The sequence below is a fragment of the Haemaphysalis longicornis genome, unplaced genomic scaffold, assembly GCF_048455015.1.
Source record: "Haemaphysalis longicornis isolate Haplotype H1 unplaced genomic scaffold, Haemaphysalis longicornis Haplotype H1 scaffold_1, whole genome shotgun sequence".
Lineage (NCBI taxonomy): Eukaryota > Metazoa > Arthropoda > Arachnida > Ixodida > Ixodidae > Haemaphysalis > Haemaphysalis longicornis.
The window spans coordinates 56,475,277-56,546,116 of record NW_027526203.1 but is presented as its reverse complement, the minus strand read 5'-3'; the positions used below and the strand labels follow the sequence as shown (position 1 = coordinate 56,546,116).

The following is a 70,840-nucleotide window of genomic DNA, read 5'->3' as shown; positions in this document are numbered from 1 at the left end:
TTGAGCTTCTAAAACGTTGGCGGAAAGCTTCAGCTGAAAGCCTGTATCTCTTCAGCAGGCTGGCTTTGACTTTCTCGTAATCCGCCGCATCCTCCGTACTAAGTCTCGCTATCACTTCAGCTACTTCACATGGCAAGAGTGTCAGAAGCCGTTGTGTCCAAGTACCGCGAGAAAAGTTCTCCCGTTCACAAGTTCTCTCAAAATTTCCTAGGTACAATCGTATGTCCCGTCCAGTTTCATATGGATGCATGTACTTATCCATCCGATACGATACTGCCTCGCATGTTCTTTCAGGAGTTTCGGCTCTCGCGCTACCGCCATCTTTTCGTTTTTCCTTTTCAAGCTCCAGTCGCTTTAGCTCTCTTTCCGCTTTTTCAGCTTCCCACTTTTGCCATTCCTTCTCTTTCTCCCACTCTCATTCAGATTCCTCCTGAAGTCGTTTCTGTTCCTGTTCCGCTTTCTCTTTAGCTTCTCGAACTAAGTTCCATGCATGTACAAGCTCGTCGTTATTCTGGACGCTTTTAGGAATGATCTTGCACAGCTCTTTTTTCGTTATTTTGCTTGGCACTTCTACTGACAGTTCCTCGCATAACAAGAGCAAGTCCGACTTTGGCAATTTCGTTTGGTCCACGACCCCGCTTTCTCTGCTTTGCTTTGGCTCTGCTTCCAAGCAATGTCGTGAGATAAACCCTTCTCAATTGACAAGCGCTTGATTCCCAGTGCAAGATTATTCTCTCAAAATCTAAAGCCTGGCGAATCCCATAGCAAAAGCCAAACGCTCACCCGCAGAGACAGCACGATGAGGCACGGTCCATCCCAGCTGCTGCCAACCAGTGTTAGAAATGAGGGACCCTTGGGTTGTCTGACTCGTTCAGGCCCGAAGGTCCCGGCTCGGCATGGTGTCGGACTACTCGAGATGACTGCTTAGGAGGAAACTGTACAGGATGATTATTCTACATGATGACAGTCGAGACAGGAGAAGAAGAATAACACGAATACAGTCGTTTAAATAGAGTTCGTATTCCCCAGATCCCTGGCTAGGGAATACAACTTCACACAGGTTGTCCAATCAGGTGGGTAGTGGACGACACTTGATGTACCGCCCACGACATGAGGCGTGGCTGATGCACACGGACCACTCGGTCGATGGAAAGGGTGAATATCCACGTCATCGATCGTGTCTTGTGCCGGAGTTGCAGCACTTCGCGCAAGTCGACATTTTGGAGGCCCCGTGAGAACAAAATTTCAACTCGGCTCCCAGCACGTGAAGACGAGCGACTTCCTGCTCTCGCCGACGGTTGGAAACCGAAGAGCTTGGGCACTTGAAACCGCAGCTTACTTTCGGTGGACCCTTCTTTCATACGTGTATGAAGGAAAGAAGTGGCCCGCAGCGTCCGGTGAACCCAGGATATAGAAGCCGCCACTTGAAACCGCCGCCGCCGCTGGCGCCAAGGTTTCTTGCCTCCTCGTGCCTCTGGGTTATTCATCCACGCACACTTTGCTCTAGGGCTTGCGAGGAATTCCTGTGTTGGCCGATCCTAACACCGTGCAACTTTCAAGCGAACTGTATTACGTGCAAAGGAATCCTTTAACATTGGCCGATTTTCAGCCCTATCAGAACCACATCGTAAAAAAAGCATTATTCAAGTTGATGAGGTCGAGGAAATCCTGTCCCCCCTCTCGGAACGCACCTTCACTGGTTCGTACGCCGGAAGAAATGGTAGACTTTCTAGCGAATATTGCTGGTGACCTATAGCTGCGATCTGCAACGAGGATTCCTCCTACAAGCCGTCGTAATGTAGGCTCCGCTGATTTTGAAGAGGTCACTATAAGCGAACTGAATAGAGTGATTTCTTGCCTCCCAGCGTCTGTGCCAGGCCCGGTTGGTATTACCGCCGCTATGATCAAATAGTTGTATAATGAAGCTCCGGTAGATTTTATGAATGTAGTAAACATTTCGCTTAGAAACGCATGGTTACTACCTGAATGGCGTTTGGCCAAGATTTTGCCTTTTCTCAAGAAGGCGGAGCTCGGTTATACCACTGATAACATTAGCCCGATAGCGCTAACACCTACTGTAGTTAAAGTGATTGAGCGCGTTTTGCTGATTGCTAAGAAACTCCTAAACTGCAGACAATTTGGTTTTAGTTTAGAGAAGGATGCTTCATTTGGTGGAAGCGCATAGACTTAGAAGTCGTATCCAGTGGGAACGACGGAATAAGCAGGTTGCAGCGTTGGTCACCCTGGATATCTCAAAAGGTTGCGACAGCGTGGAATATAGTATCCTCCTAGATCTTCTGGATTATTATTCGTTCCCGGGGCACATCACCTCGTGGATAGCGGCTTTTCTAGAAAACAGAGAGTTCTTTTGTTACCAACATGGTTACGCCTCTTCCCGTTATAAGCAGATGCGTGGAGTCCCTCGGGGGTCTGTCATCTCCCCAGCGCTATTTAATGTGCTCTTGAGCTCCATACCTATTCAACCTGATGTTCAAACATATGTTTATGCAGGGTATATTGCCTTTTTCTCTTCTTCGCAGGATACTCATTCTCTATTTCATTCTCTTCAGTCGTATCTGAACACCCTGGAATTATGGCTGGAACTCTAAAATTTTCGTTAAATATTAATAAGTGTGCCATTCTCGTGTTCCCCCTGACACGCCCAATATCGATCTTATTATCATATCTTCAACAATCCATTCGGCAGGTTGATTCACTAAGGTACCTTGGAGTCATATATTAACGTAAATTGAATTGGCGCCTTCACATTGAGCACATTTAAGTGAAAGGCTCCCGCGCTGTCGCTCTTTTGAGGGGTCTTAGTCACAAACGATCAGGTCTGAGAGCAGATGCGCTCTTGATGATTTACCGCATGTGTGTTCGTCCAGTCTTAGAATTTGGGTTAGTTTTGTTCTATGGCTTTGCGACCTATAAGCTCTCGCCTTTGGTGAAGCTGGAACGTCAAGCATTGCGCTGCTGCTTAGGCATGCCCGGTTAAGTCCCGATTACGGCGTTGTAGTTAGAAGCCGGAGTCCCAACGCTTAACTCCAGGTTCAAATACCTAACAGTTAATGTATTCGCGAAGTTCTTTGAGTCTCCGCTGGCCAGACCACAGGCTGTTTTCCTCCAGCATGCAATGTCGTTTTTTTGTTCCTATTAGTCTCGTCTCCGGCGCCCACAGGTCATTTTTGCCAATTCGTTGCTTACTCTATTAAACACCATCCTCCTTTTAGTTCCCGCCTTGCAGTCACCATCCACAGTACTAAGGATTTCGTTTGATGATATTTTCCCGAAAAATGCTAAGTTCCTCCCGCCTAACATAATCAATAATATTCTCCTGACTGACCAGTCTGAATACCCATCCCACGTGGTCATTGCAACTGACGCCTCGAAAAAGGACGAGAAGGTTGGGGTGGGTATTTTCTCTCCGGCATTGAATTGGTCTTTCTAATTGTGATTACCAGAATTCATGCCCATTTTTTATGCAGAATTTCTTGCCCTACTCCTTGCAATCCTGAAACTTGATTCGGCGACTTCTTCCGCGATGTTACTCATCGACTCGCTGTCCGTGTTCATGGCTCTCTTTTCAGAAACTTTACATCCCATTCTTAAAACTTTTTATTCCAGCTGCTTTATCATAAACAGCATGGTTTCCGTAAAGGGCTTTCGACAGTCACCCAACTGCTTGAAATCACGTATTACTTCTCGTCGCCAATTAATTCCAATGAACAAACAGAAGCAATCCTAATAGACCTGTCAAAGACCTTGGACCGCGCCCCCCACTGCAAACTAATTGGTAACCTTCAAGCAGTAGGCATTAATTCACAAGTTATCTCATGGATATCAGCCTACCTCCACAATCGTATCCAATATGTAGAAATTAATAACATCAGATCGGACCAACTTGACGTGTACTCAGGAGTACCCCAAGGATCCGTTTTAGGCCCAATTCTTTTCCTGGTCTACGTCAATGATATACACACCTGCATTTATCCTGGCGTAACACTGAGGTTATTCACAGACGACTGCATAATCTATGCGGCTGTGCGGACCATTGATGATCAAATGAAACTAAACACTTCCCTAGCTAACATTTCTGCCTGGTGCGCCAAATGGGGGATGCAGATTAACGCAACCAAAACAAAAAGTATCACTATACCCCGAAAAAACAGCCCCGATGCTTTAATTACGATCTAGCAGGTCATATTTTAATTCAGATGGACAGTGTGAAATACCTAGGTGTAACAATTGATAAAAACGTAAAGTGGAATATACATATAAACAATATGTGCGCTAAAGCATTGAGACAACTAGTATTTTTGCGACGAAAACTATCAGTGGCCCCTCCTAAAGCAAAACTAGCAGCTTATTCAACGCTAGTACGTCCCATTCTTGAATACGCGAGCGGAGTATGGAACCCTCACCAGGCATACCTGATTGATAAGATAGAACACATACAAAATATGGCCCTCCGCTTCATTTACTCGAAATACTCACGGTACGATAGCATAACCGCACTCCGCTACCAAGTTTGCCTACCACCATTAAAATGCCGCAGACAGGTGTCATCCTTAAAGTTTCTTTATCTTCGTTATCACGGCGCCCTAAACATAGACAAAGACTCGTATATCCGGCCTTCTTTTTATCATTCTCGTATAACCAGCAATAGCTGCAATATCAGGCCTTTAGTTCCTGGTAGTAACACTTTCAAATTTTCCTATTTTCCACTCATCATAGAAACATGGAATAAATTACCTAGTGAAGATGTTGAAGCGCGTTCTGTGAACAGGTTTGTTGCTAAAGTAGAAATATTGTATAACTCTGAATATCAATAAAAGTGTGTTAACCTGTGAAATCTAAACATGCATCGCCATTATTAGCCCTTGTATGCTAAAACCTTTGAAGCGATTTGTTAAAGTGTCGTATTTTTTGCACTGTACCACTCCTGTATGAGCCTTTAATTAGGCTTACAGTATGCAAGCGGCCTGCCGTAATTTTCAAAAGGGCCGTATCTCAGCGATGGCACTTGATTTACTACATAAGGCTTCAAAAGCACGGAAAACTCCACTGGACATTTATATCATTCGGACACCAGGTCACGAGTCCTTAGAGGGTAATGAAGCGGCGGATACCGCAGCCCGAGGCCACTCACACCGGGCTTCAACCCTCATAGGCACTCACCACTCTACCGACGACCACCCGTCCATCCCCAAGCGCAGCAGAGACATATTAGAGCACTACAGGTTATCAAGAAGACGATACCCGCCACCCCACCCGAAGCTAACCAAAGAAGAAGCCCCACAATTCCGGAGACTGCAGACAAATTCATTTCACCACGCCACACAGCTGTCCAAAATACACCCCACGCTCGTCAGCTACGACTGCAACTTCTGCTCTGGGACGTCCAACACCCTGTACCACATGGTATGGGAGTGTAAAGGCATCACCGAACTACCTGAAGTCATCGCACCGACATAGGATCAGTGGGAGGTCCTGCTGAGTAGCGATGTCCTGGAAAACCAGCGTGGCCTGGTGACCAGGGCCATTCGAGCTGCAGCTGGCCATGGCATCCTGGACTAGGGACGCCACCCACCATGGATGACCGACAACCGTCTCGCGCTCCTTTTTTCCCTTTCAATGGGAGCAATAAACGTTTTTTCCTCCTCCTCATCCTGCGTCCCCATTCACGTGCGGGAGATTCGGCTCGTTTAGCTTCCCGGCCACTGTGGGATAACCCTCAACGAAACCGCTGACATATTAGCTAAAACCGCTTTGGCTTTGCCAATCGTAGAGGTTCTTCCCCCGTTTTCTTGCGTGTTGTTGGCACGTTATCGCCAATACCTGTTGAATCAAGATGCCTCCGATCACGCTTTGAACACCTCCCCTGAACTGGAACATCTCAGGTACCACTGGAAGAGAAGTATCTGCCAAACTCGCTTGTGCGAAGTATCGCTGACTTCTTTTCGCTGTGGTGTGCCTCCACTTAATCGGTATCTATGTAGGGCAAATATGACAACCCCCCCTTGTGCCACTTCTGCCAAGAAATTGAATCGGAAGAACACTTCTTTCTTTTTTACCGCCGATTTTCTAACCATCGGAGAAGGCTGCTGGATATTCCCCTGCTACGTCTTGGACTGCCTTTGACTGTACCGGTGCTTTTGTCGTTTGGGGGAGGCTGGGTCGGTGCCATAGGGACGTGTGCAACGCCATCCACTCCTTCATTTCGGAGACAGCTCGTTTGCAGTGTTAAAAATATTCTGATTAGGGTGACTTTAACCTAGTTTTCCAACGGTTCTTTCTGTTGTTTTTCGTGTTTTTTTCTCTCTCTCTCTTGAAGTTAGACCAAATTCTTCCTTCTGTTACATTAATTGGCATCGCGTGATTTCATTTCATTTCATTTCATTTAATTACTCTCAATGCACAAGGCGTTACAGAGAGGAGTGGTGAAGAAACCAAATAACAATTTGTACAAACAAATGGAGCATTTTTAAAAAGGGTATGCGTTCATGGTACTCTTGAAGTTGGCAGGGTCAGTGATTGATGCGATGGAAGCGGGACGGTGATTCCAGTCTGAGCTTGGTGTGGGCACGAATGAATTAAAACGAAGGTTTGCACGGCTGCTTGGAATTCCAGCTTTGAAGTGATGATCGCTGCGGGATGAAATGTAGGATGGCGGCAAAAAAAGACAGTTACTCAGTGAGGGTATGGTATGGTACAACTTGTAGAAGAGGCACAGGCGCGAGATTTTGCGGCGAAGTGATAGGCTAGTTAAGGTTGACTTCATATGAGTTACGCTTGCTGTACGGAAATAGTTGGACAAAATGAAGCGAGAGGCGCGATTTTAAATTACTTCGAGGCTACTGACATGAACGTTTACGCGTGGATCCCATACAGATGATGAATATTCGAGCTTAGGTCGCACTAATGTTTATAGAGAAGAAATTTCAGTTCCATCGGGGCAAGGGAGAAGTTACGGCGTAAATAACCAAGAGTTCGGTTAGCACTGTTTATAATAAGGTCAGTGTGAGTCTGCCAAAAAAGGTTGTCAGAAATTGTAACGCCAAGGTACTTGTAAGTGCTAACTTCAGTAAGGGGGGAATTATTAAGTACGTAGTTAGTAGAAATATTACATGTTCGACATAAAACTCTCATTATCTTGCATTTAGTAACATTAAGGTTCATTAGCCAAGTATCGCAACAAGATGAGTCAGTCAGTCAGTAAACTTTATTGATGGGAAAGGGGAGGAGGGAAGGGTAAGGTGGGGCTAGAGAAGTGAGTGGAGCCCTCTTTCCAGGGCCCCAGTTTCAGCTGCCCCGATCTTCGCTCTCTGGATCAGCTCTCGCTGAGTCCCGAGGGCGGAGTTGGCCAGGGCTGCCTCCCATGTCTCTAGTGTGTTGGGTTCGTGGGCGTTCTCTGGGGGCCATATAACGGGGCAACCCCAGGATGCGTGGAAGAGATTTGCCACCTCTCCACATTTTTGGCAGTGTTCGTTTGTGGAGTTCGGGAACATTAGAGCAAGTCTAGACTTTTGTATGAAGGTGTTTGTTTGAATTTTCCTTAGTGTTTGGCTTTCATAAGTGTTAAGGCCTTTGTGTGGAGGGGGAAACTTCCGCCTGCTGAGACGAAGCCTGGTGAGGAGTTCTTGGTAGGTTTCAGGAGGGGGAAGACTGTACGAGTGCTCTGACTCGGCGCGGTACGTTAGGAACCTCGCTACCTCATCAGCCATGTCGTTTCCGTCTAGCCCCTCAAGACCGGGACACCAAATGATGGTGTGCTTATGCTTTAGGGTTGCAGGAAGAATCCGCTGCGTGGACTCGGGGATTCTGCCTGCCACCTGGTTTAGAATGGCTCTTTTTGAGTCCATGAGGATGTTCAGCGCTTGGTCGTTGTGTTCGCCCCATCTTATGGCTAGTAGGATGGCGCTTGTCTCCGCTTCGTCCGTGTCTAGGTCTTTGATAGTTATGCAGTCTATTAGCTCACCTAGGTGGTCCACCGCTACTGCTGTTGAGCTACGGTTTGCGCCTCTGCTTGCATCTGTGTAGACTGTGTTGCTCTGGTGCTGGAATGATTTCCGTAGGTATTTAATTCTGGCAATCCTTCGGTCTTTGTGGAGGGTGGGGTGCATGTTCTTGGGTAGGGGGCGTAGGATCAGGCTTTTGCGTTGAGTTAGGGTGATGTTGGTCATCCGGTCTTGCCTGATTCTTTCTTGGGGTGTTCCGATTCTGCGCAAGATGGCTCTTCCTGCTGAAGTTTTGTTGAGACGCTCTTTTTGGGCTGCTAGTACCGTTTCTCTTAACTCTTGAAAGGTATTAAAGATGCCCAGGGCTGATAGTTTGTCGCTTGATGTATAGAAAGGCAGACCTAAAGCTGCCTTGTATGCCGTCTTATGTTTGCCTCTATCCGTTCCTCTTGGGCTTTCGTGGTGATGTGGAAAGGGGGGCTATATGTGGTTCTGCTGATTATGAGTGCTTGGACGAGCCTGAGTGTCTCTTTTTCGCTCATGCCGCTGCGGATTCTTGCAATTCTTCTGATAATCCCAGCAAGTTGGGTTGTTGTCTTCTTGAGCTTCTCCATCGTTGCATCAATCTGGATGTTGGTCTGTATTCTCATGCCTAGTATTCTGATTGGGCTTTTTTCGGGGATGGTCTTTGTTCCGATTTGGATTTGGGAAGGTAGTTGTTCTTTTGTTGGGTAGATTCGGATGAGCTCGCATTTCTCAGGTGAGCATTCGAGGCCGTTCTCTCTTGCCTTTTCCACTACCACGTTTGCGGCAGCTTGCAGTTGTTCCATTTTCTGTTGCAGGTTTCCTTTGGAGACCCATAGAGTAACGTCATCAGCGTAGATGACGTGACCTATGTCTGTGAATCGGGTTAGGGCTTCCGCTATCTTGAGCATTGTAATGTTGAACAGTATGGGGGAGATGACAGATCCCTGTGGGGTGCCTCTGTTCGGCATTTGGAAACTGTCGGATCTCAAGTTTCCCAGCCCTACTGTCGCAGTTCGGTTAGAAAGGAAACCTTTGACGAAGTTTGAGATCCGTTCTCCGCTTCCTATACTATTCAGGGCCTCTAAGATTGCCTCGTGGGAAACGTTGTCGAACGCTCCCTTGAGGTCTAGAGTCAAAAGCATTTGGTCTTTGTTAAATCACAGCCAAACCCAATACAAGGGGGCAAAGAACGACATCCTCGATCAAGACATAACCAAAGAGGAAGTCTTCGATTCAATAATCTCAGCAAAAAGAAAAGGCGCTCCAGGCAGAGATGGGATAACGAACAACATAATCAGAAACCTCGGTAATCAGCAGCTAGAAGAACTAACCGAATACATAAATGAACAACATTGGAAACGCGGCTCCATCCCACTGGAGTGGAAGCATTCGGAAATCACAACTATTCCCAAACCAGGCAAATAATTAGCAATCAACAATCTGAGACCCATATCACTTACCTCATGTACGGGCAAGCTTTACGAACGCATCATAACCAAACGACTGTACAACTACCTAGAGGACAATGACCTCCTCCTATACAGCCTAATCGGCTTCAGAAAAGGCCTGTCCACACAAGATGCCTTCCTGCTATTCAAGGAAGAAATCCTTGCACCAAGATGAAACATTGTCTAAGTTACACTGATTACAATGGAAACATAACTCTTCTTGGCCAATCCTCATAGGTGGGTATGCGCCATTTTTTGGGCCACAACCACCACCATTGCCTGCAGCGGTCTTCGGAGACCGGCCCTTCAGAATCCTGCTGTCGGTCACCAATTGCCAGCACTAACGACAGATGGTGCCCTCTCTCCCTCGGAGGAGAGGCATTGACAGTTGGAGACGCCGGCTACGGCGCGACGCGTCGTCGCTTCGCCTTCAGCACGGAGCAGCCGCAGCAGGTCTTGGGCTTGGGCTCCGGCAAGCTGAAAATGTGCAGCTTTTTTCTATTCCTCCTTCTCTCGAGAGAGAGAAAAAAAAGATTTGATTTGAAGGGTGGGCGCCCTACGATGCCCCCAAACCACCTCAGCGGCGTCGCAGCTGGAACGCAGGAGTGCACGCTAACGACGAGGAAGACTACGACAGACTGCGGCCGCCCTCCTCGCTTCATGCCCACATCATCATTCTGTGCTTCAGCATTGACTCCCCCGACCCGCTGGGCAGCATCCTTGACAAGGGTATGCACGTCACTGCTACGCCGACGTGCCGAGCCACGCCCGACGTCATCAACGCCTAATAGGATACCTCGACTGCTTCGCGAGGGCCAAGAATGGCGAACGAGAGGTGTTTGAGACGGCAACGAGAGCCGCTGTGCAGGTTAGGAGGTCGAAGAACTGGGCGAACATTCTGCCCTAAATTGTCGTTGTTTGGAAAACGTTATCGAATGTTTTTCATGGTAGCGCAAATATTAGAAGTTTTGTAATATGTCATGCTAATATATCTTCGATTTTTGACAATTTCAGCTCTGTCTTAATACGTCATCGTGTATAATTTGTTTGGTTCATGACTGCGTCGTTTTTACTATCTTTTGCGTAGCTCCACCACGTGTAAATACGCGGAGTACGTTGCCAACTGTGACCGCAAACAGCACACGAAGGGCCTCTGTAATCGTTGGGGATGATGAGAAACTTCAGAATCGCAAATAAGCTAGAAGGGCACTGAGCACGGAACTTCGCTGAAAACATTTAGCTCTGCAGGCATGACAACCCCGTTCCAGCAAGTGGTGCTTCATAATAGGCAACGAAAGGGCATTCCTCCATGCAATCATGCGCAGTACGCATTTGTGCAACTCGCCTCATGGGTTCGCTTCATCCTTGCATGCCTGATGCGCTTCTCTTTTTTCACTAGTTCTGCACGCTGGTCTCTCTTCAGAGCTCCTTTCTCGAAGATGCTTGTGACGAATGACGCATGAGATTTTATGCCTGCAGCACAGTGCAGCGCGATGCGTACGTGCGAAGCTGGCATAGTCGTTCTCTATTAGAGGAGTGAGTGAGTGAGTAAAAGTTTTATTGAGCCCGGGAAGTGGGAGTGGTTCCCAATTTTAGAAGGCATGTGATGAGCGGGCAGCCTTCGCTATGGAGGCCAGAAGTGTCTGGACGTCCAGATCCCTGCTGGTCACCAGGTTCTCCCACGCCTCAGGGGTGGGAAGGGGGGATGGAAGAGGGAGGAGGTTTTGGTTGTGCTTACACTCTAATATGATGTGGGGAAGAGTACCGGATTGTAAGCAGAACTTGCATTCGGCCGGAAATTGCGTTGGGAACATGCGATGGAGGCGGACTGGGTGAGGGAAGGTATTGCTCTGCAGTCGGCGAAGTATAGGGATTCTTCTTCTTTTAAGAGCTTAGTATTTGGAGGAGGGAAGCGCTGTCGTTCGAACCGGTAATATTGCGTAATATGTCGGAAAGTCAGTTGAGGTACTGGTGGTGCGGTATCCTCAGTAGCCTGGAGGGCACAGGGCGCAGGCTTTCTGGTGAGCTACGTTATTGCCCGTCGAGGAGGAATAGCCAGCAGTCCAAATTAGGGTGACTTTCCGGTAGGGTTAATGCTGATATAGTAGTTTTAAAGTTGAACGGACCACCCTTCCGGCTAGGGAGCTTCTGCTGGCTGCTTGAGAATCTGTGATGATGACGGGTCCTCACATGAATGAGGACTAATGCGATGGCGAACTGTTCGGCGATCCATGTTGACGAAGTCTCTATTGTTGCAGAAGCTACGAGGAGGGCTTGGTGGTAACTACGGCTACTTGAAGCTGCTTGTTGGGGTAGGTATTAGCGTCCGTATAAAAGACATCTCCGCGCTTTCCATAGATGGCCTCGTCCGCTTGACTTCGTGCTTTTCGGCGCGAAGTCGCGCTTTTCGGCGCATCCACAACTTCGCGAGTGGTGGACGCAAACACATTCTCAGCATTGTAGACTTCCGCCAGCTATTCTTCATCGACCTGAGGCAGTGGTTGCGGGACCTGCAAGTCATGTAGGGAAGGAGTGGCACATTCGTAGCCATGTCTCTAATTATCCATGATGACTTCTAAAGAATGCCGCGACCGCGGTGACCTTTCCCCGGCAGGGTGTCTGTTCAACTTTAGCATTAGCGCTAGAGTTTTTTTGTGTCTGTGCGCGTTAGAGCCACTGCGCGAGCCAGAGACTCGGCGTTCACCGCGAGGCACGTGCTCACGAGCACCCGCCATGTTCTTGCTCCTCGGGGTTTTTGCCCGTTTCTCTCTCTCTCCACTGCGCGTGCCGAGGAGGCTCGGTGGTCACCGCGAGGCCTGCGCTCGCGAGCGCGCGGGATTTCCTTGCTATGATTTTTTTTCAACGGCGAACATACGGCAAGTAATAACAGCTCCACTGTTTAAAAAAAAAGCCCGCGAATGGTACTTGAAAGCGTAGCTCCGTTACGTCGTCATATGCTACCTCGACCGTGGCTCCGTGGTCTACGATTGGAGCAGCGAGTGTGGGCCACTGTGCTGGGTGTATAATTCCGTCTGCACAACAAGGTCACTTCAGATACAGTTGACAACGAGAAGAGCATTCGCCTGACCACGAGAACGCGGTTTCGATTCCCGGCCGCGGCGGCTGCTTTTCTGATAAAGGCGAAAAGCAAAAACTCCCGTGTGTACGAGATTTCGGCGCACGTTAAAGATCCCCAGGTGGTCAAAATTAATTCGGAGCCCTCCACTACGGCACGCCTTATCGAATTGCGTCGGCGTGTTAAATAAATCAACCAATCAATCAATCAATCAATCAATCAATCAGAAAAGCATTCGCAGCACGCCTGTTGTTGCTCTATTTTGCGATCATTTCAAATGCACCTTAACTTACCAGTTGCACACAGGTTATTAGGGCTCGCGGCGGGCCCGGACTTCGAAGAATTGAAACATGCGCTCGCACGCATCGCTCGCAAATTCCCCCTTGTATGTGCTCGCTTCCCTGGAAATGTCGAAAGACAATGGTCTCTGCCGCCCCTGTGCCTGTCATTGATTAATTATGAGGTTTAATGCACCGATGCTACCCAGGCGACGAGGCGCGTCGTAGTGGAGGGCTCCGGATTAATTTTGACCACCTGCGGATATTTAACGTGCGCCGAAAACTCGAAACACACGGGTATTTTCACTTTTCGCCTCCATCAGAAAAGCGGCCTCCGCGGCCGGCAACCGAACCCGCGTCATTTGGCTTACCTTGATGCTTGGACCCTTGGGGGCGCTCGGCCTAACTTGACGCTTGGAAGTTATGTGTGCTTGGCTACGAATTTTTCTGCGCAATCGGTTTAGGGTTCGACGTCGAAAGCGTCGAGGGCTCGTTCACGGGTAGAATTGCTGTTAGCGCCCGATTCCAGTAGCTGCAATTACCAAATACTACTCGGCTAGGATGAAGTGGGTTAGAAAAGCGGTAGCATCACTGTGTAGCCCTTGCACTAGAACTAGACATGTTCTACGGTATTTCTGAAAACGGATGTGAAGTCGAGATTCAGCACAAATTAGAGAGAGAGAGAGAGAAATGACCTGTATTGATTCGTCCTGCGAGAAAGGTGCGGGTCAGGCCACGCAGGGCTTCGCCGCACCTCGTCTAACTACCTGCGCTAGGTAGCGGGCGGAGCCCGAGGCGTCGTGCCCGGCCGGCCGCGCGGGTTACTCGGATCGCCCGCGCCGTCGCCGTCCACTCGACCCCCGCGGGGGCCGGGAGGCGAGGGGCGCTGGCTTTCCTTTCGCCGTTGCAGCGCCAGAGCTTCCTCGAGCCGCTGGACGGCCCTGAGCTGGTTGCCATGCTCCGGGGAGCCGATCAACTCGCGAATGTCCGGCGGGAGGCGGTCGCCTCCGTCGCGCGCGCACTGTTCGTCGCAGCCCCACATGATGTGGGCCAGGTCCGCGGGCACTCGCGCACACACACAGCACTCGGTCCGCTCGTAGAGTTCCGGGTACACGTGGCGCGCCAGCGCCGGCGTGAGCACGGTCTCGGTCTGTAAATGCCGCAGGAGCACCGCCTCCTCCCGGGACAGGCCGGGGTGTGGAGGCGGAAAAGTCCCTCTTTCGCGTCTGTACCACCGGAGCACTTCGCCGTAGGCGACGAGGGGCTCCCCTGCGTCTTCGTCGTGGTCGTCGTCTGCTTCCTCCCCGGAGTCTTCCGGGGTTCGGTCGAGGCGGGGGGGCGCGGTCCGGCACGTGGCGAGGACTCGGGCCGCGGCGTCCGCCTCTTCGTTGCGGTTGTGGTGGCCGTTGGGCAGCTCCCGGCCCGCGTGGGCCGGAAACCACCGGATGCTCGTGCTGTTGGCGGCCCCCTCCCGGATCCGAGAGAGAAGCCGCGCGGTGCTCCTGCACACCGTGCCCCTCGCGAAGTTGGAGATCGCCGACTTGGAGTCGCTGAGGACGGTCCGCGTGCCGGGCAGGGTCAGTGCTAAGGCGATCGCCGCCTCCTCGGCCTGCCGGGCGGTCGCGGCCCGCACGCTCCCGGCGTTGAGCAGGTCTCCCGAGGTGGCCTTCAGGACCACCGCCACGAAGGTGTCGGCCCGCTCGCGGTGCTTGGCCGCGTCCACGAACACCGCTCCCTCGTCCTCGTTGTACGTTCTGGCGAGCGCGCGCGCCCGCGCCGACCGGCGTTCGACGTTTCGCTCCGGGTCCACGTTCCTCGGGAGCGGAGGCACTACGATACGGCGTGCTATGTCGTCTCGCAGCGGGACCAGCTCGTCTTCCGCCGCGGGACCGAGGGGCGGGCGGAGGCCCACCCGTTGCAGGATTTTGCGCCCGGACGTGGTGCTGCCCAGGCGCTCCAGCTGCGATACACGCACAAATTAGAGGTACGAGCACGCTATACCATCCCAGTCCCATTCATGACGACGCTTGGGAGAGCAACACGAGCGCGGAGGCGGCTAAGCCAAATAAAAAACCTTTACCAGCAATAAGTAGGTAAGCACAGCGGTCTAATTGTTCTTCACGTAACAATATCGCGGGAGCTTCGTCCGGCGGGTGAGTCACCACCAAGCTGATCGTGGTTCGCACCTTATCACGGTAGAAACCAGCGAAACAAGCGAGGGTATGTCGCATGCACAGAAAGATTCCGCCAATGCAACCGTCATCTGCTAGGCTGCCCTTTTGCGCCGGCAATAAGCTGCCCGTAATTATGGGTGTGAACAAGGCGCACGCACAATCGCTGTGACCGCCCGTCACGGTCACGGTCACGCTGTGACCGCCATCGCCAACTCGCACGGAAAAAAACAAACGCCTCGCCGCCAAATCGGCCTAATTGTCGGCTCGGATAAGCTCAGCCGCATATACACTTTACAAATATCTTCCCGTCTGATAGAAGAATTCTTCTAAACCTCAATATAAACTTAACATAAGAACAATTTTTTCTCACGGTTATTAATTTATACAATATTCAAAATTAGTTATAGCTTCTATATTAAAAAAAGTACTTTGAATCAAGTCAAGAAAACGGCTGGGTCAACCCAAGCTCAAAAATCACGCGTCCTCCAGGCACGGCAGCCTCCTGATGAGTTGAAGCCGCAATCCGGCGGCTGGCACAGACACTAGCGCCAGTGTCCCCTCTAGCGTGTATTAGTATGAAACTCTATGCCCTTGCCTTATGGCCCCTAGAAGTATTTGCTATGCCGTCCGCGCTGGGATGGTGTGTCCGCGCCGCTGATGCACGCGCAGCGCTGCGCAGAGGGTGCTGGGAGCAATCGGAGCGCCCGAGCGGCCTCCAATAGCAGCCCGCCAACGGGCAATGCAGGCGCTGGCCGAAATCTTGCACCCTGACGTTCCTTTAAGGGAGGAAGAACGAAGATTATACCGATCAGCCATCATCCCAGAGAAAGGGCTGAACAGAGCTGAACAAAAACGCTCAGTCTGTTGCCTGACTCGCGGCGTCGGTGCGGCCGACCCTGCCATCGAATGCAGGCTCGAGCGAGCTGCGCCTTCCAATCGCAAGTGGCGGCAGCTGCGCGCGAGAGCCATTTCTTTGTCGTTCTTCAGCTGTGCTTCGCAGAAGCAGCCAGTCGCACTGCCGCTGAGCTGACCGCGCGTTGTCCGTGGCAAAGTTACCGTCGGAAGCGTACAGCGCACGTCTCCGAGACGTGTCGTCCGTGAGGGAGTACGCGGAGGACGATCCCCGGCCGTCGTCCGACGAGATGGACGAGAAGCGTGAGCTCCGAATGGCGTACCTCTACCTGTGCCACCTGGAGGAGACCCGCCTGTGGCTCTCGTCGTGCATCGGGGAAGAGCTGCCTTCGGCGACGGGGCTCGAGGAGTCGCTGCGCAACGGCGTGTACCTGGCGCGGCTGTCGCACTTCTTCGCGCCGGACGTGGTACCCTTGCGCAAGATCTACGACGCTGACCAGAGGGTGTACCGAGAGCGGGGACCGTGCTTCCGACACACGGAAAACATCAACCACTGGCTGAACGCGATGCGGTCCGTGGGTTTTCCCGAATACTTCTTCCCGGACCCGTTCGACCTGTACGAGAAGAAAAACTTGCCCAAGGTGATCTACTGCCTGCACGCTCTCAGTCTCTACCTCTTCAAGCTGGGCACATCATCCAGGATAAAAGAGCTTAGAGGCAAGCTTTATTTTTCCGACGACGAGGTCGAAAAGGTGAGTGGCTCTGCACAAGTTTTGTGATTTGTGGCTTAAGCCATGAGGCCCCGTAAGCAGCCACGCTTTATATGTCCGAGCTCGGGAGATTTCGCGCGAGTGTTGGTCAGTGCCCGGTCAGAATATGGTGGATCGCAAACGGTTTCTAAAAGAATCTCCGTAAACTTGCTGGGATGGAGTTCCCGCCCCCTTCCAAGGTGCTATTTTTTTAGTAGTCATAAGGGTGCGGTCGTCGCTCATATGTTGCTTGTAAACAAGGACCCAGCGGAAACAAATCGCTAGCAGGGCCTATTCCGCGGGTTTTATTCTGGTCAGTTTTGTCGACTTCCTTCGCGCTGTTTCGCGCCCAAGATGTGTACGCCTTGCGTTGAGCCCCCTACGCGAGGAGGCGTTCTCTGGCATGCGCAGAATGTGAGGTTGGCTGGCTTTAGGCGCACGCTTTTTTTGTTGGCCATGCAGAGCGTCATTCCTCCGTATATTCTATGGTGCTTATCTCAGTCAGCGCCGATACAAGGCACAGCAGCCTTATCGTTTAATGTTTTATTCCTCGCTGGTTCAAGTCAGTCTTCAACGCCATCTCCAATCCATGCCCACAAGGGGGCATCACAGGCATCACAGCGCAGGCTACCTTTCGCCACAAAACGCTTATAGCTCGCTCCGGTTACACATGCCTCTTCAATGCGCGTGCGTTTAAGCTGAGAAACCACAGCGCAATGTCCGTCGCCGTTTCTTCCGCAGGTTCGACGGATGCTGCTCATGAACTCCTCGGTTCCCATGCCGGCGTTCGACCTAATCGACGGCCTCCTTGCCAAGGCGACGAGCGCAGACTCCTCGGCGGTCATCGCCATCAACTCTGCCATCGAAAAAGGAGAGTCCGCTCTCCTCTTTGATGCACTCTCGACACCCTCCTCCCAGCTCAGGGAGGTGCGGCCCGAGAACAGAGACAGGTGAGGGGGTGATTCCGTACACCGGGAACGGTGTCGGGACACTTCACCGTCGCCATACTTGGTTTTATTAGATAGCACCATTTCATTACTTCGTGTTCAAATCGAATGAATCCAAACAGTGCCGTGTTATTTTTTATACATCAGGCACACTGTTCCTCAAAGGTGGTAATAAAAGCTGGTGAGAGCAGAGAAGAAAACGTTTCGGGTGGATGTGAAGTACTCGGGCATCACATTTGTGGTCGACCTCCCGGCTGTGGACTCGCGATTCTGTCCTAAAAAGTATTTTTAAGCTCCATGCTGTATTAACTTGATTCGTTTAACGAATTGATGAGACCATATTGTAGGGGTTCGCACTTCAGTTGTATAAAAACAACGAACTTCGGCGTCCCTTTCAAAGATGCACCGCACGGTCTGCAGTCGCAAAAAAAAAGTTTGCCCAAACCCAAGTCCTCCTTACTTAATCAGTTCGAGGTCTTCGTAGATTGATTGTAGGGTTTAACGCGCCGACGCAACGCAGGCGATGAGACGCGCCGTAGTGGAGGGCTCCGGAATAATTTTGACCACCTGGGGATGTTTAACGTGCGCCGAAATCTCCTACACACGGGCGTTTTTGCCTTTCGCCTCCATCAGAAAAGCGGCCGCTGCGGCCGGGAATCGAGGTCTTCGTAGTGCCTGGGCCAAAGGCCAGGGTTGGTAAGCGCGGCGAAGTACAGTAACAAATTTTCGTGGAAGACTATACAGTTAGAATTACAGGAAATTAGTACAGCTGGCGGATTGTTTCATAATATCTTGCAGGCGTCGACCAGCGGGTGGGTCAGCACCTTATTACCGTGGGACGCGTAGAAATGAGCCAGAGTAGTTCGCATGCGCACAACGATTCGGTCGTGCAACCGCCATCTACGAGGCTGTTCCTGCAAGCCCGGGCCGACACAACCCCTTCAGCGACTAATCAGTCAGATATCGTTATTGGTGGGCGGTGACAGTGATTTTGTGTGCACCTTGTTCATGGCAAGGAAGATAGCTGAATGATTTCCAGCGGAAAGTGGCCGTGTCTAGCTTGAAGGAGCAGCCTAGCAGACGACGGTTGCACGTTAAGCGCACACGATGGATCGTTAAGCGTACGCTAAGTAGTCTCCCTCGCTCCGCCGCTTTTCATCGTCATAAGGCGCTGACCAACCCACCGGTCGACGCCTCCACGATATTATTAAAGAATTCGCCAGCTGTACCAATTTAGAAGGCCATGTGGATCCGTGTTGCCAATGCAAAGCTCCACCACACAAGTAACGCGCCTCAAATCTCAAGTCCTGTAGAGCCCGAGAACAGTGCGAGGATTGGTGTTGCTGTAGAAATACACATGAAAACTAATACCTGACTGCATACCGAACTATAAATTAGCGATCCAGCACTGATGATTGATAGATGGGGCTGAAAACAAACGAGACGAGCAGATACAACAAAGTATAAAAACAACGACACAACACAGTTCAGGCAGAATCTATTGGAGTCTCTGGCAGTCGGCGCGAGTGTGTGGCGGTCATCCCAAGGGGGACTGCAGCAACTTCTGTTGTCTTCAGAACTTGACGTCACTCTCGCCGCAGGTACTGCAAGGTCCTGGGGCTCGCCAAAGCGGCCAAGCTCGAGCATAGCGCCATGCGTCTATCGTCGACGGGCAGCGTTGAGGAGGCCGCGAACGCAGACATGTACGCGCGGCTGCTGAGCCTGGCCGAAGTGCAGGGATACGTTCTCGAGACCAACGCCGACGTCCTGCTAGGCGAAATTGACGCCGCCTTGGAGCGTGGTGACCCGGCGTTCATCTCCGAACTTCTCCTCACAAGGTCCGACCTGGGCGTGCACAACCTCGTGCCCGAAAACGTGTCCACCTACTACGAGGTGAACTCCGACCTCCACGTTTCATCTATCCTTTGGCGCTCGGCACATATTTAGGCCTGCTTATTCTCCGGAGTCTCAATAAAATTACTGGAAACAATTAAACGAACTCGTTGTTAAAGGAGAGGCATAGGTGGGAGCAGCCAAAATTCCTTTCGAGGATCGATAGCAAAGGGCGTGCCAAGGCAATGACTAAAGAGTGCCCGTTATATTTCAAACCTAATAAGACTCAAATAACGCTTGTCATCTGTTGTAATCATGAAGCCTGCGTAATCGAGATCTGACAAACGTACATATCCCATGTCAAGCATCAGAAATTCCTGGGAACAAGACTTCCATATAGTGACACCTTCATGGAACTACCGTTCTTTTATTCTTTATGGCGTTGGTGGAGGGAGATGATTGAAGCTCAGTATCCACCGCATCCTGAAATTTTAGAAGGGCAGGTTAAATTCGGTTAGCCTTTACGAACTTTTTCTGGCTCAATTCTTGCTATTTGAAACCCTTCTAACGTCCTCTTTGATGCCCTTTATTCGCCCAGGTACTGCTCAAGATAAAGGAGGACCGCCAGCAGACCAAGGGCTTCAGGCTGACCCGCAGCGATCTGCAAATGGCCGTCCAGATGGCCAACGAGGAGGTAGGGGAAAAGGCGCAGTTTGAGGCCTGCATCGATGCCATCAACGTGTCCCTCGACTGCGGCCGGGCCGAGGACACGCTCGAGGCCTTCTGGGAGCCCTCGACGAACCTACCCACTGTCTACCCGCTCGCGGCGCCCCATTACCACGACCAACTGGCTTTAATTCGGCACGAAGCCTGCCACGACCTCAGCCAGGACGAGCTGGTGGCCAGCGGCCGCATCCTGAACGCCATCGACGAGGTGAACTTCGCGCTGAAGGCCAGCGGCACCTTCGACATGGTCGCCTGCCTGGAGAACCCGCACGCCCACATCGCCGACGTGCGGCCGCAAAACCAGGGCCGCTACGTGTCCCGGCTGCAAGAGGCCCTCGCGGAGAATAGCCACGCCGGCGCAGAGGAAGGCCTCCTAACTCGCACCGAAATTCAGCGCGTGGTAAACGAGGTGAACTCGGAAGGTGACGGCCAGCCTGGCCAGGAGGAGGCCATCGATCGCATCAACAAGGCGGTCGCCTCTGGCTCACCACAGGTGAGTGGAGAAAAGCTTGCGAACAAGGCCACTCTTCAAGAACCACAACCAACTATCATAATTGTCGATTCTACGAACTCTGCCTTCTGGTCGCCGACCTACCATTTTTTGTATAAAGCGATCAGTCAGCCGTGACTTGAGAGCTGTAGCGTTGTTCGCATACATCAGAATGAAGTAGATCACACAATCTAACTATAGCCGCTATATTGACAACAAATTGCCTGTCTTGTTTCCGAATGGCAACGCATCTATAGTTATGGGATAACATGGCGACTTTGCATAATGTGCGATAATAATTGGACGCCCGCACACACGCGAGACATCTACAGTTCATGTAAAGTCATGGACAATTCAAATACGAACCGTGAAGCGCACGGCCGGAAATACCGGTGCCGTCACCTGCAGCCGTGCAAAACGCACGGGCATGCCCAGTTGAGATGTCGGGCGCTAGAGTACGTGTCCCACTGCGATATGTCGCCCTCTCCTAGCTCGCCTTCTTGGCTTGTCATCATGCCGCAAGAGCGCTGCAAGCACTTAAATGTATTAGCGCCGCCGCAGCTGAAGGGGTTCGTCGTGATGAGTGCAATGCGGTGCGTAATTGTTTTAAGTGCGAATGCACTTTATAAGCGACCCCAAACCTTCCACCGCCGGCGGCGGCGGAGGCGTCCGCAGTCCTCCTCTCCCTAGCAACGGCGTGGAGCGGAGAGGAGCGTCGGTAGCAACGGCGCAGTGACGTCACTCACCACGTGACGACACGCCCCTCACCACTCCTCGCGGCGCGACGGCGTGCGCGCGCGCGTCCCTCTCCCTTCCCCGCGCCGTGACGTCACACACTCCACCCCTCTCCCCGGCAGCTGCCGTGCGCCGCTGCGTGTCACTTTCCCTCCCCACGCCGTGACGTCACGCACCCGCACCTCCTCTCCCCTCGCTCGGCTGCAGCTGCCGTGCGCCGCTGCGCGCGTCCCTCTCCCCTTGCGCTCGCCTCCTCTCTCAGCCACCTGGCTCGGTGCGCTCGGCGCGGCGTGCCCCCCTATATATGCAGCGATAAACTGCCAGACCTCCGTGGGTCGGCTCGCGCGCGCTCTCTCGCTAGTCTCCTGGCTCGCTCTGCTCCAGTTTAGACCGTTCGCTGGCTGGGCGCCTCTCAAGGCGATGTCAGAATTACTACGCCGTGTACTCTCGGCGCAAGAAATGCATTCGCACTTCCTCACGATTCCCTTCGGGGAGGTGGGGGCAATTTTTTAGCTGCGGTCAGTGCTTACGTGGGAAACGCGTTCACGCTCTCGTAAGGCATACTGTTGAGCTCATCATGCTTTCTTGAAGAAAACCAGCGCGCAGAAATGCAGCCAAAATAAATGCATGCCGCCTATCTTCTGATGGCACTGCATTGTTTTGCGTTCGTGGTGCAGTGGCTCGGGAATTGAACAATGAGCTGGCCGCTAAGGATGCGCCTTTATTTAACCGGGCCATGACTGAGTCATTTCGCGGATTCGGTGCTAGTAGCAAACAATAAATATACCACCAGAATTAATCTCCAATGGCATAAATTAACTGCAAGCATTGTGTGGGCAGGAAAATTACTGGAAGAATTCTAATATTAACAAAAATTAAGAAGAAAGGCAGGATCAAACATTCTATACGCCAGTTGCCCTGGCGGAACAATTTTGGCGGCCCACTTTTTCTTGGCAGGCACCTCGGCGCTTGTAGAAATCCGTGAAGCGGTCAGCGCTGAGCATGGTTTGGAAGCGACCCAGGTGTCCATCCTTATTTGCTCAAGTTTCTGCACCCTGAATGCAAAGCCATGTCGGCAATGTGACGCTGGCACAAACGAGGAGCAGGCGCTCATGAGCCGAGCACAAAGTGACCTCAGATACTACTATCTTGCGACGCATCGCTAACAATTGTTTTCAGTGCTCCTGCGGCATGGCGACAAAGCAAGCGAGCTAGCAGAGGGCAACATATCGCAGTGGGACACGCATCCTTGCTCCGACATGTTAACTGCGCATGTCCGTGCATTTTTCGCGGCCGCTGCCCGGTGCCGGCACCGGCATCTTCGGCCATGCGCTCCGCGGTTCGTATTTGAATTGTGCATGACTGTACGTCTTGCTCCCATCGATGCACATGCCTGGACATAGTTCACGCCTCTCACTTTTAAATACCATCATTCGACCACGGCGCCTCATCACATCTCGCTTGAACCAAACCGCTGTCACTCGCCTGACGCGATGCCGAACCCGACTTGAACACGCGCTGCCGAGACTGCTTTGTCGCAGTTTCAGTCAAAATGTCTTAAGCTCTCGTTCTAACGAAGGCCTCGTGGGGAAAAAAGTGGTTTCGTTGTAAGCAACATTTGTTATAAGCTATACCATACCGTGTTTACAATACTCAGTACTGCAGTAAAGACAATGAACCACTTCGGAAAAAGTAAGATGTCGAATAAGCGTCTACTGCTGCGCCGTAAACTGCTGCTAGATGAAGTGCTCACACTTCCAACCTTTTAAAGCCGATTACTTTAGTACCCTTCATTCCACAGCTAATCCTACATGAATACATTTTACACCTAATACGTAGTTTACTACACACCGCATTAGAAATAACTAAACACTCCAGCACACCACAGTGTCTCGCAAATTACCACGCGGGTTTAGAGAGCCGGGGCATCGGCGGCTGGGGTATATCGGAGCTGACGCGATAATCGCCCTAGCCTGGTTCAAAGTTGGGCTGCCCTGTCAGGCCAGGGGCCAGCCGGTATGGGGGGCGATAATTGTTGTAGGCTTCAGCACACCTTTTGCGTTGCAGGCCACCATTGAGGCTCTCCTGGACCCGAACGCGTCAATCGAGTACGTGAGCCAGGAATACGTGCTGTTGTACCAGTACCTTCTCTGCCACAGACAGCGCTGTCTGAAGAAACAGAGGCAGCTCAGCGTTCAGGACATCCAGAAAGTTGTGAACAAAGCAAACCAGGTGACCGAACTTATCAACAAAGAGGCATCTTGCTCATCGCTTTCCCATATCGTGAAAAAAGGTGAACATGTTCGGGCTTCTACTAACCTGTCCCATTGCGTGGAAGCCTTGATGAGAAACGAAATAAACCACGGATACCTCACACAGTGCAAATGCCGCTTTTTCCACATCGTGGTATTGGCCGCTTGTCCCCACTACATTGCATTTTCGTGTTGTCCTTTATTGACATTTGTTCATGGAAATTTCCAGCCAGAACTGCCAATTTTTTGGACCCCAAGAGCCCAGGATGGACTCGAGCATCTGGAATCACGAAAGCTGGTACACTAAGTTGATGCCACATACTCCAGCCTAGCGCCTGGCTTAACGGGGTTATTTCCCAGTGTGACTGCAAGGCGCGAAATTTAAAATTGTGGGAAAGCCTGCATTAGCGCCGTCCCGGTTTTCAAAAAAAGAATTTGTGCTCAGCTATTTCACATTGAAACTTCTTGGGCAAGCGATGTTGCAAAGCGTTGTTTGAAAAAGGGCAATTCAGCTTATAAGTGTCGACTTTCAGTACACGCGGGTAGAGCTCTAGTGCCAGTGCAGCTTGTAGCGTGGGCCCGCTGTCACGTGTGTCTTTCAGATCGCGTTTCCCCAGAAAGTGCTGTCCCTGCGATGACGTCGATTCGCACACCCTTTTGACTCGCACTATGCCCTTCTCTTTCCAGGTGGCTGTTGAGGCGAGAGATATGTGCATCGGCTTGGCCATTGTGAACATGGCTGTTTGCTACCAGATGGAAGAGGCTCTGCACGGATGCTTGGAGTTCCTCAAGATTGAGAAACTGTTCTGCGGCGACGATGTGGCCGTCCCCAAGGCCTCCATGCGCGAACTACGCGCAATCTTCCTAGAGATTCGGCACCGCGAGTCTGTGGACGACGCCCCCCTAGAGTGGTTCAGCTACGTCGTGCGACCGGGCATTTTTTTGAACCTGAATGTTGTCCAGTGTCTCGGAGAGTGGTCCACCTCTCCCAAGGCCGACCCTGATCATTTCCTCTCCTTGGACGACGTGCAGGTGACACGTTACGGAGATCTGGCTCTGCGGTTGCCTCATCATGTTTGCCCGTTGCTTCGTGTACTATGGTTTCTTTTGCACCTGTCTGGACGATGAGCAGACGCCATCTACCCTACTCCCTTTCAGTTTCTTAGAACAACTCGCTCCAGTGGGTTATCTTGCAACACTCGCATCTCCTAATGATGCTACCCCCATCCGCGTCTTTTTTGCGCACTCCTCCGCATTGCCTCCTACAGGCTGAGCAGACTATTTAATGCTACCTCATTTAAAACCACTTCCCAGTTGCGGAAGAGTCCTATACCATTTTTGTGGAGGTTAGGTTTTTTTTATTCTGGGCCCTTTATCACATCTCGGAATCAAGAATGAACAAGAAAATGGGGACGCGTGAGGGAGAGTAGCCATGTATACAGAATAACGGTATCAAAACATCGCCATGATTAACACAGGCCCAAGGCAACAGTAACCGTAACTTCAACAGTATTTCTCCGTCCGTCAACTACTTAATGCATTTTCACCTCGGATATTCGGTTTTTGCACATTTTTGTGGAATTGTGTTTCTTTTAAACGAGCACCATTACCTACTGTCCTAGCTGTTTACATCAACTTATTTTTCGTCTACACTGTCAACTCATCTTCTACCCGTTTCTTTTTCAGGCCGCTGTGGTCAGGGCCAACGAGTGGCTGGAGAGGTCTTGCCTGATGACTGACCGGACTCTGCTCCTCACGAGACTGCAGGCGCATGCCCGGGGGCTCCTCGTACGCAGATGCGTACAGGACCGGTACTCTTTCTACTCGGAGCACATCAAGGAGATCGTCCGCTTGCAGTCGTGGTTCCGGGCCATCCGACAGCGTCGACGCTACTGCAAGACCCTCTACGAGCTCGAGGTCCTGGTGCCCTTCGTGGTCCGGCTGCAGTCCTACGCCCGCGGGTACCTGGCCCGGAAGTCGTTCAAGGATCGCCGCGAGTACTACACGTCGGATGATTTGCGCGCACTTTTTCCCGCTTGCCGCAAATCATTTCAACATGATCACTCATGCATGCAGAAAACGCGCGCATTGCAACCTCGGAGCTCTGCATGTTGTGATGGCTACGGAGGTGGGCAGTGCATTAGGGGCTTTCAGTACTGAAGCGGAGGAAACTTGAATGAGGGGTTCTAACGTGCCCAAGGCGAAACATACCCAGAGTAGTCGTATTCTGTTAAGCTATTCATTTAAGCGAAACTGTTCACTTCGAAAAGCCAGAGATATCGATGGTTGGCAATCCTGTAGCCTGTAAAAGTGTCTTTGTTGTAAGGTTTAAGGCTGAAGGCTGCTTTAAACACAACAGAAAGACGCATCTACGAAGCATGTTTCTAAAATGTTTCCAACATGTCCTTTGGTCTTCGAAGGGAACTTGTACCCACTTTTATGGTTGACTTTCCTGTTTTAAACGCGCAACATAAACTTTGCACCTAACGAGAGATTTCTAGGCTTACTATACAACGCGACATCGCCGATAGCACCATTACACCGGCATCAGGAATGGTTACCGTCAGAACAGTGACGGCTGCAAAAGTGCAAACAAATCGAGCCTTAACCGCCGGAATACCGAAGGCTGCAAAACTGTAGGCGTGCATGTTGGTGGCGTAGCCTATACAGTTTCCCCCACGTTACTTAGACATGTCTGTTCCCCCACCCACAGTGGCCACGAGGATGCAGTGACGATCGTCCCGCGCCAGTGCCGCGTGAAGGCGGCGATACTGGACTACCGGCTCCACATCGATGGTGTGCCCAACGTGCTAGTGCTGCACAAGTTCCTGCACATGCTGGACATCAGTGAGGACGACCTATCCGAGGAGATGGAGCTGCAGCGGGTCAAGGGCAAGGTCGTGGCCACCATCCGGCGCAACCATGACCTCGAGAAGGAGGCGCTCGACATGGACATCCGCATCGGCCTGCTGGTGCGCAACTGCATCACGCTCCAGGACGTCAAGGGCCATGGCGAGAGGCGTGAATCGGCGCTGGCGGCCGTCAAGTCCGACTGGCTGCAGAGCACCAGCGGTGGCCTGACGGCGCTGAGTCGGAGGAGTCGCGAGAGGTTGGAGGCGTACCAGCACCTATTCTATCTTCTTCAGGTATAGGATTCCCAGGGAATTTGCTAATTCTTACTTTGTGTGCTCGCAACACCTTCTTTGGAAGAAACAATTAGATCACGCTGTTAGAGGATGTTTATTTTTGGCAGTGTATCAGAGAGGCCTTCATCCAGCACTGAGCATCGACCGACTTAGTTTTACGCCTCAGCATAGGAGGCTGAAACTGTAACCGAGTCTCGGTGAGGCGGGCGCCGAGCGGAGAAGAGAGAGAAAACATTTATTGAGCAGTCCAGAAGGGAACTATGAGGGGCTCTTCGTCCAAGGTTCCAGTCTCCTTCTCTCCTCTCCAGTTCCTTAGGGTCAGCTCCGTCTGGATCCTTGAGTCAGAGCTAGCCGGAGCTGCCTACCATAGCATAAATTGGTTGACGTTATTAAAAGGACGCTTTCTATGTCTCATTAATGGCTTATGTCGCTTCCAAAACTCGCTGCAGGAAAGGCAACATTCTTTGATGAGGATCATAGCCAAGTAAACAAAACGCTTCCTGTGGTCGTAATCCAAACTGCATCACTGTCGTTATCAAACCGACGTCTATCCGACTGCGCAATTCCGACAATGCACACCTCCGCCAAACAACGACGATTGTTAAACGCGAAGCTTTCATCGTGTGAAATCGAGTGGCGAAGCGTCAAAGTCAAAGGCGCTGCGATCAAAAGTTCAAACTGGGTCCAAGTCAGTCAAAGCTCATCGAGTCAGTCCAAACCGTCTGAGAGTCAGAGCCGAAACTCGAATGACATTCAACGAATCCTTCAGGAGAAACCTTCGCAGTCACCCATTGTCATCGTTACACGGAGTGGTGCATGGTTTTTGTGTACTGACGGCAATACGTGGCGGCCACGTGGCAACCCCACGCAGCGTGGTAAAGGCTACAGGGCCTTCCACAGATATTAGTTTTTGTATTGCTGTGGTTACATTATGGCTAGAACGGTAGTAAAGCGGAAAATACGACTCGGGATTTCAGAAAGCGTTGTGCTTTTGTTCCGTGAGTGCGCGTGAAGTCCGCGCCAAACACTTGCCTGTGCCGCGCCTGCGCAGCGTGAATGTGATATCAGGAGCTGTGTGTGTGTTCATTCGTTCGTTCGTTCGTTCGTTCGTTCGTTCGTTCGCTCGCAGCGGTGGACAAAAGGCAACATCCATGCTTACAGAGCCTTGCTTCAATACATAATGTTAACCGTTAATGTTAATGGCTCAGTTGGTGTGGCGTTGTGCTGCTCGAAGGACCCGGGTTCGACTCCCGGCCGCGGCGGCCGCTTTTCTGATGAATGCGAAAGCAAAAAACGCCCGTGTATTCGAGATTTGGGCGCACGTTAAAGTACCCCAGGGGGTCAAAATTAATCTGAAGTCCTCTACTACGGCGCTCCTCATCGCCTGTGTAGCGTCGGCGCGTAAAATCCCCACAATCAATCAATACATAACGTTCGGATTATTTCTCTGTGGTCCCGCTATAACAGTGAACTGCTAGAGTTTCGAGGGGTTCCAGAATCAAGAGTAAACCCAGCTAGCGGCGCGTTTGTGCTCGGCTCCTCTGCTTCGAACGTGTGAATGGTCTGATATACTTAGCCGCACAGAGGTCGTGACTCTACAAATCCGGTCCAGGATGCATCCGTCATGCATGCACCGTGGCCGATTCTTGGATAAACTAGCTACTTTTGCACACTAAAGTGGCCCTCTCTCTCGATGTAAAAGTTTCCTGGAAAATTTTGTATTCTCCCAGCTGATATGTTTGGATGTATTGCTCAGAATAAATAATTTGCCCATTTTTCTTCCTCTCTCCCGAAGGTCCACCCACACTACCTGGGTAAACTGATAGCCCTCATGCCGGCACATGCAACGAACAACTTTGTGGAGTCCATGGTGTACTCGGTCTACAACTACGGCTCGACTCCCCGCGATGAGTGCCTCCTGCTGCGCCTCTTCCGGTTCGCCCTGCAGGAGGAAGTGGGCTCGAAGCTAAGCAAGCCGTCAGACATCCTGCGCGATAACCCTCTGGTCGTCCGCATGGCCATCGGCTTCTTCCGGACCAGGGGAGGCCACAACTGCCTCGAGCAGCTGCTCAGCCCGCTGGTCAGGGACGTTCTCGAGGATGAGGAGCTCTACATCGACCTCAACCCCGTGGACATCTACAAGAAGTGGGTGAACGAACGCGAGACCACATCCGGCAAGTCCGGCGGGCTCAGCTACGTCGTCGCCGAGGAACAGGCTCTGCAGCACACCGCAGTCTCCAAGACCCTGCACTCGTCCGTGCTGTCCCTCGAGACCAAGGCCCTGATGTTCGCCCGGAGGATATCGGCGAGCAAGGACATGATACCCTACGGGATGCGGTACACCTGCAAAGCCTTGAAGAAGGCCCTGGAAGATACGTTCCCAGAGTCACCGTCGGGAGACATTAGCAAGGTGACGTGTAAATGTCGTCTGGGTGCTTAAACTCGCTGGTGCCGTACTGAACGTCCCTGACGTCTGCTACCTGTAAGGTTGAAAAAATATACAAAGCAAATGGAATAAATATAGGAAAATAGCTGTTTTGGAGTGTTACCAGGAGATAAGTTTCTTTCCAATGCAGTAAAAAATGATCGCGGGTTGTAGTGAAGGCAGATAAGAATCTGGAATAATTGCGTTCATCTCTGCCTCTGCTCCGGTGCATGTCTATTTCGTTCTTTTACACGCTCGTAGTCTCCATACACTCAAGCGGCACGATACCATTATGTTTGCATAGACAGATGATGCAATAGCGAATGTTGGTATTTACCGAGTCCTTACTGATTACTCTGTGCTTACTTGCTAAAACGTATTTCTCAGTGCCTACTACCTGCTAACCACTACCTACTACTGAGCTTGTTTTACAGGCATATGCGATTACAGGCTATAAGCGTCTGTGCCTCAAATCCGGTGACCTTTCCGCGCACGTGTACGCAACCACCCGCAGGTCATAGGGAACATCCTGTACTACCGCTACATCAACCCGGCCATCGTGGCCCCGGACACGTTCGGCGTGGTGCGGATGACGCCCGAACACCGGCTGACCTACCTGCAGCGCCGCAACCTCGGCAGCGTGGCCAAGATCCTGGCCTGCGCAACGTCCGCCGTGCCCTACAACCAGCCGCAGCACCCGTACCGGATGCGCCTCGACAGCCTCATAGACTCCTGCGGAAAGATGCTGCACAGGTGGGCTGCTAAAGACAGTTAAACAAAACCTGGTATTGGTTAATTTCTAGTATTGGTTAATATTTTTGCCGGAGAAGGTCTTTCGTCTCGCTGCCCTGGTTAGTTCTACTATGCAAGGCGCATATATAGTGCGTGTTTTTCAATGAAGGATGTCTGAACGGCGTAGTCATGGACAAATGAAATGCGCACACGAAGATATGAGCCAGAACACACAAATCTTGTTATTTCTTTCCATGCAAGTCAAAATGATGCGTGGCTTAGTTGCAAAAATAAAGTTGGGAATTGTGGCTTTCCAAGCATACCGATCGCCCGCCATTATTGGACCTCAACGAACAATATTTTTCAATTTTGCGTGTTCTGGTTCACATTTTCCTGTTTGCATTTCAGTTGTCCATGACTGTACATACACCGCAACAATGTCAATCTTCGGACAACCTGTCCACATTATAAATGACTCGCACTGTTGACGCCATTTTCCTCGCACCTTCAATTTGTAGTGTCCCCTATACGTGGTAGCCCTTCAGAAGGAATAATATAGCTTTCGGCATAGTGTAGCATCTACAATTGAAGCAATCTAAGCTTGTTGCTCACGGCTCCCGTTTTTCTTTGTGTACAGTTAGATAACCACCAAGCTGTTTTTGCGTACGTGCGCCTTTCAACGCCGATTCATATCCGCTGTATCAAGACCTCCCCGCGTTCTCTGGTCCATGTCTTAGCGTATTATACGGTGGAATCTCCGAACCTGAATATCTGCGTTGAATGGTGCTTTCCATTTTGCTTTTCCATCTGTCCATTTATAACCGCCTGAAATAACGCTTCCGCGGTTGCCGTTAGTTCTGTGTTGAGTCGGGATGTATGTGGAGCGGAAACGCTGGTACGGCATTCTTTACGTAGTTCGCTTCGACGAGCCTCGCCCGCCACCACAACGAGCTTTTTTTTATTGAAACGGAAGCTCTACTACACTACAGCTTTCACGGTCGTTCATTCGATCGCAAGTGACGTTCAGCCTCCGGGATCCGCCTCGGTGGCTCAGTGGCTATGGCGTTGTGCTGCTGGGCCCAAGGACGCGACTTCGATTCCCAGTCGCAGCGGCCACTTTTCTCGTAGAGGCGAAAAGCGAAAACACCCGTGTGTTCGAAATTTCGGCTCGCGTTAAAGATCCCCAGGTGGTCAAAAATAAACCGGAGCCCTTCACTACGGCAGTGGTATGAAAGCCTCGTCGCCTGTGTAGCGTCAGCGCGTTAAACCCCACAATCAAATTCAGCCGCCGGTGCGGAAGCTGCACCTTTCGCAGCGGTTACCTCGGTCTTATGCTTCCTGCTGGGGTGCCTTGTGACTACAGGGGACGGTTTAATGGCTACTTTGCCGGCGCAGGATCCGTCCGTCTCGCCATAGATGGCGCGCTTGCTCGGCTGTACGTGTGTGCCTCAGCGCAAGCGAAAGGATCAATCAGATCCTCCAGTAGATAGACCTCAAGCAAAGGCAAACGTTTACGACACTGTGCATAGTCTGATTTCGCTCGTGATAAAAAGGTTGTTATGGGTCAAACACGAGCCATTTTTAGTTTCCCGTTCCGAAACATCGGCATAAAGGATGCCGCTAACTGCGCGTACGTCTCGACGTCCCCTGCGGCGCAGATTTTTCGCCGACGCGTGCGCCGTTCCCGAGCCCGAGGACTGGTTCGGCGTGGACAGCTACTCCGAGGCCACCCGCATTACGCCTCCGACCATCACCCTGACGGCCATGGAGCTGCGCCTCACGCACCAGTACCTGCTCGAGTACAAGGAGGAAATGGCTCCAGACCCCAAGGTATTGTACACTGTTATTTTTACTGGGCGCCGCCATGTTGAATCTGCGTGAATGTACAGTTGCACGTAAATTTCACGAAGTTACCCCGCACTTTCCTGTGAAGTGGTTGAATTAGGAAGTTTATAAAACGGAGTAACAATTGAGCCTGTGACAGACTGCGAGGGGATTGCGAATTTATATGAGGCATAATTTTATCGAATTGGTACAATTTGATAGCTTCTTCTACTAGCTAATGGTTTTAGGAAAAGCAGCATGTTTCAACAGTTCTCGTTGAGAGATCACACCTTAACGAAACTGTCTGGGCCCGCTAAATAGGCTTCTGTCTATCCTAAAGTTATTATGAATAGCACAGTAAACATGGATATATCGAACACGGATACATATAATTATTTTCCATATCAAACAGTACAAGCATCCCCTTAAAAATCCCACGCAAAAAATATAGCGCTGTTGTACGCGTGTATTGAACTCCTGATCACGGGAACATTCGATATATCGAACGCTGCACGGCAGGTGCCCCTGCAAGTGCGCTTCTTCTGATGGGGTGGATGCGATGAGGATGACTGCTCGCTGGCGCTGACGTTCTCAGTGAAGAGAAGGCGGCGTCGCGTCGCCTCTATGGCCTTCAAAATTTGCTGCTCGCACGCTAGTTTCCTCCACGCACGCTAGCATGGGGGGCGCCGCATGGAAGTGAGAACGCGGGGATTGATTTGGTTCCCATCCACCTTTCCCAGCCAACCCAACCGAACGTTCCCAACCGCCTACTGCAGCCGAGCTTGCGTCAGTGTTCAGATTCGCCCCTCTTGTGACACAGTGTACGACAGTGTATTTGGATGGCGTTCTGGCGAATGAAGACATTGTGGTTAATTTTGGGAAGCAGAAGATGAACCAAGCGATTCTCACAGGCTTTTTTCATCATGTTAAATAAAAAAAAAGTGCGGTATGGTTAGTATTTTCTGTTCTGTGAGGAACAAATCAGTAAGCTACCAACAGTCACAATCTCAGAAAGCTCTCCGTGATGTGCTGAGTTATCTGATAATCTTCAGAGAGGCGTCTTTTATATTTAGAATTATTGATATATCGAACTATTTCGCGATGCCCTTGTAGTTATATATATCCGTGTTCAACTATATTACGAAATTTAGGTCTGAGCACGACTTGTGATATTGAAGTGAATCCCAACGTAGCCTGCGTTAAACTCTCGAAGTTCTTTTTGTAGTCCTTAAAACAAAGCGCTGAGGGAAGGTTTGTACCTTTCTACCTTCTCGATGCCAATTTCCTCACGTGGATCCCATGCAGTATGAAACCGGTGTTCGCCAGCAACTCTTTAGTTCTATCTTGTAAGTGTTCTACAATGCGACGTAGGAAGCTCAAAACACATGCCTTCGAGCATACATAGAGAATTTAAGTACGCCAAAACAGGTCGGATGTCAATACGCAATCACGTGTATGTGTTCGGATGTACTTCTAAGATATGTTCCATTAATGATATGTGAATGAACGTGTGGCGTTCTCTTTGTTGTGAAAGACGTATGAACAGTTTCTCTTTTCGAACAGTTTTCTCATCGCTCCAATCTAAAAACTTCGAGGCCAACGTTGCGGGGCTTGGCAAAAGCTTCGAAAACCTGACATCTTATGGCGTTAGGATTTGGTCCCAGTTTCCTTCCTACTACCTCCTAGCTTCGCTTAACGGGGCCCGAAGACCCGCCAAGCCGCTCCCACCAACACGCCCCAAGGCTCCCCATTTTCTTCGGTGAAGCGTGTCGAATGACTCTGCAGTCATCTGGGCTATATGATTAATAATTCCATACAGTACACAATTGTCTGCGGATTGAAAGCAAACGCTGGAACATACACAGTAAAATGTAAACAGTTTTCATCTTGTACTGCTTTTATTACGCGTTTCTTTGATGCCGTTTTTAACCCAGCAGCGCATTTTTAGTAGGCTAAATGATAACCCGGCAAATGTGTCAAAGCCCGAATTCCCAAAGACAGTCTCCGTACATTGGGCCTGCCTGCTATACCGTGTTTAATGTCCCATTCACTGCTGTACGAAAGAGAATATAGCTGGGAGAACATATATTTGTACGGGTGACAATGGTATGAAAGCACTGAGACCGTAACGGTTATAAATGTAAGCGCAACGAGTTACGGGTGGGCGCACGATTTTCCGAAGTTAGTAGCCATATATAGGGTGTCCAGCTATCATGCGCCAAGATTTTAAAAAAGAGCAATCGCGTTACTCGAAAACCTATAGTGCATAATGTTTCCAGTACAGTGGAGCAGCGGCCAGTAATTTTTTCGTTCATAAAATGTAATTAATTGTAATTCTTTAAATCGAAAAGTACTGTCAAAATTTAGTGTGTCAACGAGGCACTTGTAGGTACCCACGAGAGGAATCCAACTGCCGTATTTTCAGCGACGAACTGATTGCGTGCTCTTTTATTCTGGCTGATAAAGAAACCCCCGCGAAATATAAAAATAGCACGTGACTGCGCTCCTGCCGGCATCATAAAGCAGTGCCCTCGAACAGGCTGCCTCTGAGTTAGCCAAAATGAAATAAAATAAAAATGGAAGGGATCGCAACCTCGCTTGTGCCTTATCTGCGACACACGCCCCGCGAAACTTGCTGTAGCTGCCCCTTCCATGCCATTAGCAAGGTGAACTGTTGTCACGATTTAGACCCGCGTTCGTGAACCTGGGAGGGTAGGGGTACCCTCCAGCCGAGAGACGACATGCAGCGTGCTGGTGGTGACGGTGACTGACCCCCGAGCAGCCGTCCTCGGGGGTGTTTATTGCCCGGCCACACACAAGGTTGCCCACCGAGCCTGGTGGGGCCACTGAACTTAGCGGCCAACGAATATCAGGGATGGGGGGCGCCACACACTTGTCACACCCCTCACCCCCAAGTTTGTTTGTCCTACACAAACACAAAACACCTGTCCCCCCGGCGAGTACCGGTCCGGAGGTCTCCGCAGTCTCTCACTCCGCCGGAGCACAGGTGTCGAGGCCGTTGTGGCAGCATTAGGTGCTGCCTGTGTCACACTCGCACCAGCTGTCAGCCTTCCCGGTGTCGAAGGACTTGCGCGTGGTGCCGCAGTGGCGCGAGTAGCACCTGCCCCTGGTGCTGTGCTGGCAGCGGTCGGTGAAGCTGGCTCCCCTTGAAGGAGTCCAGGCTGAGGCAGTGCAGCGGGCCCGTGGCCAGGCAGCCCGGCTGCGCCAGCAGGGGCGCCAGCACCTACTCGGGCGCGTACGATGCTCTCCACCGATGTTGGAGAGCATCGTACGCTGTTGATGTACGATGTACGATGCATCGATGTACGATGTTGACGACCTCCTCGCGCAGGAAGTCCCCCTGGCCCGCAAACCCCATGACCAGAGGCAGGCCGTGGAAGGGCAGCCGGTTCTCCTGCTCCAGGTTGGCTAGCAGGGTCTTCTCGAGGCTCTCGCGGATGTACTCCAGCCCCGGCTGGCTGGTGCACACGCACAGGCAGCTGTGGGGCAGGGGCTCCGTGTGGAACGAGTTGTGCGGCAGGCCCACGTCGCCGCCGATGATACTGAAGTCCAGCGCGTACTGGGCCTTGTCGTCGAGCCGGAAACCCTGCGGGAGCACCTGCCGCATAGCCTGTGCCACCTGCTGGGCGCTGGCCCTGGCACCCAGCACCACCAGGTGCAGCAGGCGGCCGTTGGTGCCCAGCACCCCGCCGCCGTTGGTGCCGGCCTCTCGCCGGTGCAGCAGCTGCTCGATGACGCCGTCCATGCAGTCGGGCTGGACGGGGCAGTGCTCCCTCTGGCACCTCAATGCTTGCCGCCGTGCCGGTGAATGTCCCCACCTCGGGCTGGAACAGGGCCTCGAACTTGGTCAGGAGGCTCGGGCCGTCTGCCACTGCATGCACTGCTTCCTGGTACTCCGGCAGCCTCACGCCCAACGCCAGGATCCAGTTCCGGCCCAGCAGCGTCGGTGACGGCCCCTTGGTCAGGTACAGGGGAAGGGTGGCCTCCCTGCCGCCAAGGCGGACGCTGACCTGGGCTTTACCCTCGACTTGGGCGAGCTGTCCGGAGTAGCTGCGCAGCATGACGCCCGACGCATCGACGGCCACGCCAGGGAAGGTGCGTCTGAATACTTTCCCGGCCATGACAGACACACTGGCCCCTGTGTCCAGCTCCATGGAGATGGGGCGCCCGCAGACTTCGACAGTCAGCCAGGATGGTGGCACCGGCGGCTGCACTGTGGCCGCGTGCCACATGTCGAAAATCTGCGGGTCTTCGGCCACGGCGTGAAGCCTAGCCGCTGCACCCGAAGCTGCTGCCGCACGCCCCCGCCGCCTACCCTTGCGCCGACTCCCTCGGCCGTGGGCTGGCGCGGAACCTGTGCTCGGCGCCGGCTGCTGCTTCCGTCCGTCCGCCGTCGTCCCCCCTTGGCACGCCCGAGCAATGTGCCCAGTTCTTCCGCACGCAAAGCACTCCGCCTGCGCGAACTGGCACTGGGAGGGGGGGTGGTCACCACCGCAGCGACTGCACCTGCCATGCCGTGCCGCCATCTTGTTCACCGCCGCCTCCGCCGACGGTGCGCCGGCCGCACACGCTAGCTCGCCCGCGTCTTTGGCCGCAGCCTCCATCGCCAGCGCTGCCTTCACGGCGTCGTCCAGCGAGGGGTCGGGAAGCTCCAGGAGTCGCGTCTGCATGGCGGGGTCGTTGATGCCGCAGACGAAACGGTCCCGGAGCAGCGAGTCGAGCTGCTCCCCGAAGGCGCAGCCGCTCGCCAACCCTCGCAGCGCTGCGACGAACTGCCCGAGCGTCTCTCCGTCTCGGCGGCTCCGGTTATTGAAGCGAAAACGCTCCATTAGCGTCGACGGAGCCGGGCTGTAGTGCGAGCGTAGCGTCGCGAGCAGCTCACCCAGCGACTTGTCGTGCGGCGTGGCCGGCTTGAGCAGGTCGAGCAGGAGAGCGAAGACGCGGGTCCCGCAGCTGGCCAGGAAGATGTCACGCTGTTTCGCCTCGGGTGTGTCGTTCGCCCGGAAAAACACGCCGACTTGTTCCTCGTAGACCGGCCAGGCGGACCCTTCACCCTCGAACGGCTCGAGCCTCCCGTACAGCGGCATGGCGTAATGGCGGCTGGCTTGAGGGGGCGGTGTCTCGGCGTTCTCGGTGGCGGCGTTCATGGTGGCTTCGGCCGCTCCGCGGGCTTCTTCCCTCGTCGCCAGTGTCACGATTTAGGCCCGCGTTCGTGAACCTGGGAGGGTAGGGGTACCCTCCAGCCGAGAGACGACATGCAGCGTGCTGGTGGTAACGGTGACTGACCCCCGAGCAGCCGTCCTCGGAGGTGTTTATTGCCCGGCCACACACAAGGTTGCCCACCGAGCCTGGTGGGGCCACTGAACTTAGCGGCCAACGAATATCAGGGATGGGGGGCGCCACACACTTGTCACAACTGTCTCTTCGGGCGTGTGACAGGCAAAGCAGTTGAGTTTCAATAAGTTTATTTGAGGGCGCTGTTTTATGATGCGGTTGGGAGCGCAGGCACAATATATTTTTTTCATATTTCTCGGGGTTTATTTATCAGGCAGAATAAATTATTACGCAACTAGCTCGTCGCAAAAGATATCGCAGTTAGGTGCCTCTCCTGGGTATCTACAAGTGTCTCATTGACACTTTAATGATTGACACTACTTCTTGAGTTAGATAATTAGGTACAATTAATGAACCAAGTATCATTAACGAAAAAATTACTGGAAGCTACTCCACTGTACTGGTAACATTATGCGCTAAGTTTTCTTCGAGTAACGCCAATGCCTTTTTTTTAATCTTGGTCCATTATAGCTGGGACACCCTGTAGAATGATTGCGCATTGAAAGAAAGTGGGGCGATTGCTGCGCGGAGCGCAGTGTGAGGAGCGGCAGGTTATTACGTTCTGCCGTTTTGGCCCTTGGAACCATAGGTCGTCGAAAGAGAAAGAATACAATCAGTCAGTCTTGTTTTCCTTCACGCTGTTCTCACTAAAACTCAGACTGAAAAAGCTCGTATGTACTAAAATCACTCGTACTCACTCACCACAAACTCATTTGTAATCGTATACTGACCTATACTCACTCATCATTCCTCACAATTACTCGCACTCAATCTGTACTCACTTGTACTCATACTCAATCTGTACTAGTACTCATACTCAATCTGGACTCACTCGCACTCGTACTCAGTCTGTACTTGTTTTTACTCAGTATTCACCCACATTTACTCGTATTTAAAATTTTTTCTACTAATTTTCTGCCGCAGTCAACCACTTGCACTAACGCGCTAAACTCGGCGTGTTAACCGAGTAATTTGAACGGAGAAAGGCCAGTGCAGCGAGCATGCCTGCATGCCTTCCCTTGCTTTCACTATGGCAACCTCGTGGCGAACGAATGCCGAGAGCTGCGGAAGAGGGAATGGCAATAACGGCAGTTTTCCTCCTCATCACAGAGCCATCCCACCGGGCACCACCAGGGATAGAGGCTGCGAGCCCATTGCTCACCAACCACGACATCAGTCAGCTTTACAGGCTCGAGCGCAGCCCACGAATCCTTAACGAAAGCCCAGGAGAGAATACTTAGGCTCCTTCAAACAAATACGTTACCTCACTTGACGAAATTGTGCCTAATGTATCCGACCCAGTACTCCGCTCTGTGTCAGTTTTGTAGCGAACCTGGCAGGCCCTACCATATGGTGTGGGGTTGACAGAAAAACGCCAAGTTAGACAGAATTCTTCGCCCGTCTTATGAGCAGTGGGAGAGCGTGTTGTCCAGTTCCAGTCCGGAAGACCAGCTTCGGTTGGTTGAAAGGGCTGTCGCAGCTGGCACCATGAATGGGGTCCTGAAATGAGGACACCACTCCACATTTTTTCGCTAATAAAGAAGTTTATTCTCTCTCATTTTACTCTTCTTTATAGGGGCGCTGCGGCCCCGAGAAAGGCGTGAGACTCGTGCGTGCTCAACTTCGAGTGCGTGATCAACTTCGAAAGTTTGTACTCGCGAGTACCGAGTACAGTACTCACGAGCACATATACTCACGTCTGCACTCACTCATCATCGTACTCACTCGTTAGTTTGTGTAAAAATAAATGCAAATGAGTGTACTCGCGAGTCAGTACACCGACCTATGCTCAAAACCAGGTTTCGCTCTCACTTTGCGAAGGTGTAGCTGATCGCTTCGCAAAGCAGCTACGGGTTTCTTTAATGCTTTTTATGTCACTGAAGTTCATATACCGGCGTCTATGGGACACACTGCCACCCATGACACATGTAGAACTACCGATCATAGGACTTTGTTTAAAGCGAGGCTTGGTATGGGTAGGCGCAAGAAAAATTCCGCGGTCCTCTGCACGTAGAAAACTCTTCCGCCGCAACGCGATACGCGTGCGTGAACAAGATTAGAGAGGGAACTGAGGGGATATAGTGTGGCTGGGTTTACCTCTGTCGCAGCAGAGCGCGCGCCCAGCACGGAACTGTGTACACCACAAGTGACAGCAGCGAGAGGGACGACCGGTTGTTTGGGCGGAGCAGCGTCAGCGTGGCCACGGCAAACAATGGCCGCAGGTTACTTGGAAATTGGTCGGCCACACGTCCTACGTACTTGCGAGGACCAGGCAGCTTACAATGAGCCGCCCCGACAGCAGGAACGGGAACGAAAGAAAATACTACAAACCCGCAACGTATAGCGAACAACACTTTAATGAACCATAAGCAGTAGCACACTCGTAAACACCGGCCGCGCGGTACAGCTTCGCCGATTTGCCATCTATCCGGAGAGCATGGATGCATTTTGGGGGGCACTTCGTCATCCCTTGCGATGGTGCACGCCAGTAATGTTCTCTTTTCAGGCTCCAAGAAATTGCTGTCTTGGCTTGAAAGGCTGTTGTGGATCTTGCATCGCATTGTCCGGCTTCAAGAAATTAGCTGTCATCCTTTATTACCGTCTTACTTTAAAGCATTCCATTCACGCATTTATACGTGGACGCCTGAGCAAAACCTTAAAACTGTAATTGACATAGGCAGAAATTACAAAAAGTACGCTCGCGTGAAATACAGCTCCGTATTGTGGAGCGACGCTCTATTTTTTAAACCTCGGATGTCGCGCTCTTCGTAGGACCCCCTGCGGGGTCTTTTAGCGGATCTTGGACCCGAGCCAACAGTGGAAGAGCTGGTGGGAAACAGCGGGGCCTCCGCGGACGGCTCCACGGACGCGGCCGTCCTGTCCTCGGCGAAGATATCGCTGTCCCTGTACGGCAAGTTCTCCGAGCAGGAAGAAGACGCCCCCGAGACCGACCAGGTGCTCAGGGACACCAAGCACATGCTCGTGGAGTTGCTCAGGGTGAGGGAGGACAGTTGTACGCTGTTGATTCGTGCCGCGCACCTGTGGCTTGTTACAATATAACATTACCGAGTCTGTGCAGTCTTTATGCACACTTATCTCAGCAGGTTGCATGCACCAATATACAGCGCTATAGTTCTACGCAGCTCGTTCATAAAATAGCCTTCAAGGAATGCAGGCCAAAAGTCATATGGGGTAGTATCCTCCAAAACCGTGCACGTCTTCGCACGTCGGGCCTTTACGGCTGGGGGCTTCTCTTGCACAACAGTGTACGATGAAGTAATGTTATAACGCAGCTAATACTCTCTACAAAATCGGCGTCGCATTGGAGAACGAGTTTCTGGTTTTTCTAGTGTCCCAGGCTGCTCGTGCATAACCTTAGAAGGGATTGAAATTTGTTACTGGTGGCGTTTTTTCCGTTTTGCCACATAAAGCGTGCGCGTGTGTGCTTGGTCTATAATCTGTTGCCTCCTTTTTCATCCCAGGTATTCCCGCGCGTGACAACAATCCGAGAGATTTTGTGGCAAGAAGTCACCCCGGACCAAGAACGGGATTTCCTCAAATTGCAGACTTGCATCCGTAGCCGCCGAAAGTATGGCTCCTTGGTAGACTTTCGAAAGGCTCTGCAGGAAAACCTCAACATGCTCGAGGAGTCCGGCCTTGCCACTGCCGAGGACGATTACCAGGTATACGAGAGCGCATCGAATGTCTGGCGCAACTGTCTCTTAGAACCTCCAATTATTCGCTTTTTTGGCGTCTTTTTAAGACATGTGTTGCTGTCGTTTACAAAAGTTTATCAAGACCTCTGTGCAATTTATTTTTATGTCTGTAAGGTATAGTCTACTAACTTGTAAGAAACATTCCTCAGCCCTTGCTGAAGCACACCAGTGTATGATTATTTACGAGCATGAAGCGCGCTCGCGTTTTTACGCATGCTCAAAAAAAGAGATCAACCTTGCAAACGTCGCGTCGTTTTCTGTAGCTCTAAAAACGGTTCGTACTATCCGCGAAGTAAACGTCCGAGACTGTGGACGTTGAGCTTCCCGCCGACTCCCCGGTGCATGATTCCGCATCCGTTTCCTGATGTACAGTCCTCAAAAGTGTTAACAATAACGAAGAAGCGGGTGCCAGCCTATGCACGGAGCGGCAGATTACGATAGCCACCGGCGCATTTTCGGCGCCTGATAATGGGTGCTTCCGATGCTGGCTTTCTGTTCTTGGCAGCTCCTGCGCATGCGGCACAACATCGCTGATTATCCTGGGCGCTGTAGCAAGCTGCCACTCTAGGCATACGCTGACACCTCGCTTTTTGTTGTTGTTAATACTTTTGATGACTGTACAAGTGGAGGCAAAAAATGAAAACAGTGGGTGGTCTGTGGAGGTTTCGGCGGACGTTAACGATCCTCTGGTGGTCAAATTTAATCCAGTGCGCAGCACTACGGCGCGCCTTATAGCCCACGTGTATCTTTGGCGAGTTAACCCCTGTTTGAACAATGTTCCTTCCACTATTCAAATAACACTTCTACGAGGGCTGCTTTCGCTGACTGTCTTGAAGGTTGAAGTATCCCGCCTGAACATTCAGTGTGCTAACCGCCTGTAGAATGCCGAGCAGTTCCTCCAGATTGCCACACCGGAGATCCTTCCCTCAATCCCCTTACAGTATTCCTTCCATCGTGCAACGGCTTTCACTCGCAGGACGTCATCAACGGCATCGCGGGTGACATCGTGCAGCAGTGCAACCACCGCGTGAACCGCAAGAACGAGCTGGCACAGCTCGTGGCGACACAGCGCAAGCTCGACGTCAAGACTCGATACTACGAGGAGACGCTGGATTATTACGAGCGCTACTTGCACGCCTGCTTGGCCAGCCTGGCGTCCTCGGGCAAGTCTCGCGGGCAGTCGTTTCCACCGGGACAACCCCAATCCGGCAGCGGAGATCTCACCCACCCTAGGCCGCTCAAGTGAGTCGCCATTGGACAGCTTTGCCGTTCTCGCCTGTCTGTGCCAGTGCCCAACCGTTTATGGTCACGAGGGCATGCGGCGAGTGGGGCGAGTGCGAATTTACGAGAAAGAAAACACGTAACAGGGCCCTGAAACAGGTAGTTCAGCGGTCCCATATTAAGAATAATAGCGAGCAAGACGTGAATTAAGATTTTCGTATTGACCGCGAGACCCACCACTGGCGAGGCCGGCGCTACGATCGTTTTGACGTCACTGTAGGGTCACCGTTCCTATCTTGCAGCCCCAGCACTTCGCCTAGGAAGCGCATTCTAAAAGTATTATCGTGTTAATTTTCATGGTTTGAAGTTAATTCTCAGTGCGTCGAGCGCAGTTTGACCTCATGGGGACTTTATAACCGTATCAACTGTGGTACATTCTCCGCAAACAACTTGAGCATGGTGGTGTGTGACGTATGCGACCGAAGCGTAAGCGGCTGCTCGTTTCCCCGATCAACACTGTAGACTACAACGGTCTCCGAGCTAAGTTTCTAGATTTCCCTTGTTTGCAACGAATGTATAAAGCAGGAAATCATGAAGCGTTTCCTGCTCGCAGAAACGTTCCGCGAAGACACCACCGTGCCTGTCCGCATGGCCGACGGAGCAGCTCGAACCGACGCAAATCGCGGCGGCAACAACTTGTCGCCACTTTTTTAAAATCGCACTACTCGTGGAAAATTGATTCCACATTGGTGAAAGCGGATATTAGTGTGGGGAAAGATTGTGCTAGGTAGTGTCACCAGCTGCGGTTTTCAAAGCGATGCTCAAATATCTGCCGCGATCTATGCCGACCGGCCGCGGATGTCGGTACCGGCACCACCGGCCCGTTCGCGCGCGGTGTAGCGAGTGGCTGAAGAATGGCGATACCTGCGCGAAGCATCAGCCAAGGCCATGGCAGGTATCTCGATCATCGATCGCTTAAACAGCTATCACCGCGGATACAAAGTTATACATACAGGAAAGGGGGTGACAGTGAGATGAAAAGTTGAATTAGGGACTGTAATTCGCAACTGTAACGATCACGGCGATGTAATATCTGCCGCGACGCTAAGCCTTAAGTTCCCTACATTCGATTACGTGCACCCGAAGCCGTCCGCGAGCTGTTGAAGGCCCTCTCGTCGCGCGCGCGCGTGTTGCGTTTGGGTTCTTGAAACTTCTGGGGCCCCCAACACTCGGTTTTCCTATTTTAAAACTCCCCATTACCCCAAATGATTAAAGACGTGTTTGGCCTCATACCCAGCCTCGCCTTCTGTGAGCAATCGTGAGTTTCGAAATTGATGCTAGATAAAGACAGGCTCACTGTAAAAAGACAACAGCCCACGTTGCACTTATAAATTCCCACGGCAAGGTCCTAATGAAATTTAAATATAGCCATGCCCAAACCCTCTCGAAGGCGTTAAAAACTCGCGTTCATACCATTCATACTTTGCGGACAAGTTGTCACGAGAAGTAAACATATCAGCCGTGCAGAGTACACGCTGCAGCAGTGATCGTTAATCAAATCTGGGCATAACTATGAAAACCATTGTAGGGGAAATAGGCACTGCTTAAGCCAAACTGCACATCATAGCAGCACTTTTAAGCATGTTCGGCGAAGCAATCCGATCACCGTTCACGTAGTCATTCATTTACCAGGCAATGCGAGCAGTACGAGCGGTGGGATCACAAGTCAGCAACGCGTTTCCGTCACTGTCACAAGATGTTTCCTTGCACACACACAGTCTCGTACATGTCACGTCACAAGTATTTCATAATGAATTTACAGCGTACTTTTCTCGGCATCAGTTGCATCGTCCTTAGCGTTAGCTGGCTTGGTACGAGCTGTAAGTCGCGATACTACCTGAACGCGGCGGTGCCGCCGGGAACAAGCGAGTCGCTGATTGCTTGCCCGGATTATTCTGTCTGCAGACCACTTTTCTGTGTAATTTGCATCAAATCCACAAGGAGAGGGGAGTCGGTGGCCACAAAAAAAAAAAAAAAAAAAACACGCGGTCGCATACGTACGGGAAATGTGGTGTAGCAGACGATAACCCGACCCAGCGTCCAACAAGTGACGTCATTCGTAGGTGGCGCCATCATTCGTAGGTGGCGCCACGGTATGTCGTCGAGGCCAATGGCCTAAGCAGGCCTACGCAAAGTGCGTCGTTAGCACTGCGCATGCGCAGTGCGCTGAGTTTGTTTTGCGTTTAGCGGACGTAAGACCAACACACGCAATTTCTGCCAAATAGCGTGCGTACGTTGCTGACGGAGTACGCATGTTGTCCTCCTTTTTGTTATCCTCCTTGGGTAATACGATTTTCGCATACTACGTTTTATTTTCCGGTTCACGTGAAAAATGTATCAGCAAGATTTCACTGTACAGGGTCTCCCACTCTTGGTGCGAACACGGCGTAGCGGGACCGTGTAGGTTTCAGGGCCCTGCTCCGCGGAGCGCCAGCGCAAAAGCCACGACCTCGCATCGAAGCTAAGCGGCGCAGGCGAGTCAGTCGCCCCATCCCGGCATATGGCTAGCTGCTTTAGAGAGCACACGAAGAAAATAAAGCTCTGCTTCATGACCCTCTTTAGTTCCACAGTGCAGTCAAGTCCTGAGAGTGCCCCGCCGTGGTGGCTCGGTGGTTTGGGTGCTTGGCTATACTGAGCCCGGAGACCCATGTTCGATTCTGGTAGCAGGTGCCACGTTTCAATAGAAGCGAAATGCAAAAACGCGTGTTTGCTGCGCGGTATCAGTGCACGGTAAAGAGCCCGGGTGGCTATCCGGAGCCCTGCTCTACATCGTCTTCATAGCCAGAGTCGTTTTGCGGCGTTAAAACCTATAAACCAAACCAAGCCAATCCTCAAATATCTGCAACAATACATGAATTAAACTGGGATCTTGGCACTGAAAAGAGTAAGCACTCAGTTGTCGTACGCAGAAGCTACACAACACGCCGCAGTGACTGAAGTGCCCTTTCCCGCAACGCGATTGCGGCGCGAAAAGACGCCACAAGCGCTACAAGCATGCCGACAAATTAGGCGTGCTGATCAGCAAAGCAAGCACGGCGTGCTCCCGCGTTTAGCAGACGAAATGAAGCCCCGCCCCAAGTTGCGGTGCGTGCACCTGCGTCGCTTAGCTTCGATGCGCGGCCTCGGCTTGTGCGCTGGCACTCTGCGGAGGGCGGCCACGTTGCGCCGTGTTGGTTACCAAGAGTGGACGAGCCTGTACGTACAATCTGTGCAGCTAAAGCCTTATCGGCTTGCGCCGGCAAGATGTGACTTGCTTTTCGACCTTACAAATCACGAAGAGCGAGTGCCACCTTTACGGCGGGCAGGAGCAAAATATCGCCGGTTATTAGTCGGAAGGTAGCGGGACCCTACTGCGCATGCGGGAACGGCAAGCAGAGCCATCCCTCATCGGAAAGAATGCGCGCACTCGTCGAGGCGGGCCCCTCGTCCCTGCGGAACTAATGCAGACATGTCCATTCGTTGACCGGTACCCGCCGAACGTATCGTATAGCGCACGCTAGCCGCTATGCTAAAACTCCATAGTTTAGCGTTTCGGCCTCGTAGGGCAACCAGTGACATTGCGTTTGTTCGAAAGCGATTTGTGGGTTGTTTCGAGTCGAAAAAATGGCATCCGTCAAAGCCGCTCTTTTCGTTGTGCGCGTTGTGCTTGCTATCCAAAACAAATGCTCCATTACCAGCATTCGTATTATGTTATGCACGTTTTGCATTCAGTACTAACGGAAAGGCGTTTGGTTCTACGGGTGTGGATAGTTGTAAAGAATCGCAAGTGTTCGTTCGCCCACATGAGTGGGTCGCTTCGCCTTCGGGTCAACAGATGACACACTAAGCGTTAGCGTGTCGCAATGCAAAACCGACAAAGCGCTCTACTGAAACCATGACTAAAACTCTCCGCGCGATGCCGACGTAGCATGCCGCAAAAATTTAGCGTTTAGCGGACGCAAAGGCAGAAAACGCTGTACTAAAATTTTACTCCCTTAATTAAAGGAGCCATGAAGAGAAAATACAACTTCGTTTAATTTGAAAGAACTAAGATTCAGTATCTCACTCAGCTCCATTCTGCAGCCACAAAAGATGTTTTTTAACCAAAAAAAAGCAAGAGCTATTTAAAAACTTTCAAATTTTGTGCCACAGTGACGTGTATGAGCAAGAATGACGTCATACGGGCCAACAATAAAACATAATTTTCAGTGCGTTCACTGCACGTTAGCATTCAAGTGATTCGGTCAAATGGAACTAGTGGCCCTATTACAGACGTCCAGTCATGTGCCCTCGCGACAGGTTAGTTAGGCGGCCGCCAATCGCACAAACAAGGTTTCGTGACGTCATAGAAAAGTTGCGGGAAATTGGCTAGGGGGTCGCGGCTGCTTCACAGGTTTTTTTTTTAATATCTTCGTTATTTGTTCGAAGATTGCGATGATATTGTATCATTGTTATCGGGGCTAAGCAGTCTTTCTGATAAACCCAACTTGGATTTTGTCTTCATGGCTATTTTAGAATAGCTAATGTTGGCGAAATTTCCTCATCGATCCCTGTGTCATCTATCAGCAGGCGGTAGAAGAGCACGGGCCGAAAATAGTGGAACAACAAGCGCAGATAGCTCCCTTCACACTAAACTTTTTCACACCCTTATCGCCTAAAAATGTGTAGTATAAGTGAAATAAGGGTGTTGGGAAATCATTACGCCCCTTTTCCTTACCTTGCAACAGCCTAATTTGTAGCTTTACACCCTTTTCGTGTGGCAAAAAGTGTATTGGCCGAATACAACAACCTTGGTTTTCTGTAGGGTGTTCAAAGGGTGTCAAATGGGTGTTTAGTTGCAAATGCAACATCGGAGCTGACGGCCAACCTAGCTTCCTCAGGTTTTGCTGGCCTTGACTATGTTTTGTTAGGTTTTGCAATGTTCTCGCTAGGCGAGGCTAAGTGCTGAGGGGTGCGACCAAGTTTAGCCGGATTTTACAAAGCCGTTGTGGTCGGATGCCAGGGCAAAAACGAGCCAGGCCGATTTCCACTGTGCTGGTTCTCCAGCCTTGCACCAATAGTGCAAGCTGTGCCAATTTTCCTTTTTTGCGACTTAGTAGCCCCCAAAAGACTATCACATTTAAAATGGTGTAGTACAAGGTGCGCATGTGCATATGCCCCTTCTGCTCACACCCAAGCAGGCGCGAAATCAGGCTTCTCTGTTATGATACCCTATCTGCGGTGGTGCACCCTCCACAGGCGGAGCAGTTTTTTCGTTGTATTTTTTTGCTAATGGCACCGGGCGAAACTTAAGCATAAGCAGCTTCGCCATTATTAAATTATGCCAATTCATGTTTCTTGAACACCGTGAGGTACAAGCCCCCCCCCCCCCCTCCCCCCATCGCCCGTAGAAAGTGTTCAAGCCCACCCGTGTGGAAAAGTCCTCCAACTTTGGAGGTCTCTAACACCCCTTTTCTTTGGTTCCAGCCCTCTAATTTGTAGCTTTACACCCATGTGACAAAAAGTGGTGAAATATTGGACAACCTTCTTTGAGGGTGTTTAAGGGCTGTGGAATAGGTGTTTGGTATTTAAGGGAGCACATGTGTGTTTGGGACTGAAAAATTGCCCAAAAAAGCATTTTTAAGTATCACTTTCCCTTTGATTTGCACAGTTTTTTCTCCGAAAATTTCGTATGTGAAACAGTACCAGGTACTTATGAAAGCCTTAGAGGCCCGATTTCAACAAAGAAATAACAATTTTCTCTTAATTCCCCACTTTTTCTCCACGAGTGGTATCATTGTGATAAAAAATTCTGGAGAGGCACATCCCAGCATGTAGTGCAGCTGGGTAAATCATTCCTTCTGCGCTGGGAAATTCAATGTTTAAACCAGTGTGTACGAGATTTCGGCGCACGTTAAAGATCCCCAGGTGGTCAAAATTAATCCGGAGCCCTCCACTACGGCGCGCCTCATCGCCTGCGTTGCGTCGGCGCGTTAAACCCTACAATCCATCCATCAATGTTTAAACCATGCGGTATGGGAAGCAGATTTTGTATTTTGGGTTCCAGCAGCGTTATTTTTAATTCGTTAACAGGAGTAGTTCAAACCTACAAGTAAGAATTCATGTAAACGTGTATGTCATTGCAAAACAAAAAAAAAACTGCTTCCAACATTTCATTCTCCACAACTTCTGGTTCGTGCTGAGCACGAGGTCGCGGGTTCGATTCCCGGCCGCGGAGGCCGCTTTTCTGATGGAGGCGAAAAGCAAAACGCCTGTGTGTACGAGATTTCGGCGCACGGTAAAGATTCCCAGCTGGTCAAAATTCATCCGGAGCCCTCCACTACGGCGCGCCTCATCGCCTTCGTTGCGTCGGCGCGTTAAACCTTACAATCAGTCAATCAATCAATCAATCAATCAATCAACTTCTGGTTCGTGTTTCTGATTCATGCCTTGCTGGCAATCTTTTGTTGAATAGTTTTTTTCCTATTGTTCTCAAGAACAATCAATGAAAAATTTAAATGAACTCGGAAACTAGTTATCTCCCATCAAAACTAATTAGATATTTGAAATAAGCTAAAAAAACTGAACACAGGAAGCTTTGTCAAAATTGGTTGGAAAGTAAAAAAAAGTTTCAAAGACCAGTGTGAACCCCTTAATAAAATTCTATGACTTATTGAACATGTAACCGCAGCACTTTTTTCTGTCCACCTCAGGATTTAAAAGTTTTTTTACTTGTATCAGCTGACATTAAAATGCTAATTTTCTAAATTGGCGCTAGAATATTTCATTTTTGTGACAATTCAATCGACTCTACCAGAGGACTTTCCTCTGCTGGGTATAAAATCAAAAAGAGCAAATGGGGTAGTAAAGTAAGTAACTATACAGTACTCATTCTTCCCGGGTATCCCGTTGGTTTTCTTGCACAAAACATTTGTGGCGCAAGTGTGACTTGCGTGTTGGACGTGTGTATGTCGTGCGGCACATTCAGCCGGTCCACATTGCCAGCGTTGCTAAGCCACCCACGCCCTCATTTTGGGGTGGTAACCAGCCCTACTCTTTTATTTCAGGGAGTTCACAAGCACACCCTTTCTTCAACCTCACACCTTTTTTTCGTCAAAACACCATTTCAATGTGTGTGCCATGGGACATTTTGCACCCTTTTCGCCGAAATAGAGTGTAAAAAAGTTCAGTGTATTCGAGAGTGGACAGGCGACACCACCAAGGAGGCCTTCCTGTTGCTCTTTCGTATCCTTCCCAACTCGCTAGCCTTCCCGCGTGCCTTCCGCTGGCACGCTCCTAGCGTGAAGAAGCGGCTCTTCTAGGCGTCTCTACTGTGACGGAATGGAAAGAGCGCAATGCTCGCGCCTTCACCAGTGGATCTTCTTATTTCTTCTGGCATATCAGTACGTAGCATAGGTTCGTTTGCCATTTAAGTTTATTGTATGATACCTGTAGTTTATCCGCTCAGGCTAGGTATAGCACTCTTGGCCGCCAAGGAGCTTCCCTCATCTTGATTCGTCACTTTTGCGCACGTTATGTCTCTCTCTCTCTCTCTCTCTCTCTCTCTCTCTCTCTCTCTCTCTCTCTCTCTCTCTCTCTCTCTCTCTCTCTCTCTCTCTATCTGCAATCTGAATCCGCAACTGGAAATTCTTCCTGCTGTAATGGCTTGGCTGTGACAGAGCCTTGTAGCGCAGGATATACCATGGAACAAAGCGAAAAAGGGAATGCAGCGAGCTGTAATTTCGGTAGTGGTATTTTGTTCGGCGCTATGAGGTTTGTTCGGCCCCCCACCCCTTCTCACCCGCTGCGGTGGCTCAGAGGCCAAGGCGTTGAGCTGCTGAGTCCACGTACGCGGGTTCGGTCCCAGTAGCGGGGACTGCTTTTCTGATGGAGGCGAAAAGGGAAAATTTTTGTGTGTCGACGTTTCGGCGCACGTTAAAGATTCCCAGATAGTAGAAATTATTACGGAGCCTTCCGCTACGCGTGCTTCATAGCCTAAATGTAGCTTTGGTGCGTTGAAACCCCACAATAAACTAATCGCACCCCTTCCCATGCGCTCGCTACTGCTCAGTGGCTGTTCTTATTGAAACGGAGAACACGTGTCCGAGACGTACTATTATGAGCAATATGAAAGGGAACACAGGAACGCGTAAAAAACACCCTCAGACACAGCTATCAGTGATACGCTGCGGCCGCCGTCGGAAACAAAGTGGAAAGGGGGCCTCTGTTGTAACAACTGTCCCCATTCCCGCCGAGCGTCTTATCGGCTGTCCGAAGATGCCATGTTATCAGCGAAATGACGTATACGATGCTGCTTTGTAGAAATGCCAGCGCGGTGGGAGTGCCAACAGTTAGTGGAAGAGCGCCCTCCTTTCCCCTTTGGTTTTCACAGCGCCATCCGCGTATCGCTCCGCGTCTGTTTCGAGGCTGTTTGCCACGCGTTCTTCTGTTCCCTTTCATATTGCTCATAATAGTACGTTGAAGATGCGCAGGTGGTATGCATCAATCCGTAGCCTTCCACTACACCACACCTCATAGTCTAGCTCTACCTGCGTCGCCTCGCATTCGGTTTGAATTAGTTTTTTTTTTAGCTCCCTGACATTTTCACGCCCTTCTCCACGACCAGGTCCAGGAGAGCACTCAAGTACACCGGCGCCCGGCTGCGCAAGAAGGGCATCCTGCTCGAGGTTTCCGGCCTCGAGACGCGCCAGCTCAAGAATGTCTGCTTCGAGATCGCCCCCGCAGAGCGCGCAGGCGCGTTCAGCGTGCGTGCGAAGTTCCTGGGTGTCAGCGCCGACGAGGTCACCATCGACATACAGGACCTGCTCCAGCGCCAGTATGAAGGCGTCGCCGTCACCGAGCTTTCCGGGCGGGCCCGGGTCAACAACAACCTGCTGCTTTTTTTCCTAAACAAGAAGTTCTACGGGAAGTAGTAGCCGACGAATCAACGCCCCGAGGTGTCCCAGGCGGCTGGACGTCAAGTTGTGCGTCATTTTTAGAGGACACGGTACAGCCTGTGATCGGGAGCTTCCTTTTTTTTTTTCTGGATCATGTGTGGGTATTAAAAGTCCGCTGAGAATATTTTTTTTTCCGTTGACACCGAGGCGGTACTGATTTTGTGTGCGCGGGGGCGCAACCCGCAGTGCTTTCGCGCTGAATTCTTTCGTGAGCTCGGTACATGCTATCTGTGGACGTTTTCCGTAGGATATAGTGTCGTGCGCCTGTGTGCCGTTCGAATGCTTTTGGCAGCATTTTGCTCCTTTTATTTTCTTGACAGCCGCCAATCTCGGGCCTTTGCATTTTATTCCCCCTTTTCCCCCTCCAGTGACCTTCGGCCCTCCCCTTCCTGAAAAAAGAATTTATCATCATCATTTATTTATTTTGACCTTCTTGTTTTTAGTATTGTTCACGACCGCACCCGCGCGAGTTACTCTTTTTTTATAGTCGGTACTGTATTCAAGGTGGCTACTGTGTGTTATGTAATACGCAAAATAAACAATTAAAACCTCCTCCCGACTGATTATCCGTCGACGCCCGCCAGACTTCGCTACCGTAAATGGTCCAACATTTCTTCCATGCTGTGCGGGAAGCCGTATGGGCGGTTTCTGCCGAAATGCCTTATTTCACGTACAGTCTCAACTGATGCCAGCGCTATCGCATCTGTAGCGGCAGACGGAGACATAGGGCTGCCTGTCTGCACTAGTTGCTTTCATTCCTCCATGAATCTCGGCTCAATGATCTATTCGTATTACTGGTTAAGTGTACGCGACAATTATATGTGTGGTACCTGTTTTTCCGTGAATTAGCTTCGTTAGCGATTCGTTGAGTGTTGACGCTTACTTAAGGTGTGTGTGTACGTTCAGGTTACAAAATTGGATGTGATACGTACGGGCCAAAGTTGAAGGCTCTGAAAAAATTTTTATGTAACTGAAAGATGCGTTTGTTAGCTCTCAGCTTTCGTTCGTCGAATGGTGATGCCTTGTTTGCTAAGAAAGGACAATGACGTTCCTCGAATCCGTGCTCCCAACTTTTTTTTGTTACGTTGAATGGCACGTTGCAGAGTTGTAAAAGCAAGGCGGACCCCTATCTTCCATTTTGTTCGACCGCCACAACCTTTCTGAGAGCCTGTTTTATTGGCTTTCATTTGCGGGAGAAAGATAGAAAGCCAACCAGGAATGGTTTTATTTTTCGCCATCTGATGACATTCCGTTCCCAGATAGTTGCAAGCCCGGGACTTCCCGTACGCACTCAGCGCCATCAACCGGTTCGCTTAGAAGGCTCCTTCTGTTCTTTTCCACAACTGCTAAAAGAGCTGCACTCTCCGGTCTCAATAATAGCCCAGGGCTGGAATCCCGTGTTTTGGAGCGAAGCACGGATCCCAGCGAAGCGAATGATTTTCAAGGCCCGTTATATTTTTTTTGTTTTTTTTACTTTGAAGTGTACTGTTAGCTCATTCGAATTTCTTTTTCTTTTAGAAACGATTCAAATACAACTAAACAGGGCTTGAGAAAAAAAGCGAAAGTTTGTTACAGGACGGAAATTCAACGCTGTAAACCCTATTATATGACATGTTCGCCCGTGTGTTCGAGATTTTGGCGCGCGTTGAGATCCCTAGGTGGTCAAAATTAATCCGGAGTGCTCCACTACGCTGCGCCTCATCACCTGTGTAGCGTCCGCGCGTTAAGACCTCAATGGAATCAAGTATTTGAAACGTTTTGCATGTCAGCTGGAGGAATTTACGTTCACAAGTAATCGAAACTTACGCGGCGGATTTTACCAATATTAGGTTGATAACTTTATTTAGCTCTTATTAAAGTAAACACAATAAACATGACGTCATTCGTATAAAAACTTCATTAAAATTCACTTTCAAGAACTGTACGATATAGGTTTTGCGGGAAAGCCTCAAACATTAGCATCAGGGCTTCAAGAACAATGGAACTATGCATGAAGAGCAGGCGAGTCTTCGCAGCGTAGGCAGCTCTCTCCGGATTCGTCCGCATGATCATTTTCCTGGGCACGCCATAAGACACTCACGAAGTTAGCAAGCTTCGTGTTCTGCTAATGAAAAGCGTGCTAATTTAAAAACAACCAGGTACACTCAGGCGTATTGTCATAGAGTGTAGGATAAACAAGCACCCACCACCCCTTCCCCGAACCCCAAACCGAGCCCCTGCCTCTCGGACCAGCTCCTGCCTCTCGGACCGACCGAGCAGCCGATGCTCAGGCAGCTCATGGATTCCTGGATTCCTGTGAAGAGGGATCCACTCCTACGAGAAAATGCTCGCAATAAACTCTGCCTCTCTCTCTCTCTCTCTCTCTCTCTCTGTATTCATTGCCTTGACATTAATTTATAAAACGCTTCACACGAAGGATTGCCATTTCTTTTGTTGAAGTGGCTCTTACCCACAGAAGGAGGGGGGGGGGGGGTAATCGGTCAGGGCTTGGAAGCGGCGGATAGTTAGTGATGAAATGGTAAATGTGTAAAACAAAAAAAAAATACCAGAATAACTTTGTATAGGTGGGTGAGACGCGATAAAATTGTTTTTCATAGGTTTCATTTCCTTCCCTCCTCCTGTTCACTTCGTCGTCGACGTCTGGGGACATACCTTTCGCGGATCTCATATTTGCTGTCCGAATCTATGATCAGTTAGCTCCAGAATGCCAAACAAAAACTTACGAAAACACCCACGAAACAGTCCGAACAATCACACCAAAAGCAAACTCCCATTGGGCAAATAGATTTGGCTCATTTTGATCCGTGGCACACAGGATCTGGCTCATTTTCGATACGAAATGCGATCTGCATACACGTTTTCCGGGCGTTATCTGACCAATTTCCTTGAAACCTCTTCTCTCGGGAAAGTTACCAAGTTTTTCATCTCACTACAGTTTTAACCTCAATCGATTCCGGTTCGTGGATTTGACTCATTTCGAAATAACTCCTTAATTGCACCCATTATTTTCGCAAGTCATCTTTTAGGTCGGTTTAGGAGCGGACCGCAGCGTTAGTCAACGTTCTGCATCGCCCCGAAAGTGCCGAGCTTGGTGCCTGAGAAGGTCATCCCCTTTCGCAGCACTCTTGCACTGCTTCAGGTAAGTCTACGTGCGGCTTTGACAGTCCACTGCAGATAAAACGAGCTGCCAAGATGCCGCGTAGTGGGCGAAGGAATGCACACTATATGAAATTAACGGTTGGGTGGAAGGCAGAAAAGTGGGCAGTCATTGTTCTCATGTCGTCCATCAGTGCCCCAATCCGAGAAAAAGTGCCTTTGTTGTTGTCCGATCAAGAAAATGACCACCGCTGTAAGGAGTAAACTAACTCATGGGTGATCCAATGGGATTTGCGCCCCGGTATCTGCAGTAGCAGCCTGGTGCTCTGCCAACTGTGCTATCTTAGGACTTTTTTTCCTCTAATGCATAAAAAATGTTTCGACATGACAATTAACACGCAACACAGAAACTGGCAGCCTGCGAAGTGCTAGTACATCAGTCTAACAAAGGTCGCAATTATTTCAAAACTGAAGCAAGCAGACGCACGCATCTGAAGGATGCTGCCGCTCCGGTGGATCGCTATGCGCCACATAAACGCTCCCCACCAACGCGCCTGCTCCCGAAAAATGCACTTGGATGGCTTAGGAGGTTCCACATGTCAATCAATCCTGCGGCATTTCCCCAAGCTAAACAATCCCAGCAGAACAAAAGCGTCATACGGCACCCGATTACCATCTTCAAAAGGCACGAGGCGAATTGTGTACAGAGTGATGTCAACATGTCCTTTTTAAGTGTTTGTTGCAAAAAGCCCCAGAAAAACACCGCGTCCCGGCACACCACAAAGCAGTCTCTGGTTTATTGCACAAGCGGCAATTGTCTGACGAATGAATCGACATCCCTTTTCGCGCAGCCATGTTTTAAGGGCAAGCGTTTGTGAATGAAGCTTAAACAAAAAATGGTACCATCATTTCCTAAAAAAAGTGGAGAGAAGCGAGAAAGCTTTCTCGCACCAAAACTGCGTCACAAGTGCGTCAAAACCTTCGCTACGCTTGCATACAACCTTCGCTGAAAATGCATCCAATTGATCGTCAAACCCTCAAATACCCAAATCGCAAACGAAAAATGAACCAATGCGACGATGTGTCGTGCAAAAAGTAAACGCATCTACGGACTACCTAACAGTATATCGATACGTAGTTAATGAGATAAAGGTATACTGCGTATACTGTTGCGCTCCTCCTTTATGATCGCTGCGTGTATTGTCTTTTCTACAACAGTTCCTTTTTCGCGATTTTTAAGCAACCGTTTTGACACAATGGAATCGCGGTTTTACGCCCGCGCCGTGTGTCTAGAGATCTTATCAAAGCTTTTGTAAACTGCTCTGAGGGGAAATGCATTAGTTTCATTGACAAGACGCCATCGGCCCCACGAATGAAGCTGTCGCTTTAAAACTTTCTTGCATTTGGCGGAACACACATACGGTTTACGCGATCTAAAACACTGCTTTTATGGTGCCGCAAGTAGCGCTGGCAACAAACAGACGCGGGAACAGTTTATTAATTAAAAGAGTCATCATGGCCTTCCCTGAAAGGCTAAACAGTTACTCCAAAAAAAACGCGCAGTGAGGAAATTTAAGGTATCCACAACTTCTTTATAAAACCACATGGCGGTTTGGTGTAAATGGAACGTGTTTGACCGACTAGTGCCATATACAAACCAATGTATTTTTGTCATTTGCTTGTCCTCTTAGACATTTAGGCGTTTTTCTTTTTCGAGATGAGCCAGATCCACCTAACGCGAATTTGAGAAACAAGCGAAAGATTGTTACTAGACCTAAATTCAGTGCCGTGAAAGCTATTATATGATATATTTTACACGCCAGCTAAGGAAAGTTTATGGCTAGAAGTAATTAAAAATTATTCCATGAGTTTGAGAAATTTTGGGGTGATAAGTTTGGATTTTTCTCATATTGAATTTAAACACTTCAGTTGATGCGGCATTCTTAAGAAAACAGTATTTAAGTTGACTTTCAGGCATGGTGTGCTTGAGTTTTGGTTGAAAAGAAATTAAAAATCCCACATCTCCACGCCGTGAACGACGCCGAGGGTGCGAAGCACGGGACGTAAGGTGTGTATTGCTTGTGTGATGAGCGTCATCGTCCGTGCGTGCTGATGTACTCTGAGTTTTATATGATTTTGAGGTGCAGTAAATGCACTGTAAATGACAAGCGCCACACGAAAGACAACTCGTGTCCCAGTACTTCGCACCCTCAGCATCGTTCACGGCGTATTTTTCCGCCGTTTAGTTTAGGGTTTTTGCTTTATTTTTGCGTTTTTTACCCTTTGAAATTCGTGCTCTTTGCTACTGCAGTTACCGGCGTTCTCCCCAGATGGCGCGCGGATGGTACTACAGTGAGGAGCATTTAAGAATGAGGAGCATTTAAGAATGAAAGGCAGAAGAAACGCCTCCATCATGAAGCACAGAGCACTGTGGGGATATAACAGATATGAAGTAGTGAGAGTATTGAGGGCAGAAATTTGGGCTAGTTGGTGATGGGACTTCGACATGGTAAAAAGCGCACTAAAACGAGGACACAAGAAAAAGGCGGTGACTAGCACTCGTCCCGTGTCACCGCCTTTTTCTTGTGTCCTCGTTTTAGTGCGCTTTTTACCATGTCGTAGTGAGAGTAATCTGGAAGGGAGTAATGGTACCAGCACCCACCTTTTCAAACGCAGTAGTGTGTGTCAAATCAGAGATTCAATCAGGGCTAGAAGTAAATCAGAAGAGGGCCGTGGGTCGATTGGCATTAGGAGCACACAGCGAAACAACAAATGAGGCAGTGCAGGGAGATATGGGATGGGCATACTTCGAAGTGAGAGAAGCACAGAGCAAAATATGTTTTGAAGAACGACTTAGAAATCTGGATGATCAGAGATGGGCGGCCAAAGTGTTACGGTATCTTTACATGAAAAGCGTGGACACACAATGGAGGAAAAAAACGAGAAGGCTCAGGACAAAGTATATGAAACCTGGAAGTGCAGGGGAAACGACCAAGGCAATAAAAAATGAAGTGAAAGAAACAGAAACAACGACCTGGAAAAAGAGGATGGATGTGAAGAAGTCCTTAGATATCTACAGAATCGGGAAGCAGGAGATCACCAGGGAAAAATTATTCGATAATACCAAAAAGAGTGCATTGCTTTTTGAAGCCCGAGCGGGTTGCTTGCGGACAAAAACGCTTATCCGCGAGCCGGTACAGGAAGAACTATGCGCAGGCTGCGGAAATGAGCCAGACACCATGCGACATATTGTAACGGAGTGCAAGAGTATCCGTCCAGTCCTCAGTGATGGAGCCATCCAGCTTCCGGAAGCCCTTGGCTTTAAGGTTAGCGGAAAAGTGAACTGGACAGCAGTAGAGGTTAGTAAAAGAAGGTTAGAATGTTGGTGGGAAAAGAGCAGAGAACAATCTGGGAAGACATGCGAACAAAGAAGTCAGACTAGCACAAAAATTTCGTAAAAGTATTTTCTTTTTATTTTGACATTATTTTTTATTTATTTTGTTTGTATTTTTTGGCGAGGTGATTGTACAGTGGCGTTGCGAATAAGGCCGCTGTGCAACGCCACCCCGTTACAAAGGGGAAGCCACTAAGCATCATCATCATCATCATCATCAGTGGGCGCCGCTCTCGATAGATGGCGTACAATAGGTGACCGGTAAAAAGCGCAAAGGCTCTTGGGTGCGTCGTCTGCTCTTGCAACTTCCGGTTCGAGATCTCGCCTGGCCTCCCGTACGCCGATGGCTACGCGCGCGTGTGCGTGTTGTTTATTCGTCACAGAGTGCTTACCTTTCAGAGCAGCCCCTAGTAGAATTCATCGTTGTTATTCATTGAATGCGCGATGCATGAGCATTTTTGTTTTCGATGGAAAAAGATAACCAACCAGCACATGCTCACGTGAAAGCCGTCGGCCTACGGGTGGCCAGGAGAGCTTTCGAACCGGAAGTGGCGGGACTCCGCGGGAGCAGACAATGCACCCATGTACCTTTGCGCTTTTTTCCGGTCACCTATGCTGTGCGCACGTAAAGCCCCTAGCGCACGGACATCGCCAGACATTGGCAGGGACATTGCGAGGTCCTAAGGACTTCGCCCTTAAAATATGCAAGAGGGCTTCAAGAACTGTACACATGTTGAACGATTGAGTTCTTTTGGCCCCATTAGCAGCTCTTTTCAAATTCCTCCTTAGGATAACTTTCTTAGGCACGCCTGACGGCACTGACGAAGCAAGCAAGCTCTTCATTGCTTTGCAAGGAATTTCCAAAATGCTTCACAAGAAGGTTGCTCATATCCTATTCTTCACCTTAAAGGGACACTGAAGTGATTTGTAAACAATGCGGGATTACGAGCGCAAATTGTAGACCGGAGTCCCTAGGCCCTGTTTCGACCACTCTGAGCGCGTTTACGCGAATTTATTTAGTAGAAAAATCAATTCGAAAATGCTGTCCTCCTATCTGCACTCTCGCCCATTTTCTGTGGCGTTTTCGTGTGACGTCAGCAGGAGAGGAGCTGGCAATTGGCTGCGCTACTGCACGGCTCACCGACCTTCCGCGACCGAGTCAGTCCGCCGGCCGCCGACGGCAGTCATGGCAATTCGCTCGATCAGTTGAAACTAAGCCACAACGTTTGTGAATGGAAGAATGTGCCTGTCTTTACTTCGTTAGTTTGTACACTGTATCTAGCTCCAAGTCAAGGTCGCTTCACACAAGCGCTCCGCAAGCGCACATACGACGCTTCGCTGAGTGGTACGCCAGAAGGAAAATATAAGGCCTCTTGAAGGGGGAGAAGAGTCAGCCAAGTCAATATAGTTACTAAGGAAATAAAACCAACTGATATTTTTACCGTACAGCGTAAAACTAGGGTGCGGGAAGCACTTTTTTGCGCTGGGCGAACAAGCACAGCGGTCAGCAGCACGACTACGCATCTGCGAACGCTTTTCCGTCTAAGAAATGCAATTGCTAGACGTGAGCTATTGTGGAAACTCGGGGGACGCTTACTGCACGAGCGCAATACAACAAATAGTCTCCTAAGCTGCTTGAAATACCAAAAATAAATAAAAGTGTAAACTGGTTATACAATATATACCTTATATTACCAAGGTCAGCAGAGCCCGCCCCGTGGCCCAGTTGTCTGGAGCGCTAGGTGTGCCATCGCAAGTGTTTTGCAAGTCGCGAGTTAGAATCCCCGCGGGTACATGGTTTTTTTTAAATGCAGAGCATTTCAGTAACTCACGATGTCACCCGCGTTGGCGTCCGTAGTCCGCATCGCTCCCCGTCGGTCTGGCATTCGATTGGATTCGATTGGATTGGATTGGCTTGGCTTGGCTTGGCTTGGATTGGATTGGATTGGTTTGGATTTGGATTGGATTGGATTAAAGTGGATTGTGTTGGATTATGTTGCGTCATAGCCGCGCCACGTTGCGTCATAGCCGCTCCACGTTGCGTCATAGCCGCGGCAGGGGCTTCACGGCACGTTTCACCATCGACTTCATCGACAATGTCTACGCGGGAAGAGAAGGCGGCGCGGCGGCGTGCTGCGGATGCTGAGCGCAAGCGCCGCAAGCGAGCCGCCGACGCCGAACTTCGCCAGCGAGAAGCCGCAGCCATTCGTGAACGTCGGGCGGCGATGCGGGAGGGAAAACAAGCACAAAAAGAACAGAACTCCTGCTGGCGCAGTTTCAGGCAGGGGGCGCGCGAGCACTGCGAAGGCGGGAAATTTGAAATACGTCGGGTGGTAGCAGTGAGCGGATAACGGCGCTACAGCCCATTATGGCGAATCAGTGCTCTGCATTTCCAACAGTTTTCACGTAGAGTGGAACGGCTGTAACTTTTTATAAGTCAACTATTTCGCTTTTCGCCGATGTTTTCTATACTGAGTTCACCTTTTTTTATTCCGCAACGTTCACTGCTCCACGAACTAGTCCACAGAACTCGCGCAGGCTGGCAGTGGCGCGTCTCGTTGGCGTGCTGTTGCCATAAGCACCGACTGCTTGAAGGCACAGGCCAGAATCAACAGACCCTTGGCATGGTGCGAACACGCTCTTTACGATACGGGCATGAGTGAGGCAAGCTCCAAATATGGGGGGAAAGCGCATGCACTTGAGCGTCTGCGGGGGGCGGAGGGCGTTCATGCCCTGCGTAGGCCTCGGCTAGTGAATGCTACGATTCCAAGCCGTCCTGGGAGGCCTATATTATGCATTTTACAGCCGACAACATGGCACAAGCGCGGTACGATGATTACTGAGTTATTGAGAATGCCCATGCAACAACGCCACCAGTTGTGTTTTACAGAACCGAAACCGAAACCGAAACTTGTTTGATTGCTAATCTTGGGCATCGTCCAATCACGGTGCCGCCTCCTCCCAACGTCACAGCTTAGTTGGTGCGGCCGCCGCAAACCGCGCATGGTAGTTTTTCTTCTTTCGCGCTTTGTAAAATAATTACCGATTTGTCAACCGGATAAACGATGAAAAGTGTGCTAATTTGAGCCAGTCTACGCAGTGCAAACAAAAACGGGAGCTTGACAAATTCACTTCAGTGTCCCTTTAATGAAGTGGTTCGTACTCTCAGAAAGGGGGGGGGGGGGAGGGGGGGGGCTTGTAAGCAGCGGCTATTTAGTTATGTACTACAGTGGTAAATATGGGAGTAGAAAAATAAATATAACCAGGGATATTTCGTAAGGACAGGTTAGATGAAATGAAAATCATTGTTTCCCATCTTTTAGCATAAATCTGTTCAATTCGTCGTTGACATCTGGTGACAGATCTATCGCCTATCTCCTAATTGCCGTCTGAATTAACAAGAAGTCAGCTCCAAAGGTCCAAAAAAAGAAATTCCGGAAACACTCACGAAACAGTCTGAACACTCAAGCCAAAAGCAAACTCCGATTGGCCAAATAGATTTGGCTCTTTTTCATCCGCGAAACAGCAGGATCTGGCCCATATTCGATTCGAACTATGATCTGCGTACACGTTTTCAGGGCGTTATCTCAACAATTTTCTGGCCACTCCTTTTTCAGGGGAAAAATAACGAGTTTTTCTTGCCCCTGAAGTTCTATCCGACTCAGTTTCGGTTTCTGGATTTGGCTCATTTCGAAAAAAACGCCCCATTTGACCGTGGTGCCCCTTACTTTAAGTGGCGCCACCTGTAGGACATTCTAGAAACGCCGGTTCAAACAGAGTGCTTCACTGAACACCAGTTTCGAAACTCCGTTTCAGAATCCGGTGGCGTGAGCTCCCCTGCTTCGTGGAAACTGGCGGGCAAGAGTACTGGCGGGGAACCTAGGGACGAAAACTCGACTTTGCTTGACACTAACTTAATAGGCCTCCTCCGCTGCCCAGAGGGCGCTGCGCAAGCGGCTTCCGGCGACGGCGATTGGCAGCATCGGCAGCGGAGGTGACGGCGCGGAAGACGAAAACGATAAGTTTTTTTATTTTTTTCGTTCCTTTTTTTGTTTGTGATAATGTTGCAAAAGTAGGACTCGACTTAATTATTAGAGGTTAGCAGGTAAAAGAGCAGTTAGCGTGAGTTAACATGAATATATATGTAACAAGTAGTAAAGCCACGTGGTAGCAGTTATTGCTTTTTTTTCTTGTTCTTTTTTTTTCTTGTTTTGTTTTGGCGCAGCGATAGGGATGTTTTGAGGATTAGGAGCAACGTGGGTGACAGCACGGGGGCGACGCGACAGGCTTTTTGGTGTTCGAGCGGAGAAAAAAAAACAATTCTAAGCGGGCTTTGTTTGTGTGACGGGGCGACTTAGGCCTAGGCGTTGGCCGAACGATGGCTCCGAGGACTAGGGACGACCAAGTGCAGTGCCAAGAGTGCCTGCGCTGGTGCTACTTGGGAGAGACCGAGTTTGAGAGTGTGGCCGACGCTAAGAAGGCGCCCTTCGAATGTAGGCCTTGCGAACGAACAAGACAAGGCTTCGAGCGCCTCGAGAAGCAGTGTAATGCTAGGGTGAAGGAGCTGGAGGGGTACCTGAGGGAGGAGAGAGAAGCGCGGATGGCTCTCGAGGCGCGGGTTGCCGAGCTTGACAAGGCGGGGCAAGCGAAGACCGCCCAGTTGGCGCGCACGATGGCCGAGATGGGCGAAGCGCGAGAAAGACAGGCCCAGTTGGAAAAGCGGGTGGAAAAGCTCGTGACTCCGGCGGTAGGAGACGACGTGAGTGCGCGGGATCAGCATGATGAGCGGTACGCCGGCAAGAACGAAGAGCCACAGGGAGCGACTGATGCTGCGCGCAAGAGCGGTGTCCGTCAACGCAGAGCGGACTCGGGTCGCAAAGAAAGCCCCGAGGCTTCGCCGGAAAGTGGTGGATCGCCAGCCAGGTCATTTGCTGCCGTGGTCAACCACAGTAGACCCCGAACTCCTGCAAAAGTGCCGGTTAAAGGCGAGAGGAGGCGCCAAGTCATCGTTGTCGGCGACTCCAACATGGCCAGAGTGGGAGAGGTGATTAAGGGGAGGGTGGGAGACGACGAACGCGTGAAGGTTAGTAAGCTTCCCGGAAAAAGAGTCGGGGAAGTAATGCAACAAGCAAAGGGGCAACTGTGGGATAGAATGGAGGACCGCAGCTTGGTAGTGATAAGGGGGGGGGGTGTGAACGATGTGTTGCAGGGACGCGGGAGATTGTTCGCAAAGCAGATTGCGAAGGGGATCATCGAGCTGAGGGCGGTCTCGGAGGATGTGCAGATTGCGGTTTGCACGGTGCCTGAGGTGCAGAAACAAGGGGTCCACGTAGAAAGGGCGGTGGTTGCAGCAAATAGGGAGCTTTGGACCCTGGGTAAAACGATGAAGTTTGAGGTGGTCAACCTGAACCGGGACCTGGTTCGTGCAGGCCGCAACGGGGCGTTTGTGTTCGACGGCATACACTTCAGTGGCCGTCTAGCTGAGCCTGTAGGGCACCGACTGGCAGCCCGCGCAGTGGCTTTTTTAGGGGGGCCCCGAACGTTCAAGAAGAAGGCGGACCCAGCCGAAAAAAACCATTGGCCGACCAATTGGTCCAATTGGCCACCCAATGGGTCCAAATGGAATCCCAATGGGGCCAAATGGAAACCCAATTGGGCCGATTGGACCTATTGGAGCGATCCGAATTGGGCCCATTGGCTCGATTAGGATGGCCAGTTGGCCCAATTGGACCCATTGGCTCCAACCATAAAGTTAATACTACTGACTGCTCCAACATGATGTACCAATTGGGTAGCCATTTTGGATAGTATTTGGATAGTATTTGCTGAAATTTAATTCTCTCTCTCACCCTTAATTTGAAACCTTCAGAAATGTTCAAAACTTCAACCTTTACAAATGTATATTTATGAGGCAATTAATTTTGATATTACAATCAGCGATTCAAGATAAAGTTCTCAAAAAAACAACAAGCAAACACTAAAGAAAACTTTCCGACACGAGTAGCCAAATTGTTTTGAAATAAAACCACGATCCAATCCAATCGAATCCAATCCATAGACGTACAGTGTGGATAAGTGGTATTCAACGTGGTGCTGGCGGTGTATACGTAGTGTAGGCGTGTTGGTCGGTTGTGAGAAGTGGCGACGATGTGAGAAGAGTGTGAGAAGTGGCGACGATGATGTCGCACACCCAGAGCAGTGTGTTTCAAGATGCATCTTTACGCTGAACGCTGCTAAGCCTCGCACCGAAGGAAGAGTGCCTCTGTTTATGTGAGTAACATAGCTGGTTCAGTTTTCCTTGCCATTTTCACTCCTCATAGCGTGAGCGGTATTATTAAGAATTAATTTGTCTGCCTAAATGTATTTCAGGGCTGTTCATGTTACGATTGACGGGTTCACGACATCGCCACGCAACGGAGTTCGCCATGCATGGGACGTTGTTGAAGAGGTGAGCTCACGCCACTCAACATTTCAGTGCCTTGTTGTTTTAATGCGCGAAACTGCGGTTCGCGCATTAAACCCATTGTTCGCTTTTGCCACTCACTTTGTGAAGGTCCAGCCAACCTGCGGCGAGCGGAGCACGGCATGGACAATGGCCTGTGGAAAATTGCTTAAAGGACGAACTAGTCTGCATGCTGTGTATACAAACAGAGAAATAAAGATATTCATCCATTCCAAGAGTTCTATTTGTGATACAGGTAACCAACGCACTGCAGCGGCAGCTCAGATGGAGTGGCTGCAGCAATGGGATAGAACCAACTAAAAGTGCAACAAGTTGGCGGCAAATGGGAAGACCTATTGGCGGGCCAATTTGTCGGCCATTAGGTCACCCAATTGGCCGGCCAATAGGTCGCCCAAATGGCCGGCCAATGGGTGCCTAATACATTATTGGCCGACCAAATGGCTGACCAAATGGCCGACCCATTGGAATTCCAATTGGTCGGCCAATGGTTTTTTTCGGCTGGGGACTGAGTGGAGGCGGTAGCGAAAGGCAGGAAGGAGGGGGCACTGATGCACGGCGACGGAAACGTAAAGCAAAGAAAAGGAAAATAAACCGTGGAACTAAAATTAGTTATATAAATATGCAAGGCGGCCGCAAGCAGGAAAAATGGATTGAGATACAAACCCAACTCGAGAAAGAAGAAATTTACGTGTAAGCCCTGGCTGAAACCCACCTGAGAGATATGGAGGAGCCACCAGTGATGGATGACTACATATGGGTGGGGTGGTACATGGCAGCGGGAGAGAGGAAAGCTGGGGGCGTGGGCATGTTGATTAGGCGAGGAGGGAATTGGCAAAGGGAGAATCAGGGCTGTAAGGAGCACTTATGGGTTTGTGGAACGGTGGGTGGAAAAAAGACACGGTTGGGAGTGGCCTATCTGTGGACAGGGAATGACGCCAGAGAACAAAATAAAGAGTGGGTGGACTGCCTCAGGAAGGACATAAAGAAATTTAAAGAATCCGGCGAGGTGATATTAGTAGCCGAATTAAATGCCCACATTGAGGATCTAGATGGATATACGGACTATAACGGCGCAATGGTTCTAGATATGTGTGAAGAACAGCAACTGGTAATTGTTAACCGGGAGCATAAATGCGACGGGCAGATAACGTGGCAAAGCGGCAATAGACAGTCTTGCATAGACTACGGCCTGGTCTCAGAGCACACGTACGAGCGGTTGAACCAAATGACAATAGATGAAGAAGGAGAAAACAGCCTGGGCAGCGACCAGAGGCGTATAATCCTGAAATTTGACAGTGGAGGGGCTAGGCAGGAAACACCGGAGGTTGGGCTCCCGAAATCGAGCGAAACACAGATAGCAGAGATTGTCAATAGCATTGAAAGAGAATTAGAGGCCCAGCCCACGAAGGTGTGGGAATAAGACGAGGTTGTGAGTTGTATACAGAAGGAAATATACAAAGTAAGGAAATAAAATTGCTGGAGGGGTAAAAGAAAACCACGAAGCTGGTGGGACCAGGTAATTAAACTGGCTATTGAAGATCGACAACGGGCTTCTAGATTGCACAGAAAGGCAAAACAAATGGGTTATCAGGATGAAGAGGTGCAGTTACGGTGGAGCCGGTACCGAGAAAAGAAATTTGAGGTGCAAAAATTAGTACAAGCAAAGATTAAAACTGCAATTGAGAAATGGGTATCAGGTATACGTAAGAAGGATAAGAGCGCCCCCCGAAAATTCTGGAATCATTTAAAAGCATTGGGAACGACGACTAAAGAGGTGCAGACTCAGATACAGGACGGGGACGGTAACGAAAATACCTACATGGAGTCATAGCAAATACTTTCGGCCAAACACGCGAGATATCGGCTACCCGGACACATGTGGGCAATAGAAGAGCGACAGATAAAAAATTTAATATCGAATTTTTCGATTGGAAAAAGGCAGAACACAGTGTTCCCAAAAGTACGGCAACAGGACCGGGTGGTATCCCAAAAGAGATTATCAACCACTTGGGACCAGCGGGAAAGACGCACTTGTATACAGAGCCATCGAGCGCGCTATAAAATTCGAGAGGATTCCCACGCAATGGCGCGAAAGCAGAATGAGTTTGATTTATAAAAGGCAAGGGAGAGAAGGACAAGGCGAGCTCTTACAGGCCGATTACAGTCACGTCAGTGCTCTATAGATTAGCTATACAAGCTGTCAAAGTCGAGTTGTTGAAGTGGGTGGAAAGTAACGGTATTTTAGGGGAACTGCAAAAGGGATTTAGGCCGGGTCGACGCTTAGAAGACAATATTTTCATAATAACCCCGACCATCGAAATTTTGGCAGCACAGGGCAGACCAACATGGCTACTGTTTCTGGACATAAAAGGAGCCTATGACAACGTAGATAGGGGATTGCTGTGGCATATTCTGGAAGAAGAGGGGATTGGATCGGAATTTGTGGGGCTGCTAAGGGCAATATATGAGGATAACAAGGCGCATGTTACATGGGAAGGGCGTACAGGCACAGAGCCCGTGTACATTCGAAGAGGTTTAAAACAGCGGTGCCCCCTTTCGCCATTGCTGTTCACACTGTACATTAGAGGAATGCAAAGACGATTGGAGGAGAGTGGATTAGGCTTTGACTTGTCGTACCGAAGCAATGGAGAGTTGGTGGAACAACGGATTCCGGGATTGATGTACGCGGACGATATAGTGTTGCTGGCAGATAATGCGGAAGACCTTCAAAACCTGGCCGGCATTTGTGTTGATGCGGCAACGTACCTAGGCCTACATTTTAACCCACAGAACTCTGGAGTCATGGTGTTCAACGAGGAAGCTCATACAGCGCCAATAAGAATTCGACAGGAAGCCATACCATTAGTAAATAAGTACAAATACTTGGGGATCTGGCTTAATGAAGGAAAAGGCTACCTGAATGCCCATGAAGAACATCTCAAACTGAAAGGGAGACGAAATGCAGCAGTAATGAAACATAGAGCACTTTGGGGATTCAATAAGTACCAGGTAGTGCGAGGCATCTGAAAGCGGTAATGGTGCCGGCGCTCACGTTCTCTAATGCCGTATTATGCTTAAAGTCCGACATCCTGTCGGGACTGGAGGTTAACCAAAAGGCAGTCGGCAGATTAGCACTGGGAGCTCACAGTAAGACTACAAATGAGGCGGTACAAGGCGATATGGGTTGGGCTTGATTTGAGGCGAGGGAAGCGCAAAGTAAGCTACGTTTTGAGGAGCGGCTTAGACATTTAGATGAGAAGAACTGGGCAGCCAGAGTGCACAGGTACGTGTACCTTACAAGTGTGGACACCCAATGGCGGAAGGGGACGCGAAAGCTGGCGACTAAATATACCTTGACCGCCGCAAATGAACAAGGGGGGGGGCAGTTAAAAAGCAAGTGAAGGAAACAGAGACGCTCATGGGGAAAGAGAGGATGGAAAAGAAGGGATCGCTGGGAATCTACAAAGCAAGCAAAACATAGATCCGGAAAGAGAACTTTTATGACAACAATAAAGGTACTGCGTTGCTCTTTGAGACGCGGGCTGGCTGCTTGAGAACTCGAACTTACATCAGCAAATATTCGTCCCAGGATGAGACATGTGTTGTATGTGGCAGGGATAAAGAAATAATCGACCACATAGGAATAGCATGCCAAAGATTCAGCCGAATAGAATTGGAGGGAAAGTCCTACTTCCTGAGGCACTGGGCTTCGCAATTGATGGAAGAATTAACTGGTCAGCAGTAGGTATTACTAAGCAGCGGCTAGAGTAGTGGTGGAAAAAAAGCAGGGAACTCGATAAAATAACACCCCAGCCAGGGGTAGCCGCAGGGCAGAATTAAAAAAGGAAAATACAGATAGCAAGGGAGGAGCAAAATACACAAGTTATTGTCACGTGGTCATCGATAAGTAAGGCCCAGTTATACATTTGAAAGATACGCGATTTCATTTTCATACAGAAGCACGGAAGGTTTGCTTACGCATTTATCGCCCCTCTGACTAATGCAAAAGGCTTCAGAAATTTCACGTGTACGTTTGTTTGCATATCTTCGAATAATACGACACTCATCAAACATTCGTTGGCACTTACACTGGCGACAGTGCGCAGCTAGGTAAGTGCCAACCAATGTTTGATGAGTGTCGTATTATTCGAAGATATGCAAACAAACGTACACGTGAAATTTCTGAAGCCTTTTGCATTAGTCAGAGGGGCGATAAATATGTAAGAAAACCTTCCGTGCTTCTGTATGAAAATGAAATCGCGTATCTTTCAAATGTATAACTGGGCCTTACTTATCGATGACCACGTGACAATAAGTTGTGTATTTTTCTCCTCCCTTGCTATCTGTATTTTCCTTTTTTCCTGTTCCATTGCTGTGTAGATATGTATATAAGCCGCCTGCAAGCAATAAAACTTGGTTGTTAGTCAGCGCCGCGTATTTGTCGTCTAATCTACGTCCTGTCCTTTAGCGCTGTTTCTTACATTTTAAAGCAAAGCTTTTTACCTCTACCCCCCAAGGGTTTTTTCGCGACCGTTGGTGTCACCAGAAAACTCCAGCGAACAATAAAAGGAGTTACTGGCACCGCCGGGAATCGAACCTGGAACTAATAGACAAACAAAGCGAGAGCCCGTCGTCTTACCGATTTAGCTATGAGACCACGCGAAGACGGGCAAGACAGGTGGTGTACTCACCAAGCACATCTACGGGTTTACCCCCCCCCCCCCCCCCCCGCGTTCTCGCTGAATGCCACGTGAAAGCGTCACGCGACCACTCATGCCCGTCTAGCGGCCCTGTGCGCACCTTGCTCATGTGCTAAGAGTTACAAAAAAAGCCGCCCGCATCTTCCCACGGGGGGAACTCGAGTAAATGCGTCGCATCTACTCGAGTCAAGCAAAGCGTCACGTCAAGCGTAAGCCATGCAAAGACGCCCTTGACTGAATTCCGAACGCGCGCTCCGCCGCTTATATACGTTTAGGGGACTGCGTAAGCCGGTCCCAGTCGACGACGTTGGCGTACTAGTAAAGCGGCGTGGACTCTAGGTGTTTGAGCCAACCGCGGATGTTGCTTGGCCGGAGAACGGCACACCGGTTATATGCGCAGCGCGCCCGAAGGAGAGGAAACCGCGGAAGAGTACTGCACATGCGCCGGCCCAAGCGCGTCTGCCGCGGCTATACGCAACGTGTCGCGGCTATGACGCAACACAATCCAACACAATCCACTTTAATCCAATCCAATCCAATCCAAATCCAATCCAAGCCAAGCCAATCCAATCCAAGCCAATCCAATCGAATCCAATCCAATGCCCCTCGCGAGAGAGTGTTCGAATCCAATCCAATGCCCCTCGCGAGAGATGTGTTCGCTTTCGCCTCGACTCGACGCGCATGCGCAGTGAGCGTGCCGACTACGGACGCCAACGCGGGTGACATCGTGAGTTACTGAAATGCTCTGCATTTAAAAAAAAATCCGAGTTGGGGGACTAAATTTAAATTAAAACTACTAAGATAGGCTAGATGGCGCACGCCGTCACTCTGATTCAAAGGGGAGGCCTTTAATCATCATAATCATCATCACCACCGGGCAGTACTTCCGGGTAGTACAAAGCTGCGCGGGTCCCATAGGATCCCGTGTTGACAGAAGCAAAATGAGCTCGACGCTCCCGATTATTTTGCGACGTGGTCACCAGCTCATCCTCGACGCGTCCGATCTATTTCAGCGATCAACTTGGCATTAGGGGAACACGTTTACAGCGCCGACGAAAGTGCCGGGACCATGACGGCGTCTGCTACTCGCAGGCTCACCGATCGATGGTCGTACGAAGTGAAATTTTAAGTGAAATTTCTAGTTTAAACTAATACTCTAGGTGACAAAGACTTCTCAAAAACAGCCAAGAAGAGTGACGCAATCGTCGATGATCGCGCTTTAAAAAGCCAGCGAGTCCGGCGGACCGCAGGCTCGCCTGCTGCGGTGCGCCGCTCTTTTGCGTACCTGCACACTATGCGAGCACTTTTATTAAACAGTGCTCGTTTGCGTCACCGTTACGAATACATCGTGCAGCGTTAGCTTGCCGTTTTGTTGCGTGTCTCAGTGACAAAATGCCGCGACCGTCAGAAGCGTGAAATCTGTTTTGCGATTCCAAAATTAGTGGCCGTAAAACAAAGTGGTCGGGCGAACTAAGAGGCCCCTCGCTTTCCTTGTTTGCTCTCGCTTTACTTAATTACGCTCTTGCAGCATACATTCCCAGTTCGCACTTAATAGCCTAGAACGAGGGTCAGCAACGGCCGAGTTCCATGCAGCCGACACGGCGGAGGGCTGGACGGCAAATCGGGTGGGAGGAGGAGGGTGGCTTTGAATGCAAAGAGAAAAAAATCTGCGAATTTCTAATAATATTTGACAATAATCTGGCGAAGTGTGAAGATGCTGGGGGGGGGGGGGGCAGCAATTCAACTGGAGGGCGCCAATTCTCAGTTCTTGTCTCGCTGTCTAACTCCGTTTGAAGTTAAAACTGGCGTGTCGGCGTTCAGATTCGACGACCCCTGCACTAGAAAACCAACACAGCCAGTGATGATCGTATGTTAATATTCGGGGCCCCGCGCCGTGTATGCGGCTGTGTTATGTTATGCTGTGTTATGTGATGTTACAGAAGTACACATCTCTGCAGGCAGCGGGCGTGTGATTTGGTGCATCTTTTGCGTCCTTTAATAGCGTTTAATTTGTTTATTTGGCGGAATTACCCCACCTACTCGCTAGTATACATGTACCCTGCCGTTCGTAAATCGTGCGGCGTAGAACGTTGGGCAAGAATTATTTAGTTTGCGAAAATACGAAAAAAAATTTCCACTCGTTTCAAAGGCAGTGCCAGGCCAGCAATGTCAGCTGAGTCGGCTGCGCAATTCTTGCGTTCGCTTGCATGCTCCCGCTGAAGCAACCTTTTGCAGTTACCTCAGG

General features: G+C 50.3%; 1 protein-coding gene across 1 annotated transcript; it reads left to right on the top strand.

Annotated features, from left to right (window-relative positions):
* The first annotated feature begins 15,592 nt into the window (after nucleotides 1-15,592).
* On the top strand, nucleotides 15,593-51,445 carry LOC144176420 (ras GTPase-activating-like protein IQGAP1). Its single transcript, XM_077705211.1, has 15 exons — nucleotides 15,593-16,568; nucleotides 17,307-17,515; nucleotides 19,114-19,405; nucleotides 19,944-20,564; nucleotides 23,364-23,528; nucleotides 24,236-24,580; nucleotides 25,235-25,545; nucleotides 26,262-26,694; nucleotides 28,490-29,104; nucleotides 29,634-29,872; nucleotides 31,510-31,681; nucleotides 39,803-40,027; nucleotides 40,513-40,713; nucleotides 41,723-41,988; nucleotides 50,612-51,445. The coding sequence occupies exons 1-15, from the start codon at nucleotides 16,107-16,109 to the stop codon at nucleotides 50,916-50,918; spliced, it is 4,863 nt and encodes a 1,620-aa protein (XP_077561337.1). The 5' UTR covers nucleotides 15,593-16,106; the 3' UTR covers nucleotides 50,919-51,445.
* Nucleotides 51,446-70,840: the final 19,395 nt, after the last annotated feature.

What these genes read in the sequence shown, in the direction of transcription:
- LOC144176420 (XM_077705211.1), top strand. Translation starts at nt 16,107, where the DNA reads ATGGACGAGAAGCGTGAGCTCCGAATGGCGTACCTCTACCTGTGCCAC. An exon ending in TCGCCTCTGGCTCACCACAG is followed by an intron (nt 20,565 to 23,363) that starts GTGAGTGGAGAA and finishes TTTGCGTTGCAG; the next exon opens with GCCACCATTGAGGCTCTCCT. An exon ending in TGCTCGTGGAGTTGCTCAGG is followed by an intron (nt 40,028 to 40,512) that starts GTGAGGGAGGAC and finishes TTTTCATCCCAG; the next exon opens with GTATTCCCGCGCGTGACAAC.